This window comes from Nipponia nippon, unplaced genomic scaffold, assembly GCF_047370975.1.
Source record: "Nipponia nippon isolate SJK-2023a ecotype South Korea unplaced genomic scaffold, ASM4737097v1 scaffold_3, whole genome shotgun sequence".
Classification (NCBI taxonomy): Eukaryota; Metazoa; Chordata; class Aves; order Pelecaniformes; family Threskiornithidae; genus Nipponia; species Nipponia nippon.
Genome location: NW_028262347.1, coordinates 49,321,380 through 49,393,468, shown reverse-complemented (window position 1 = coordinate 49,393,468; position 72,089 = coordinate 49,321,380).

The window sequence follows — 72,089 nt, the reverse complement described above, 5'->3', positions numbered from 1 at the left end:
GGAGGATGGGAGTGAAATGTGGATCATTAGTCTGCCTAGGGAACAGTGCAAGGTATGAGAGCCCTTTTGCTCTCTTGAGGAGACTGATAATTTGTTTGGTTATTCAGCCCTCTTTCCTTCATTGTTGCCTTATTTCACATGAAGTCATATTGAAGTGCAATATAATAGCAAAAGATTTTGTTATCTAATTTATTTTATTGTATATTGCAATTAATGTTGGAATTTCTTCTAAATAAAAACATCTTAAGTTCATACTGTGTTGAATCAATCTCTATGTGAATTTACATGCAATTCATCTCATCAAACTTCATTCATCTAAAAGTTAGACATGACATCAAATCTAGGATGGTCATCTAGGCTCCATCTGCATTTAATTGAGAGGTAGGCATCTCAAGAGGGCCATTCATCTCAGCAGCCCAAGACACTTGTTTTAAGATGGTATGGAGGTATTTCAGCTGCAAATGGAGCCTGCTTGATTATCTTAGATTAAATGTTTGCATATTTTATAGATAAAACCTGGTGAGATGAATACCATCCCATGTCAAAGGCTTGAGGTTTTCCTTTATGAGAATTGATGCAGCGTATCACATATTAGGAACTCAAAAAATGCACAGTCTAATGTGAAAAAAAAATAAAAACAAGAAAGAAAAAAATCTCTTAATAATATTTTTAGTGTGGCACCCCTTTGTTCTGGTTCAAGCAAAAGTTTTAGTATATGATATTATTTTTTGCCTTTCCCCACTGGGAAATATTTGTTTCAAAAGACAGCTTTCAGAATGTCTAACAGCATATGCGACAACAGGAACATTTCACCTACAGCTGAAAAGCAACCTGTCAATTTATCATTCAGTTACTGCATCCAAGCCATTTCTGCTGGGATTATTTAAAATAATATTCACGGAAAAATATGTCATTAAACTAAGTAGTCAATAACATGAAAAAAAAGAATTGTGTGGGAATATAAACAAGTTACTTATCTCTAAAGGATGCATGTTTAACATTTAAAAACGAGGCTCAAATGTTAGTAGTTTTCTTTATCAAGTAGGGTTCATAAATAGCAATCTGTTAGTGGTGGGAAACTGTACACTGCATGTTACACTAGCCAAGAAGCAAAAGGAACAATTTATAAGGCATGATTTGCAATGGAAAGTGAGCATGTCCAGAGATAGATTTCATGCAGATAATTGCTGTCTTCAAAACATGGGCATCAGCCCTCTTGTCTCAGTTCTTACAGTCATTTCTGCAGTTTGTCAATCACCCTTCTTATCTTCTCTCACAACTACAGCCTGACTCAGTAAATCAGTGCTACCAAAAAGAGTGGAGGAAGTAAGGCAGTTTGTTCTATGTCATTATCTGGAGATATTGGAAAGATTCATTACCTTACAGTAGAGCTTAATACACTCTTGGTCACAGTCTAACTTTTAGCCATCTGCCCTTGGAATAGCTCTGCTGCCTTGCATGACATTCAATATTTGACATGTCTTCAGTGATACAGTCCACAGGTTTTCATACATACCAACCACAGGCTGTAGGAAAAGATGTTTCAAAGTGAAAGTGTATACAGAATTGTTATTATAAAATGCCTAAGTTATTGTGACATATAATGTATAAAATGTAGGCCAGAAAAAAACTAACCACATTTTTATGTAATCCCCTTCATGCATTGCTTTATGAAGTGATTTCAGTGAGGTAAGAGATTAAACATGCCTCTACAGTTCTGTGTGCGAAGCAACCTGCACAGAGTGGTCACAGTAGTAACTGATACAAAATGAAGAGCAATTCATGAATGAGTTCTATCCTTGCTGTGCAATGACTGGATAAGCCATCAAAGCAAACAGTACATGCTTTGCTTGTGTTCCTATGTGGTTTTGGAAATTACCACTGCATAGATCAACAAAAAAATGTAATGCGCTAATATACTCTGGGGAAAAAAAAGCCACGCAAAATAATTTCCAAGCAGAAGGCAAGAGAAGATCATATTTTCCAGAACTAGAAATAGCATATATTGCCTGATTTAATCTGAATTCAGGGAGCCACAGTACTGATTTTTTCTGCAAATGATGTTTATCCAGAAAAAAAGGAAATACGCAGTACTTATGAGCTATCACAAGAACTTCTGCAAAAAAATGTGAATTCGAATCTTGTCTAGGTAATAGCAGAGAATGATACTGTTGGTTTCATCTTATTCTTTCTAAGAAAACAGTTTCACAAAGTCATTTCAGCACGCTGAGCAGAGGGGTTATGTGTAGAGTCCTTCAGGCTGGAGATACTGCAGCAGGGGTGTGTGGACAAGCAAGCGCTGCAATAGTTTGCATTTTACCAGGTTTAGTCTTCTGAGGTAAATGCAAAAAAAATATCTCTTTTATGACCAGTGTATCCTGGGTATATCTTAAACAACTATCTCACCTGAATAATAAACAGCAGTGAAAAAGGACAATAAGCTGAAACATGACTCATGATAATGAGGTAGGTTTTAGAGAGTGCCCATTTAATGTGTCTGTCTAGAGATGGTGGTGGGTGAAACTGTGGGTAGAGAAAGAGAGAGAGATTTGTATCTCTCTGGCCCCAAACATCTAAAACTAATGACCTGCAGTGTGTTGCATGAGTTTATGCAGATACCCAAAGCATCTGCCACTTCTATAAGGCTCTCTGTAAGTGCAGCAGTCCTTTCATGTGTAACAGATTGCAGCTAAACCAGTCATAAGCAGCAGCAGAAAATGTGCAAATGAATACATAACGCCCACTTAAAGCTTATGTTAATTCAACTGCTGCTTTGAAGAAGAATTAGCAATGGGTAGTATGTGCTCTGTCTTGTTAAACAGCTAGTGCCATGCTACAGTTGTTTAAAAGCCTGCAAAAAGAAGAAACACCTGAGGTGCATATTGTGCAGTAGGCTATAATGTTAGTAATAGAAGGAACATATTATGAAACATAAATATTAATTAATTAACTTCTGGAGAAAAAATATACTTTATGCAGAAAGAAAGGAGCAATTGGTATATTCTACAGGGAAAATGCATCATTTCACAAATTTCATTGGCGCTGTGGTCTGAACAGATGTGTGTTTCAGCTCTGTTTCCTTGGCCTTCTCTGAAGTTCACTTATTCCAGACAGGTAATCAACTGCTGCTAAAATAAATTTGCCCTTGAGTGAGCCAAATGGATGGTTAGGGACTGGAAACAGTCTGTCCCTTTCCCAGCTCACAGTTTAGGTCAAGGATTATAAGCACAGCAGTGTACAACCCATATTGAACACATGTCCTGATGATGTTGATATTCAAAGACTGTTGTCTTCCTTATTCAAGAAGCTGAAATCCACAGGAAGAAATGAGAAATGCCATGATAACTGGCTTAGTGACTTTTGTTGCTGGATCATTGCCTATTTCCACACTGTTCCACAGTACAGACAACTCACAGGTACGATCCACGCATTTTTCTGAATTCAAGAAAATACACAGAGCAAAAAAAGTAATTTCAGCCAGAAGGTAAGCCAGGACTCCTGCTTTCTAGGCAAAGATGCTACAGGGAGCTAAAGCAGCTGTGTTACCTTAGGTGACTTTCTGGTAACATTCATCATCAGCACCCTGTTTCAAGCAGCAGGAAAATCTTGGCTCACTTTACTCAGGGCTGTAGTACTTTTCTGTAGAATGATATAACCCCTTTTTTTCAGACATAAACATCAGAATTAAACCAGAATAGATTTAAGACAATATTCAGCTTTGAAACTCAAGTTGCAAGCTGTCCTATGGATATTTCTGTCCCTGCCTTGTGCTGGCATATGACTGCCTATGGTTATATACTACAGTATTGATAATACAGTATTCCGCTATGGTCTTAGGAATCTGGCAACAGGAGCACACTTTCCACAGATCAGCCATAACGCAGAGCTATAGTCTATCACCTATATATGAGAATACAAACTTCTGTGTTTCGTTTTTCAGATGAAGTCCTGAACTAAGAATGAATGGGAATTAATCAAAATGAAGAATGGAGAGATTTACTGATTCTTTAATTTAAACTTTAAAAAGAAAAACTGATTAAAAGAATTACAGATGTTGCAACTTTCACAGTATTTTCAAAGGTAATCAACATTTTTAATTTGGAGGCACAACTGAAAATGTTATTCATAGAATCATGTTATCTTTCCCAGCCAATCCACCTGCACACCTATATCAAATTGGCAAAGCATACTGTTTTGGATATTTGGGCAAGAAAGAAGCCAAGACATAAAAAAATATATTTATGAACTTTATTGAAGGTTTTAAAGGCAGTATCCTGAATAATATTTACTGTTACATAGCATTTTTATGTGAAACCACTTTACAAAGAAAAAGAAGGATTGTTATTTATTTGTCTTAAAACAGCACCTAAAGAGCTGGCCTCAGGCCTGGGGAAAGTAGGTACCAAACTGGCACACAGAGCTACATCAACAAAAAGATTGCAGTATCTGCTTCCCACTTTCGTTGCTGACATTCAAATTTTTAATTTTCAAAGACCCCACAAACTCTTATCAAACAGTATAGATGTCTGAATTTTGTAAATGTATCCACTTTTACAAGATAGGCTTCCTGAGTATTTAATAGTGGAATTGCTCCAGTTACCCTAAAAGTGAATATAATCAAAGCTGTATGTCTAGGTTCCTACTGTGAAGAGAAACAGAAAACTTCAAAGGACCACTCATCATAAGGTGTGAGCCTAAGGTATGTAGGATGAATGACCCTCTGACAGTGCCTTCATTGACTGAAGAGGAGAATTAACCAAGATCAGCCTCAATTTGACCTCAAATATCTGTTTATCAGCATGTGCAGGACCACACAAACCATGTCTGTATGAACTAAACATCCACTGAGGATTTGGGAATTCTCAGAACATGGCTACTGGACCAGTCATCATACAGAGAAAAATTGCTGGAAGAGGTGCTGGTGCCTTGTTCACTGTTGCCCATTAGAGCACGCAGGAGGGTCTTGAAAGGCTTGAACTCACATTCCTCATCTGCTTCACAGGTCTTGAACTCACACTTTCTGCAAGCATGGTCTAATATCTGGATGTGGCACATTTTGGACCAGAGACTCTGCTCTACCTCTCTGACTGAAACTGCTCTACTTCATATGCACTTATTTAAATATTAATTGAGGTAAACACTGAGAATAAAACTGTCTTTTAGCTTACGCACTTGTCTGAATATAAAGAGATGGGTATTAAACCTCTTCATCTAATTCATATTATTTTATTCAAAGTGAAATAGCTTCATCAAAAGTTGCCAAGAAGACTCTCCTTCCCACTCCCAGACTGTGCTGAAATGCAGTGATTAGAGTAGTCTTTGGGGATATAAACGATTGCTGCTCAAGTCTCCTCAGGCAGAAGAAGATAGTTATGGATTTTGTGGAAAAGGGTTAGACTTAATAACTAACTTAAGGAAAGTTCTATGCAATACCTTAGCCACTTCCTTTCTCTTTTACAGAAAACCTGACAATTAATATATGCAAGATCAGCAGTCCTTTTCAAAACTATTGGCTTGAGTCACATTCTCAGATAGCAATTAGAAGCAAAGGCCCTCCTGGTTTACAATTAGGGTTTAAAATAAAAATGCAGTACTTACAAATCAAGCCCTTCCCACAGGCTTCAAGGATGAAACACAAAAGAAACCTTAGCTCATGTTTGGAACTGAACTTACTCTGAACCCTTCATGAGCAAAAGTACTTTGGCACCTCTGATTTCCACATGGGACTAGAGCTGGAAATGACCGTGCTCTAACAGAAAGGCTTTTCTTCTGGTATTTCCAGCTGAGATGCCAAGTGGAAGTGCTAGAATCTGATAAGAAAGCTTGCTCTCATAGATGTTTACCCAAAGTCGACCCAGACTGTAAAATTTTGGATATTTGGCTATCTTTACAAACTGACACTCAAGTGAGTTAGAAGAACAGTCTTCATTATTTATACTCTAGCACACATTTGTTGTTTTAATAGAAAACTTCCGGCTTTTCACAGAAATCAAAACAATGAAAGTATTAGTAGTACAAGTTAATACAACGGTGAAAGATGTTACCTGACTAGCAGATGCTAAAAATACAGTCACTGGATACAAGACCTTCCAATCAAAAGAAATATATTGGAAATGTCTGTCTTGCCTCCTCACTCTCTTAAATTACAGTGAGAAAAATTTTTACATTGAAGGCCTGGTGTAAAATCCCAGAAATCACTGTGGAATCACTGAGAAGTCTGTTATTGAATGGGTTCACCTTTGGAACAGGCCTCTACTGTAGAACTTGGCTAAATTTATACTGCTATCCACTGTGTTAAGCTCTTAAGAGGTACTTTAACTGAAATTGTTATGGGAAATGAGATCTTGAACAGTTTCTCAAAGGAAGAGCACCTATTCAGTCCTCATCCTGCCCTAGCAGCACCAAATGATGATAGTCTGTAAAAACTGACAAGCTGTGCTGCCTGTTTTCTGAATGCATTGCTAAAACATTTATGATGGATATGCGTTCCATTCAGGAAAACTAATACAGAGATTATAATGTACCCTTAACAGTGAACTAAAAACAAAAGCACTCTCTGACCTGGTAAAACAGCTGTGTATCATTGTGTAACAGTGAAGGACTGAACCCAATAAATTATTACAGCTAACTGCTTGTGTTTGCATCAACTTGTGAAATAGCTTCATTCCCCTGTGCTGGGGAATGAAGTAATATTCTCTTCTCTAATAGCACAAATGACTAAAGTGAGACCTTCAGGTGACTGTGCCTGATAAATCACAATCATGCCTTAGTGTCTGCACCAGACATTATATGGGCATTTTCCAGTAAACCCTTGCTTTTAATATCTACAACAGTTATGCAATTTATGCAATTATTTGATCAATTTATATGATGCACCTGTCCCAAATGTTCTGGATGAGCATATATGTTATACAAAAACTCACTTTATTGATAAAACCAAACTGACACAATTTCAAATAAATACCTCCCAACCAGCAAAAACTAGACAATTTTCCTCTAAATAAAATCCTAAGCTATTACAGCTTATATCAGTAGTATTCGCTGACAATCAGCACACTAGACCAAGAACTAAAGATCACAACAGGGTAGAAGTTCATCTATCCAGAACTCCAAATGTAAGGACCATGAGCATGTATTCTTCTTGTGATCTTACCTGTTGCCTTGTAAGAGACTGACCAAAGGGATGTTCCACACATCCCTTTCAGATACGGTGAACTAAAAAGCCAGTAATTAATGTGCATCCAGAATGGAAGTGGAAGTCAGGATAGCTATTAAACAGCAAAGCAGTAAAAGACATGGAGTAGAAAGCAAATCATATTTTACGCTTGCTGAGGTTTCAAATTATTTTAAAACCTGGACTCTACAACTGCTTACTCTGGATAAGAAAAACAGTGGGAAGTCTGCATTTGGACATATGTTTGTAAATAAGAAAACAAAACAGAATAAAATTCCCTGGCTACTATTGTTGCCAAGGTATCAAGATGCACCTAAAGATCCCAGAAGATACTCTGAGTTCACAAGCTTGGCTAAAAGGGAGAAAATTGCTCCTTCAGTCTCAGTACCTCTCTTGGACATCCTGCTAGCTTATCTCAGATGTGCTTCAGGTAATTACCTCTCACCGAAGCAATGATCTCAACCCAGGATGAAGAAAACTGAGTGTTGTGGCTTAACCCTGGCTGGTAACTAAGCACCACCCAGCTGCTTGCTCACTCCCCCCGGTGGGGAAGACGAAGAGAATTGGAAGAGTAAAAGTGAAAAAAAACCCTCGGGGGTTAAGATAAAGGTAGTTTAATAGGCAAAGCAAAAGCCGTGCATGCAAGCAAAGCAAAACAAGAAATTCATTCACTACTTCCCATCGGCAGGCAGGTGTTCAGCCATCTCCAGGAAAGCAGGGCTCCATCATGCATAACCGTTACTTGGGAAGACAAACGCCATTGCTCTCCCCTTCCTTCTTCTTCCCTCAGCTTTATATGCTGAGCATGATGTCCTATGGTGTGGAACATCCCTTTGGTCAGCTGGAGTCAGCTGTCCTGGCTGTGTCCCCTTCCAGCTTCTTGTGCACCCCCAGCCAGGGGTGGGGTGAGAAGCAGAAAAGGCCTTGACTCTGTGTAAGCACTGCTCAGCCGTAACTAAAACATCCCTGTGTTATCAACACTGTTTTCAGCACAAATCCAAAACATAGCCCCATACCAGCTACTATGAAGGAAATTAACTCTATCCCAGCCAAAACCAGCACACTGAGGAACTGTGTCATCTGAACAATATGAAGCAAAATGGAGATAAGTGACGTCGCTGTATTGATGGTTGCAGTCAGAGAGGTCACAATGTTCCCTTTAGTGACTACATATATGATTTTAAATAAGATGTATGACATAAAAGGCTACCATGCAATAAACTGTCTTCTTTGGTAAGAAGACCTTCTGAGGTTGGTCCTCTCAGAGGGAAAAGAGTGGCACTCTCAGGCATGTCTGTACTTGTTTTTGCCAGGAACTGTAAATGTCACATAAATGATGCTCCATGTGAAAAGTCACTTCTGACAGTTCTGAAAGAATCTGCTTGGACGCAAAATATATTTGCCAGTATCTTACGCAGCCAGAAGGTATTGATTCAAAGATCAAGAAAAGCAAATACAGTGTTGCTGACATTTTTTAAAGGGTCATATGCAAAATGTGTCCCTCGGAATCAGAGAGAGTTTCTAAAATCATTTTCTGATTTCCATCTCCCTTTGTGTGTGAAACTATCAGAAGACTGGGGATAGCCTAGCAGTGGTTTCTATCACCTCGTTTACATACACTGTCTACCTGAATTCTCAAAAAGCCTGCTTTAAACCAAATCTGTTTTCATTGGTGTTGTGGTTTAACCCCAGCCCACAACTAAGCACCACACAGCTGCTCACTCGCGCCCCTCCCCAGTGGGATGAGGAAGAGAATCCGAAGAGTAAAAGTGAGAAAACTCATAGGTTGAGATAAAGACAGTTTAATAGGTAAAGCAAAAGCCACGTGCACAAGCAAAGCAAAGCAAAGCAAGGAATTCATTCACTACTTCCCATGGGCAGGCAGGTGTTCAGCCATCCCCAGGAAAGCAGGGCTCCATCATGCATAACGGTTACTTGGGAAGACAAATGCCATCACTCCGAATGTCCCCCCCTTCCTTCTTCTTCCCCCAGCTTATATGCTGAGCATGATGTCATATGGTATGGAACAACCCTTTGGCCAGTTTGGGTCAGCTGTCTTGTCTGTGCCCCCTGCCAGCTTCTTGTGCACCTGGCAGAGCATGGGAAGCTGAAAAGTCCTTGACTAGTGTAAACTCTAGTCAGCAAGAACCAAAACATCAATGTGCTATCAACATTATTCTCATCCTAAATCCAAAACACAGCACTACACCAGCCACTAAGAAGAAAATCAACTCCATCCCAGCTGAAACCAGGACAATTGGTTCATACTGCAGAGCTCATGGGTTTCCCAAAAGTGCCATTCCAAACAGATAGAGACAGAGACCCTTGGGGATGAGAGGATATGCAGTGCCTGCTTCTCTTTTGCTTTTGCGATGGTGTAAACCCACAGTAGCTTTGGTGGACTTACAGCAGATATAAACTGTGTTTGAAAGAGATTTCTAGACTTCAATAACTAGGTTTGAAGTAGAAGCACCTATTAAGTTATTCCAGAGGGTAACTACTTCTGAATCAGAGAATGCTTTTGGATCACCTCTACTATGAAGTGATAAGCTGTGTAAGTTCAAAGTACGGTGGAAAGCCTTAACATTATCCATGCTTATTAGTACACAGCATTTGTACAAGCGCTATGGGAAATATCGTTGTGATTGTGGACACAAACCAACTCTGACTGCAAGACTGTATATGCCTGTTGTTGTTCGTTTAGAGGTTACTACTGATTCTCTATGATATGCCACATTCTTTCAGCCTGCTCTGAAGTCCTGTAATTTTTATGTCTTATTATCCAGTGAACAAAGACATGGCAGGTTTCTCTAAAAAGTCTCAATAATTATAATAATCTATAACTGTGAGTTAAACTGCACTCCATGTTAGCCTGACAATTTTCCAGAATATGCGTTAGCTATCACATTCTGTCTAGACAGCAAGCCAAGAGTACCAAAACTAAGATAGGTAGCTCTACTGTCCACTCTGGCAAAAGTGTAAACTGACAGAAACTCCTCTCTGCAATTTCTTCTGTTCCAAATCCTTCAAAAGAAGAGGACAAAACTAGGATTACTGGTGCATGCTATATTTCCTGCCTTCAGTTTTATGCTGTGAATATTGTGAAGCACAGCAACAGAGTGGACAGAGCCCAGGAGCAACAACCACTTTTCAATTCTTTTTAAAGAATATTTTACGCCTAAAAGAGGGAAGTGGGTTGCAATCCATACTTCTAAGTCCAAGTAGTAAATATGATTAAGGTCTGTGCTTAAGGTCAATATGACCCCAGTTTACACACAAAAAAAAACCCAGTAGTATATACCAGCACTTGTTTTAGAAAAGTACTAGATTCTTGACTGGCACAGTTTAAAGGCAGCTCCACTCACATTCAGAGCGTTATAATGTTTTATGCTTGCTCAGAGTCTGGACTTAAATATAATGCAACTAATAGTCTGAGGAATAAGAAAAAAGGCAAAATAATAGCAAACCAATAGGAATATGGGCCTACCATACACTTATTGTGTGTTTCACTGGAGAATAAAATTCATCTATGCAGAAAGATATTCTTAAAAGTGCACCCAGCCTGAATTTAAGTAGATGTGGAAGAAAAGGAAATGACAAGGGCTCTTCTAGTTCACTGTTTACTGAAATAAAGTATAATAATATATCTCTATTGTTGTATTCACGCTTGTGAGTATTCTCTAGCTAGCCAGGTTACATATTTAACTTTGTATTACCAACCACCTTCATGAAATTTTCAGTTCTGTGCATTAACTTTGTACTGCATAGTTTGCATAGAGTATTTTCTATATTTCACCAATTGTATTCTTTCTTATTTGTTTCTTGCATGTAAACAGGCTTTTTGAGAGTTCATCAGTTCCAGCTGGCTAATTTCCACTTGATGTCAATAATTCTTTATTCAGCCATCTTTCAGATTTTTTTTCACTGCATCCAATGGGTGATGTCACCAAGAAAGAGTTATAATTGCAGGTGGGAAATGAAAAGGAGATCAAAAAGCTTTCAAGTAACAAAAATTCTCCATTTATGCAAATGTTCTAAGAAATAAAGAAGGCAATAAGAAATGAGCAGACAACAAAGTAGCATTCAAATGGGAGCAAAACTATGGCTAAACATACTAATCTTCAAAGTTTAACATGGGTTGTTAGCAGTTCTTTCAGAAAATCATGTTCCTGAAATTGCAACTGTAGAACCATTAGTCAGCTATATATAAATGATATTTCCCTTTTCCAAATCAGATTTATGGAATATTTTGCCTTCTGTCAGATTATAACATATTTGCATCTAATACTTCTAATTTAGAATGCTTGAATTATAAATACGTGGTAAATGTGGCACAAATTAACATTGATACGGAAGACTAATATGTTTTTCTTATAAGCTGCAAACCACTTCCATGTCAAAGGAAAGCTAAACTGCTCTACACTTGAGGTTTTCTGAGGTAAGAATGAATTGGTGTCTTAGAGCAGTAGCAGTGCTCTTGAATTGTGAGATGTGCTATCCAAATTTCTCTCCATGTTAACTATTACTGACCTTCAGCCATGGAAAGCAGCTAGTAGGGTGACTTAATTTGGCACCTGTTCTGGGGAATTCTGAATAGCTGAAGCCAAAAGCAATCCATATTTAGGTGGTCCAGGCTGTTCTCAGCACATACTGTATTTTACGGTAGATTTCCTTAGGAGATTGTAAGGGTGATGCTGTACCGGAATTCCTAAGTGTTGCCTTTCACTCCTTCAAATGCCAAATGTGAGGCTGTTTTTACCTATGTCTTTTCTGTGGTAAGAGTGGCATCCATAGGAGAGATTCCTCCAGTACAGTAATTGCCATGCATTTTCCAAAAATGCCAGATGGGAATACATATTTCTTGGGAACTGGAAAGGAAGAGAAACTATTAATCAAGTGAAACTAGGCTTGAAGTGTAAATGCAATGCTATCGGGTATGCACACTGTATGGAATTTTCTTCCCATTTCTTGAGGATAATCACAGGAAGAGTGTGGGTGGATTGGCTCACATATGAAAAGACATCTCTCAGCTAAAGGAAAAACAACATTTTAAAGCATAGGGTTTCAACACAACCCTAGACGTAGGGCAAAAGCAAAGAAATAAACTGGAGTCTACTCTCACACTAGTCTATGCTGAAATTATTGTTCCACTTCCAGTAACAAAGGTAAAACACCTTTTCAATTTCTGATTCCGAAATTCTGCTACCCTGTGTATGTTTTTCAGATTCTTTAGAAATAGTGATTATAAGTACTTGTAAAGGCTTTTAATTGTCCAAAATTAAAAAATAATGACAAAGACCTGAACAGCTGGGTTGGATTCCAATACTCATTATGAAATAAAAAAAGAAAAAAAGTGACATCCCAGCGCTTCAGACAGAATTCCTTCATGAACAGTCTTTTACCAAGGTGCATCACATTCTTTCATGAGAACACGGTCTACTATTTTTAATTACTATAACATATAACAGCACATAGAGGATGAAAATACCTTTCTTTTCAGTTTCACAGCTATATATAGGCTATAACAATGTGTATAAAAGAAAAGATGGGCATGATCTTCAGAGGAATGAAAGGGAACAGTTTTGAAGCTTATTTCCCCCTCTCCTGTAGCATTTTTACGCTAGCGCAAAACATTCTTGAGCCAGCTGGTTGTTTTGTTCACACTGGCTTTCATTGCCTAATCTAGTGAATTCATTATAGCTCCCTGCCTGAGGGCTCAATTTTCAGCTGCACTGAGCATGACCCATATCAGCTGTGGGAAAAGGGAGGCAAAGGCTCTGCGGGCTCCTCACGCCTCCCCGTGTCCTCGGGAAGCTGGGGGGGGACCCAGCCGCCGCGCCAGCCCAAGCGACCATGGCGATGTGACATTGCCTTTCATGGGTCTTGGGGATTACTCTGCTAGCAAGAGTTTGCTTGTCCCAATGTGAATCCTGCAACAGGGTGTTGCAGGGTAGGAGAAACTGCTGTAAAACAATGCTGGCTCTATGTCAGGACAGGACTCTCCCATACCAGAGGTTCCTCAATGTATCCTTCCTGGGAAGTGCTGCAGGGCTCATCTTGCAATATAAAGAGGACTTTCTGGAACCAGAATCTGGAACCAGGCGTGTTGTTTCTGAGGTAACCAGACTCTAATGTCATTGCAACAAGTAGTATAATTTTGTTTCTTGGTTACATGCTAGAGATACGGTATTACAGAGAAGCTCTGTGGCAAATGGATTCTATTTGCTCATGTGCTACAAAAGGACAAACAGTTCTCTGTTTTTAAAGCTTTTTGGATGAGATTAGTGGTTGCGGAGACGGAGCTGTGTCCATTCTGTCTTCACTGGCAAGTGGGTGGTTGCCTCCCACACTCATGTCACTGCCATATTTGGCAGCAATAACACTTTGGCAGCAATAATTTATCTAAGAGCTCCCAGCACTGTAAAGTAGTCTCACTACTCCCTAAAAATTTTCTGAGATGAGTAGTTTAGCTCTTTACTTCCAGTTCACTGAGCTATGGTCACTACGTACATGCACACACAAACACACATGTGCGTCCATCTCCTAAGCACTGCAAACAACCTAAAACTTACAGATCAACAAGACAGAATGGTCCTGGCCAAGGAAGAAGAACAAGCAAGATGAAAACATCATAAAGACCCCATGCTGGCACAGCACACTCTGACTCATACTTTCCAGTTATAAATGTCATCCATTAGGTTAAAAAAATAATAATAAAAATCAGTGTCCATTCTGGGTTGTGGGTTTTTTTATTGCTTGTTTTAATAGCTCTGCTCTTCATCAGCTCCAGTGTTCAGCAGCTGATCCCTCTTTCCTTGGCTAAGGACGTGTGATAGTTTTGCTGAATAGCTGCAAACATGCTCTCTGCTGGGTACTAATAGCTGGCACGTTAGGCTGCTTGGCGAACTGTTGCAGCCAAACAGAAATGCTTTCAACAGACTGATTTCAGTAAAGCAGTGGAGGGTTGGGATATTTTTTCTTTTTCTTTTTTTTTTTTTTTCCTTTCCCCACTCCACTTGGTGCCAGAGTTCTTAAAATAGTTCTCTCAGAGTTTTCTTGTTACCCATTTTGGAGCCCAGATGTAGGAAGCAAGCCAGCACAGCTGGTGGATCCTAAGTGTCTCACAGATAGGGAAGGCTTACATGACCTTCATTTTATTCTTAACCATTATTATTCACTTTATTCTTACCTGTTATTGATGTTATTGCTATTGGAGTGTCAAGAAAAAAATGCCCAGGCTTGCAGAGGTTAAAGGTCTACCAGCTGAAGACCTTTGTATCCCTCCTGTCTTCATCACCAGTCCACTGTACTTTGTTATCTTCAGGACTTCCCTCATCTTGTCTCTCATCAGGAATATAGATTTAATTAGTTGTTTCATTCTGAGCTCACACTGATACCTGTGCTGAGCTACTACAAGTGATGCACAGTGATGCTGTGATGTGAACTCATTCTCACAGCAGGCTGGATATAAAATCAGCAGTCTCCTTATACTTAGGAGTATATGCTAGATTTCTAGCATATTTCTGAAGAGAAAAGAATATATGGAGTGGTACCAGCCTTCCTGGTAGCAAGTTAAAATGTAGACAACAAATTGAAAAGAGATAATATACCAAAAAGTAGAGTTTCCTTATAGTCATCTAGTAAGTACTGGGTTGGCCAGTCTTGGAGACAAAGTAACTTTCTTCCCCTAGGGATGCAAATCAGATTGCTGGAAGCCTATTTGCTTCTGTGAAATTTTTTTCTTGTTAGAGATTTGCTATCACCTGAGCACCCTCATGGGATCTTTCCTCATGCAACATGTGATAACTCCTACCAGCCTTGAGTTACTTATAATTGCATGGTTCCTACACAACGGTTTTTGAAAGCAGCCCAGTCTGGAGTATTACCGTTATAGACGGCAGAACTCCATGTTCCTAGTACATCTGTGAAAGCATTTGGGGGAACAGCAATATGGGTGGAAGCAACACTGATTCATTCTATCTTCATATGAAAACAGAGGGAACAGTTGGCCTCTCCAAACTGGAATGATACAGATACAGAGATCTGAATATGCAAAAATAGCACACCAATTTCTAGAAGACTAAATACGTCTCAGAAATGTATTGAAAAACAGCACATTGAGGTCCACAGGGAAACATTTGAAAGGTGCAGAATGCAACAGTTGGTTACGCCAAACACTAGGTTACACTAAAAGCCAGTAGGGGTCAGGTATTTAATCTTTGTTTATGCCTTTAGACCTCTGTTGTCCTCAACAGCTTGCTCTAGCAGGAAGCGTGTTCCCTACCATGAGCAAACCTCTGATTACAGCACTTGTGAATGAATGACAGAGGCTTTTGGAAGAGATAAACAATCAAATTCTGCACCAATTTAGGGCTTTGACAAAGCATCTCTGGTGGATGTTGGGCTATTAACTTACAGCCTTCCACTGCCCACCATTTCCTTCTGCCTCCTCATGACAGAATCAGAATAATTCAGTTCATGCCCACATCTCCCTGATGAGAACATCAGGTCCAGAATCTTAGCTGATGCCAGTAATAAAAGTGGTCTTGCATGAAGATGCAGGTCTGTGAGTGGGAGCTGCTGACGCATCCATGTTCCTTTCTACCAGCACAGTTACAGGAACAGTAACCTCCAGTAAGCAAACAGCTGAGAAGGTATTTCCTTAAACAGCTTCTGCTGTTTGCACAGAGAATATGAATATAAGTCTCTATACTCCACACTAATTCATGCATGTGACCACATTCAAGCTTATGCCTACCTCCATTCCCTCCCCTTGTGTCAGCAGCTCACTGCTTAAGTTGGTTCTGAAGTTCACAGTAATTATATATAAGCAATACATGAGTAGAGAGCTTTAGATGAGGTCAGGCTTTTCCGCACACAGGCTTTTTAGCCCACAGGTTTTTGTTACCATATGCCTCCTTTTCTAGGGAAGAGGAGCAGCCTAATGCCTGAGACTGGAGTTTTACAGGTACCTGCTGAGGTCTCTACCCAACTTCCACTAGCTGTTTGCAGGACCTGAATGTTTCTCTCTCCTTGGAGGGCTTCTCAGAGGCTTTAACCTAAGCAGAGAGATTTTTGTTTTATTCCTCAGGTGAGGTTTATGTTATCAGCCATTTGGAAGTAGCTCATCTAAGCTGCTATTTAGGTTCTCTACATGACTTGGAGAAGCATAAGCACCTTCATATGCCAGTTCTCTACATCATAAGACAGGTGTATAAGATTAACAGATGAATATCCAAGCAGCTTTAATAGAGAGGGCCCTGACAACTGTCTGAAATTGTATGCTAAAGCTTGTGTGACTAAATCTGTATGAGGTAAACCCTATTTTTCTGTCATTCTTCTGTCATGACTGAGCCCACCACAGAGACACCATGTTGAAGCCTCTATGTACCTTCTTTCCTGATGATTTTCTGCAAAGATCCTCATTAGCTCAGTTATCCTTAAAGCTACCCATAAGAAAAAAGATCTTGAAATAGATAACAGATGCACTTGAGAGTTACATCTTGTGATGAATGAACACAAAATCCCAGCTTCATTATAGCCAGCCCACACAGTCACATTTTTTATTGCTCATATGTAATGATCAACAATCATTTGGGACAAAAAAAATAAACTCTAGCCAGAATTTTAATACAATCTCATAAAATAAAATAATTTTAAAAATTGAAATTATTTACAATGTTTGAAGCACCTGGGAGAAGCACCCTGGCTTGACCCTAACTACCTGCTAATTTCTATTCTTCTGATGTTCTCAGTAAGACCTCTGGTATTTTCATCTTCCAGTCTTTATTATCCCCTCCTATACCTGCTCCAAATGCCACACATCATCCTCAACAATCTAATTTTTCCTTTCACAATATCTTTAACTAGAACTCGTCTGTTCTTCACCCATGAAATTAGCTTCCAGTTCATTCCTAATTTTGTGTACAAACTGTATGATAGCCCTCAGGCTTATGTGATATTATTTCTCTTCTGTCTATTTAGATGTGTTCATTTTTTACAGCAAATATTTCTCTTCCTGTTCGCAAATTACCTTTAAATATTCATTATTGTTCTATAAATCCTTATGTGTCCTTTGTATGGTGATCTTTCCTTTTCTCAAATTGGCACTTCCTGTACAAAGACATTTACCTGAGCCTTGAAACTCCCCTGTTACTTGCATTTCACTTGCCCTTGTGTTTGCAAGTAGAAAAATCTGGGACACATCTACACAGATAGGTACAGATAGTTACATATCCATTCTGCCTGAACTTCAATCTGGCTGAATACCATGTAGTTCAAACTGGCTTGTCCTGCTAAGATTAAAATGTTTATTGCATCTTAGACTCTGGGAGTGGAGTGAAGGTGCAACTATTTGAACTCATTCACCTGATCACATTATTTGCATGGCCAAAATCATAAGTGAACTGCAGTTTATGCAGAAGCATTCACAAATATTTAGTGTATGATATTTGCCGACCCAGAGTACTTTTCAAGAAATACAGGAATTTTTTTTCTGGTCCTCTGACTCATTTTGCACGTGCTGAAGTCATCTGAAGTGAATTTTTCCTCTCTGAGGAAGTTCAAGGCTTGTGAGGCTTGAACTGAGCACTCCACCAGTCTAACTGCAGCATTTCGTTTTCTTGCAGAGGTAACCTATAACAATGCAAGTGATTCCCAAGCAGGTGATGGAGAAGACAATTTTACACAGGTTTGCTCAGTCTCACAAAGAACTGTAATAAAAGACTGGTAATAAGTACTTCTTAGTATTTTTTTGATCAGATAGATAAACTGGCCAAACTTCAACAGCTCTGTTGGCTCCCCATAATGCTAGAAGTTATCTAAGTGTAAAAATAATGCATTCTAATAAAGATTTTCTCTTCTTTTTTTTTGTTTCTCCTCTTTTTTGAGTTCAGTATTCCTTGCAACTTCTGTATCTTGACATTAAAAGTTGCTGAGAGCAGTCAAGTCAAACTTACCAGATGTCAAATTTTGATGGTAATTATAAGAGACTTAGGTATTTTAGCTTTCATCTTTTCTAGAGATAGCATTACACAGCAGAGACAGGTTCTTAAGTTAACCAAGTAAAAGAGGCCTATTTCAGTTTCACCAGTTAAAAACAACTATTTAAACGCTACATGGAAATGAAGAAGTGACAGTGCCGATCACGGAGCACCGAGGTAAAGCTCTCTGCTGCTCAATAAGTGGCCAGATATACGCTGCACTAGCACGTTTCCCAGAACATCTTGGCAGACGGTTCCCATGCAGCATATTATGTTAGATTAATTTAAAGGTAGAAAAGGCATGGACAACTATAACAAGATCTTCATCCAACAATGTAATAAGAGACACAAGATTCCAGAGGACAGTAAAGAGAAAAATGGTCAGAAGATGAAGCACTTGGCTGCAATGGCTACTCACTTAATTAGCAATATCCCTGATCTAATAAAATCATCATACTATTAATCATCTTGCCCCAGTTCATTCAACAGAGGTGTCAATTATACAATCAGTGGACACTTGTGCATTTTTTTTCCCTATCTACTAACATTGTTTCTTTTATTTTTTCTCTTTTGGCCTGGGCAACCACACTTACAACAACGAGCTCTCAGTCAAATCCTTGTCTCACATGAATTAGAATACAGAATCTTCTTGGCTCCCAGTCAGTTGCATTGTTTTCATCTAATAAAAAACATCAGTGGAAAAATTCAGCACTACACAAAAAGCAAATAACTTGAAGCACTTTAACGATTGTGTATTAGTGCTGGCATGCTTCAAAAATAACTGCTGAACATTGCTAAGAGGACTGCAGGACTATATAATTATTTATGACAGGCTTTCAGCTTTTTTTCCTTCTCCTAAATGGTTGGTGTTAGTTGAAGGCCAAAGGAATACTGTGAAAATGAAGGAAGAAAAGCAGTGGGATGCTTTTTATAAGGCAACTGCCCTCCATCTTCACTCACCCATTAGCAATCACACTAAGCATCTCTTGGGAGGACCACCATTCAAAGGTGTTTGGACTTCAGATTTCATAATCTGAAATCCACGGCTGTAAATAGAAAGAATGAAGAACCATGAATAGAAATGCGTAGGAAACCGTTTATTCCCATTCCAGGAATATGTCTAAGTTGAGAAACAGTTTTCCATTCCATATTGGGATGAAATTGAGACCTTTCAACTTTTTCAAGAAAAAAAAAAGCAAGTGCAAGAGCAAGCAAGTTTAGTTCTCCCCTCCCACCTCGTTCTGCTGCTCCCCTTCATGTCCTCCAAAAGAGCCAAGCAATTAGGGCGCCAGCCTCCAAGGAAAAGAAACTGGATCTGAAGCCCAGCTCTGCTAGCCTGATGCATTCACATGCCTATTCTCAGTACCTGACAATCCCATCATGCATTGCAGAAGAGTGTCCAACCTGCAGGCTAATTCTGAGGTCAGATGCAATTCATTCTTTGGACTTAAAACAGCCCATCCTAGAGCTCAGATGCATTTCCGACCATCACTTTTCTGATGCTGATGTATTCCCACTAAATCTCTCAGTCAGAGCACATTGACTCAGCTTCGGTACTCACCCCCAGCCTCTCTCTGCCGCAGGCTTGAGCAGAACTTTCTGTTTGTTTGAGAACCCACTGCTACTAACAGGACCCCAATTCACTCCAAACACATCTACAATGCACAAATGAAAAATGGAAGTGAGAGTGTAGAGAAAAGGGAGGCCTACATATCCCACAGAAACACGTATTATACCTCTGTTGTAGGATTTCTTTCAGAAAACTGAATGAAAGATGGCCAGCTTCTGAAGTATGCCTAGGAAACATGTTCTTACATCGACAATGTCATTACTAACCCACATCCCTGAGTAGCAACTCAGAGAGTAGTGTTTGTTTGGCTTTTTTCTCTCTAAATATCAGGATCGCTTTTTGCTTGCATGTGACTATCCTTGTTGGATTTCACCGAACTACCTGCATATCTAAAATTCATCATCTGGATAAGTATTTGCGACACTCTGGCGATTGTTTGTCATGTCTTATTCATGCTGGAATATCAGCAAATATGAAGAAATTAAAGTTTGCAATGATATGCTAGTCCTTGTATTCTGTGACTGAAGGAAAATATTCCCATGTCTAACATAAATTGTAGAATTAATTTTTTCCCCCCAGTGAGGGATTTGCTGCTCTACTTAAAGTAAGCAGTCCAATTTCTTCTCAGATGAAGGGCTGTTTGTGAATGATGGGGTTGAAATCTGGTCAGTGCTATCACACATGACAATGAGTGATACCAATAATAATAAAAAGATACTTTAGAAGCATTTGAAAGATGATCACCCTACATAATCATTAACAACCTGTCACTTGCTGAGTCTTTTTGGGCACAAAGTCTTTAATACCAACACTAACAGCTGCTGCCACTCTGAATGTCAGAGAAGGAAAAGGTTGGAAAAAAATTCCATCCCATGTTTTTAGTTTCCCAGACTGAACCTAGGGATGTAGGTCATACCTCTGACCTTGGCATGCAGGTTTATCTGGATCTTCACTTTGCTACTGGACCCCCCCATAAGAACTTAAACAAAATAACAAAAGCTCACAATGGCACAGTATGAGATGCATCTGAATATATTTGGGTGTTGCTGGGAGAAGTTAAATTATTGCAATGCTCAGTAAAATAAGCTGTGAACACAAGTAGGTGAATCATCACTTTGTCCCTGTTGCATTTCAGATCAAGCTTCTGAAACATTTTAACCCAGGCAGTAGAGACAACTGCATGAATCTGAATTCATAAACTATTTTGCTCTGATGGTAAAAGCATGTATGTAACTGAAGCAAACTGGAGCACTTACAATGCCTGCAAAATCAGACAAAAGAAAAGTGTTGCCTTTCTTCCACACCTTGCAGATGGAAAAGAAACAGAGCAAATCCACTGAGTGAAGTTCAGGACCTGAGAAAGATTTCAGATGCCCAGATCCAAATGCTCACCAAACAGGATTTGTAGATTTGCCTTGGTGCCTAATTCTTACCGACTTTTCACAGAGTGCCTTTACAAATCTGTTCTGTGAACTAAGATTTCATACTTTTCTGCAAGGCAGAGCCTGCTCTGAGGAAAGCATTTTGTAGCTCATGTTGCCTGATGCTAGGTTTGCTCTAAGGTGTGTTTGGAGGAGGCTGGGAGTGGGAGGAATGTATTGCAAATGTGAAGGTCCTGCTTTCAGCTGCAAAGAGTTTTGCCTGTGGGAGAGTAAGGTCAGAAATGGTGAGTAGCCATTTTCTATTTAGTGCTGTTAGTGGTTTATAACTCATGCAGCAGTTGCCAGGAAGCCAGGAAAGGGTCCTGAGCATGAACATGAAGTTCTTGGTGGCCTCTAGCATGTGGATGATAGGAGCTGGCCTTTTTTGACTGCAGGATCCCCTTGTGGCTGCAATAGCCATGCAAGGCACAGTGACCAAGGCTAGGTCTGCCACTAAGACAAAAGCTTGAAACCCTTTCTCCTCATATAAATTAGAATGCAAATATGCGTAGTCATAACAGCAATCTGGAAGGGAGGCTCTGCCAAAAGCCTCAGAAGTCCCTTGAGACTTGCACCAGATGTCCACAGTGAAAAAGACCAGTTGTTATTGAGGTCATCAGCTTTGCTGGGCCATTGCTGTATCTGGTCAGACCAGAAGGTGAAGCGGGAAAGCGCAAGGGAACGTTATCCTACTGTGCCTTCAGAGAGATCTGAACCACAGAGCACTGTGACCAGCAAAGACATCATTGGTGAGAGTTTCTAGGAATGGAGAGCTTCTAGCCTTACTCCTGGACTTTCTCACACTGGGACAACGAGTAAAAGAGATGTCAGAGTACATGACCACTCAAGTAGTCTCCTGAATCATGTAATCCCAAGGTTTTACATCAAGTTCTCAGATCTTTAAAATCCAAGTTGTTATGCTCATAGCACAGTAACACTAGTAAGGGAGTAACTACAGGCTGAAACTGAAAACTGTCAGTCCTCAGTCATGTTGAGGACATCTGTGTTAATTCCTCAGCTAGTTTCTGTTCCAGAAAAAGTGTAGAGGAACAGCCACTGCTCTGTGCTGTCACTAAGCTTACCAGCCCATTTCCATATTGTCCTTTACTTCCTAGAGTTGGGACAAAGGGTGATAATTCAACTCAGGTCAAATCAAACTGACCCTGACTTCTCCAGGTGCCTCTTTGTAATGAGTCTGTGTGCATAAGTACCTGTTCTGTCACCTCTTGTCCCTGCACAGTAACAGAGCAAGGCAAGATGTGGTTATTGTTGACAGGCATTCTGCACAGCAGAGGATAGAAAAGCAGTGAGGGCTGTGCTTGCTTCTCTCTGGCCCTAGCTGGCCAGCTGTGTATGTAGATAACACTCTGAATTTCCTAAAAAGGCATCTCAACCAGCACTGTTTGCATGTGGGGACACTTAGGGAAGAGCTCTTCCCAGATCCTTTCCCGGGACAATAGGTCTCTGCAATATCCCCCCTCTGTGCCTTTGCTTAATTTCCATAATAATCTAGTGTGATTAACCAGTATTGCTCCTGCAGCCAAAGAGAAAGGGAGGGGGGCATTTTACAGTGTTTCCAAACAATACCAAATATTGCGTTGAGACTGTAGACTGTAGATTCCATTGTTGAACAGTATTTTTGTTTTAAGAACAACAGATTAGCTTTCTTTTTTTTAAAAAAATGAGATTGATTAAAGTAGAATATGGAGTTTATTTGTTTTTTTCTCCAAGGTACAGCAGCTGCGTAAAAGAACATTTCACCATAAAGAACAGGCTGATTCACTGCATTTCTCCTGAGTGCAGATTGTTGTCTTCTCCCACACAGTCTTCATAAATTAGGAAGGAAACTTGAAAAACACCACATTATATGTTTTTGATTGTTCCTGGCTTACAGTGGTTGAGTTAGACCTCAAATATCCAGTCTTTATCTAAAAAAATAATGATTAATAACATTTAAAAGATTAAGAAAAAGCTACACACTTAGATACCTCAAAGTAACTGTGGAGCCATGACATAATTTAAACAGGAGGTGCAGTGAGTTCAGTATCAGAGACTCGCCTTCCCTTTGTAAGGCCTGAGGACTCTGAGTACCTTCAGGTCTTGGGAGGTGTTCCTCAGCTCTTACATAAAGGCACATGAAGGTGGGGCTGTGTTACACCCGCATGTTCAAATGGACTAAGCTCTGACCTGCTTTAACTCACTAGACCAACTTCACTCAAACAAGAGTTTAAATGTCCATGAAACTGAAAACAAAGTCACCCACAAAAACACCCAGCCTCCTTTGTGTAATTACCAATCTATGAGAACAAGAAAGAACAGCAGAAGGCTAGGCATCCATGCCACTAGTAGGGCTTGTTTTTCCCTTCCCAACCTTTGCTTTTTCTACACAATGTGTATTTAGTGCAGGAAACCAGCTAGTAAAACTTGCCTGAAACGAGATTTGGTTCCATGTTTCAGATTACAAGTGAAATGTCAGAAGTAATTCATTCAGGAGGTGGCAGGATCCCTCCAGGGTGGTTCAGTCCTCAGTTAGAATAATAAATAAATAATCCCAGAAGCTTTTTGTTTTTTTTAACTACAGGCAACATGAGAAGGTTACCAGAAAGTTGCCACCACAGACACAAAGTGCATCCTTTCCTGGTTTCTCTAGTAAATTGCAATATATCACACTGTGATTCTGTCAACAATCATTTCGAATCATTCCTTGAGACTCCTAGACATTCAAGCCTATCTCTCCCCTACAGAAAAATAAAGATAGCTGAAGCAAAACATAAGTTCACAGCAAAATGCAACTCTATTAGTCACATATGGGAAGGTGGTCTGCGCTTCAGTGATCCACAGGCTCTTAACGTTGAACTCCGGTGGGCTTTTCTTACTAGGGAACAGTTGAAACGTCATTAACTTTTCCAATTGTAATGGCATACATGTCAGAGCAGGGACTGACATACTATAGGCCAGCAAATGTTGAGCCAAGTTCACAAACATAATCTTTGAAATCAAGGCAGCTGAGATGAAATTCCTGAACTGTTTAACAAGGAACATGATTCAAGGTCCCACCCCATGGAACTGCAAAGATCCTAATGATCACATTCTCAGCAGCAACAGGGTGTTTAAATATTTTTAACAGTCATGGCAGCATGAACTGAGAGAGAAACTCATAGCAAGGAAAAAGTATCTCCTGTTCAGCTCTGCTTCTGCCGTGAGCTGGGGACACATGGGCAGTACAGTTTCTTTCTAGACAATAAGAGAAACAGACATTTGGGATTACCAGGTTCAGTCCCAACAGACAGAGAAGAACATGGACCACTATTTGTTAATTTTCCTTTCCTTCCTTCCTTCCAAATTGTCAGTTCTTCCAGTCCACCTCCATGCTCTTTAATTCTTCTCCTCTTCATACTTGTCCCAGGGAAACTTTCCTCCTGTAACCTATGTAGGAGGATTGGCAGCGAGAGGAGCATTGGAAAGAAAGTCTCTTTGTAGTTTTAGTGCCAGGGAAGCAATGGCAGGGAAAGTTGTTTCAAGAAAGAGCGTGTGCTTGTTGCTGTGTGAGAGCTGTTCAGTGACTTTGGGAGCTGGTAGAGAACAGTCAATATAGGCAATAACCAGAGGGCACAGATGTCAAATCTTAACAAGTCTTTGCTGAAATCAGCTGCTGACCACATGCTCCCCAATGAAGCACTACCTTACTACACAGGTGTATTCCACATGATGTTAAATATGCTTTACCTCTTTCTCTTTCATAGAATCATAGAATAGCCCAGGTTGGAAGGGACCTTAAAAGATCATGTGGTCCAGTCTTTCACGGGAAGATGAGGTTATGTAGCACCCTGGCCAATTGTGTCTTGAAAACCTCCAACAATAAGGGTCTACCACATCCTTGGGGAGGTTCCAGTGATCAGCTGTTCTCACTGTAAAAAATTTCTTTCTTGTATTGAGATGAAACTTGTCCCCATGCAACTTGTACCCGTTCCCCCTTGTCTTCTCCATGTGGATACTTGTGAAGAGAGAGCCTCCATCCTCTTTGTAGCTGCCCTTTAAGTACTGGAATACTGTGATGAGGTCCCCCCTGACCCTTCTCTTCTCCAGGCAGAAAAGACCTAACTCCTTCAGTCTTTCCTCACAGGACAGGTTCTTCAGCCCTTTGATGAACTTCGTGGCTCTCCTTTGGACCCTATCCAGTCTGTCCACGTCTTTTTTCGAATTGTGGGGACCACAGCTGCGCACAGTACTCCAGGTGTGGCCTGACAAGCACTAAGTGGAGTGGGATGATCACATCTCTGACTCTGCTAGTAATGCCCCTGAAGGTGCAGCCCAGGATCCTATTTGCCTTCATTACTGCAGCGGTTCACTGTTGACTTCTGTTCAGCTTGCTGTCCATCAGGACCCCCAGGTCCCTTTCAGCAAGGCTGCTCTCCCACCACACAGATCCTGGCCTGTACTGTGCTCTTTGGTTATTTCGTCCCACACGCAGGACTTTGCACTTGTCTTTGTTAAACTTCATACAGTTCTTACTAGCCCATTCTTTCAGCCCGTCCAGGTTGCTCTATAAGATGGCTCTCCCTTCTGATGTGTCCACCTTACCACCCAGTTTAATGTCACCAGCAAACTCGGTAGGGGTGTTTTCAGTCCCATCATCCAGACTATTTATGAAGATGTTGAACAGCATGGGGCCCAGTATTGATCCCTTGGGGACTCCACTTGTGACAGGTGCCAGCCTGAGTAAAAACCATTGACCATCAACCTATGAGTGCAGCCTGTGAGCCAATTTCCTACACATCTCACAGACCACCCATCCAATTTGTATCTTGACAGTTTGTCCAGGAGAAGACGCAGGAAACAGTGTCAAATGCTTTGCTGAAGTCCAGTCTTTATTGTACCTCTGCCTTAGTGAGCACTCAAAAGTTACGACATCCCAGAAATGATGCAGCTCTTCAACATTTTTCATTTTCATCTTTCTGTCCTGCATGGAAAAAAACAGAAGCAACTGTAAAGACTTGCACTTTCTCACCTAACTTTAGCTTAAAAGTTGAGCATCAAATCTACTTAGGTGTCTTTTATTTAATTATTAGTATAATTTTAACTTTAACTTTAACTGAATAGCGAATACATCGGAAACTTAAAGTGGAAAAATGAACTTTGACCTAAAGGCAAGTATTTTTAACTATATTTTGCACAGCTGTTTGGAAAATCTTTTAGAAAATTGGCTTCCTTGTTCCGTGATATATTCTGAGTGTAGGTGTCTCTCTTGATCTGCACTCTGATTTTCACCCTGAAGTTGATGTTTTTGCCTTAGGTGTACAATAAATCCCCAACCATTCTAATCATAGAATAAATGAGGTTGGAAGCGACATCTAGGGGGCATCTAGTCCAACCCAAGCTTGAAGCAGTTGAGTTAAACCAGGCTGGTCAGAGACTTGCTGAGTTTTGAACATTCCCATGGATGGAGATTCTCTGGGCTACTTCTTCCAATATTTTACCATGCTCACAGTGAAAAAGTTTTTCCTTGTGTGTAATTCATGGTCAAATATATATACTGCAGCAGCTGAACAGAAAATCCTGATTTTCACTTATATTGTAGTTTCTTTCTTTGCTACACAGTTTGCCTGGCAAAACTGATAAAGGAAAAGATTGTATAGCTCACTAGCATCTACTCCATTGAAGCAGCTATTTCAATACATGTGTGCTTTTCCCAGTCCAATACAAAGAGATTCTGCAACTGCCTTAAGCAGTTTTTCTGTCTTGTGAAATCAAACTAGCTACTTTTTGTTATGATGGAAAGAATTGACTCTTTTAACATTCAGGCATCCACACATTCACACAGATATTAGCGTCACAATCTAGTCTATTGGAATTAGTCCAGGATAGCCTGTTTCAGTCATACATCTGTAGCAGCAACAGAGTAAGCTGAGTAAATACATAGCTTTGCAGAGCAAAAAGAATGAGTTTTCATTTCTTATTTCCAGGGGTTATGCTAAAGAACAGTATCATCATGCAGTCAGTCCACAAAGAGCTGAGGTATTTAGGTTTCTTGCCCTCTAGCCATCTTAGTACCTCAAACCTTAAGATTTGTTCCAATCTCCTCAGTCTTTTTGTTTCATTTGATGTGGAATTTAACCACAGATCACCATTGTAAACCATCCTTCACAAGGGCAGTGAGGTCTCATCTGTTTCCTCCTGCTATTGGGAAGCCCTTGTTACACTGAAGACATAATCTCATCATCCAGGAAAACTATCATTTTCCAGAGGTTCAGGAGAAGAAGTTATGCTTTGCTTCAATTTATGCCACACTCCATCATGTCATGTCACAGCTGAGACACGTTGGGTCTTGCCTTGGCTCCACTTCTTCCTTGTCCCCTTCCCTCAAAGCAGTCTATGATTTTTCTTAACCCTTTCTTAAGCTTCTTGTAAAACCTTTATCAGATTAAATAGACCTCTCTGAAACATGGAGTCAAAACTCTTTCCATCCCTTTTTTTCATCCTGTGCATACATGTAGAGTACTTTCTACCACACATAGAATTGACATCTACTGCTTTGACAAGAGGAAACAGAAGTCTTACATTTGAAAAGACTATGTCTGGTATATCATTTTAGGTCTTAACAAACTACTCTACTAGAGAAACAGGAACTTTTAAAATGGGTAGATTTGTAAAACCTCCTGGTAAAATACTCTGTATTATATACTGCATTTGTTTTTCAGATAGAATACTTTTCTGAATCAACTTCAGCAACTAAAGAAGGCCAGTATTTAAAGTAAACTTGAATGCAGTCCTGTATTTGTGCACATAATTTAGTCTTCACATTTAAAATTGCAGAAGGTTGTAAGAGTTAGCTCATTATCAATTTTGTTTATTTTCAGACTCTTCTATGGATCATATCACTGTATGGAATCTGACCACCTCTCAGGAGTAATGAATACACTTGAGGTGATGAAATGGTTGCAGAATTTATCAACTATTAAAACTGTTTTGTAGCTGAGTTCAGACCTAAAGATGCATTTTTATCACTACCTTCTGTAACATATTTCTGATAAGAGATGAGAGTGCTTTTCACAGCATAAGCACAGAAGAATCACTACAAGTTTTGTATGTCGGAAAAGGACTCTGTTTTTCAGTAGTGCTGAATGTCTGCAGCTTGCATTAGCTTCAGCTGATGGTGAGGATGATTTTCACCTGAACATTGGGTTTTAAGACTAGAATTCCACCGATCCCATGTAGATACCTGTAAGTTGGATGATCAGTGAACACCAAAGCATGCAAGTCTCGCCCTACTGTAACTCTGTGTTTATGTGACTGTAAAGAGGGTCCAGAGTGACCAGCTCGGATACTGGCATCTCCACTGGAGTGGTCTAAAGTTAGATGAGATTAATTTCATTCTCTGTTCCAATTTAGCACTGAAAAATGAAAATCTACAGCACATTTCCAGAGCTGCAGGTTGCAGGAAGCTGGTGGAATAGTTAGAACACAACTCTCCTGATTTTTTTGTCTGATCACAGGGAACACATTGTCCATTCTTCCACCTCATTTATAATATGAAGACTTCAATTTGACAATTTGAATTCAGCTCTTGTCCATGATTGCTGACTTCTGTTACCCTTTCATAAGTATATCATGTCTACCATAACTGATGGTGTAGATCTGTATTGTCCTATGTGGCAACTAGAAGGTCTTTTCAAGGTCAAAGTGATGAGACCCACAGCCATTAGTTATAAGAGACCAAAAATAAAGATGAGCTGAATATAGAAAATAGGATTTATTTGGGTATCAACTATCACCTCAAAATAGTAGAAGGCATGGTTGCTGAGAGAAAGAGATACAAATATAGTTTAGAAACCTTATATAGTTTTATAAATAACCAGATAAGTTTATATATAGACAGCTATTAGATACGTTTGTCACTATAAGGAGCTCTCTCTGTTTCTATATAGAGAGGAATATTTTTGAGATGGCACACTAGTATGTGGTAGTCATAAAATTTTAATGGCCTATATCTGAAGCACATTTATTGCTCATTAGAGTTCTGGACATTAGTGATTTAAGTGGCCTTCCTAAGTGGGCCACAGTAGCTCTCCAAGTTTTCACTGTCACAATGTGGCTAAGTAGCACTTCCTATATTTGTATTTGTAGTCTGTGGTGACAATGTGCATTGTCTCTATTTAGCAGGGCTGCAAAGTCTGATAGGTATCCCCATTTTGTAAACACATATAGAATTTTTTGATTTCTGAAAATAAAATTAATTTTGTCTTTCTAGGTTAATGTTTTAAATGTAGACTTCAGCTACAGAAGCTACACAAGGGACTAGTTGGATATAACAACAGGCTTGGAATTGTACAGTTGGCATCAATGGCTGTATTTATATAAGTGAGTAGTGTAGACAAAAAGGAACAAATGGGTGATAAAAATTAAAAGATTATTTAGCAAAAGGTTTAAGCAAAATATCTTAACGTGTATTATGTGGCATCCTGCTTTTTTGGAATTGTAATAAAGCTTACATAATTTTATACATTGTAACAATATAATACAATAATCTTCAAGGTTAGGCCTCAAAGAAGTTTGCCTCAAAATAAAAAAAAATCTCAATACTTAAAACTATAAAAACACTTAAAATAAAAAAAATATTTTATTTTGCTGGAATTGTATTTAAATTGCCTAACAACATTGCCAGTGCTTTTGTTTCTTTGCTATGGAGTTCCCTTATGGTAACCATAACTACTGTAGTTGAATGTTTCAAACCATATTTACAAACATAGAAACCAATCATTCACTTTCATTCTTTCCACGTTTTGTTTATTATTTGAAAAAGTTTTTGCTTTGTAATTTTTGTTTACTCACTAGGTTTGAGTAATGGTTGCTATTTGCACTGAAATAAGTATATATACACACCACAGTATTTGTAAGTGAATAAAAATATTTTGGTCATCTAAGCTAAATCCGTAAAAGTGTGTATCCCCACTAAAGTGAATCAAAAAGTACACGCCCTACAAATTCCTTATTCGTGACCCTTTAGAAAGCAACAGAAACAACAGAGTATGAGATGGAAGACCAGCTAAACAATGTAAGTATAGACTATGCAGTGTGATCAATTTTATATTTCAGGGGAAAAAAAACCAAAACAACCAGGAGGCAGAATAAAACATTCACTGAAAAGCAAAGAATAAAGAAAATTAAAAGAAGCATCTCAGAAACAAAGAGTACTAAGCCACCAGATAATCAAATGTGAACATTAACACCTTCCTTTTTATAGAATGTTCATGATGTACTTTCTATTAGGAAGAATATCATCAGACAAACGCTCTTTAAGAAATTTGTCATTTGGCTGAAGGATGAGACCAAGGAGGGATGTACTTCTCATAGAAATTTTTAGAAACTGTTTCAAATAATAAACAAAATACAGAAAGAATGAAAGTGAATGATTGTTTTCTGTGTTTGTAAATATATCTGCTTACAAGCTAAACAAGAAAATTTATAGCTAACTTGACTTGGTGAAAACTGAAGGTCTGGTTTGAGGAATAATTCTCTGGCCCATATTGATGCTTCTGACAAAGGATGTCTTCCTTTTTCCGTCTGACTCAGAGCAGACCTCACCACCTTTTGAACACACTAGTACAGCTAGTATCTCACATGCACTAATGTTCTTAATATTGCCAAAATTGGTGAAAATAAATAGTAGGAAATTTCCCAGGAGTTGCTTTAAGAAAAAATGGACTGTTCTGACAGTTGAGTGTTATTCCCCACAAAGAGAAGATATATTATGCAATTTTTCCCTGTCTGGAGATGGGAAACTAGGAGCAACCAAATGTTAGGAGATTGGAGCTAAACTTTATGCTGTATTACTGTTCATTTGCATGTTACCGAAACACAAAAATCAGTAGTAGGAAATGTATATGATAACCTGTGTCAGGACCTTTGTATGTATTATAAATCAAGAAAAGAAGGGGAGATGAAAGCAATCTTAAATGATTAATGTCACAGTAGAACCCAGCAGTAACAGAATAGGACTTTAAGAAAGACCTCACTCCTGCACATCAACAGAGCTAAGAAAAGACATGGGCAGAATATTTTTTTTCCGTTTTTTTAGTCAAAATATAGTGAATTGCTTTCAAATACAATAATTGTTTCAGATAATCCAGTCCAGATTATCCTAAAGGAAAAACAGATGCATAGACAAGAGCAGATATCTTAAAAGTTCACCAACCTGGAGACATCCTTTAGGCTGACCCTGAGCACTACCCTTTCTGTTTTCTAGAATAGGGTCAAATAATAGCCCTGAATCTTTTTCATGGGTGACACTTCTACTTAATTAGAGTAATCCTGAGCTGTCTGCTTGGCATTTATTAATTTGAAAGACTCCAATTCATTTTTTGTGTAAGCATGGTGAAGATGCTGTCATTGGTGGTGATGAAACCAAAGTTGCTATCTGGGACTGACTGAGTGGGATCTTGTAGAAAAGGTGATTTCTACAGCCTCTGGTGAAGAACGGGGGGGGGGGGGGAGGGGAACTTAAACTGAAATTTAATAATGTTTACCAGTGTTATTTTCGTTTTTTTCACTTTATAAACTCATATGTACTGGCTTTGCAATTCATATCTGTATCTTGTTCATTCTCTTGCTCCAGGAAATGTTGAGAAATTACCATGCAATTTCTTCACCACTTCTATAGAAACCACAGCTGGGTGTGGCCTTCAGGGCAAATGGAAAGAAGAGGACAGAGAAGTTTGGCTTCTAAATGTTAGAGATTTCTTCCTGTTGCCTGCATTTGTAACACCGCATATTTCTGAATCAGGGGTACACAAAAACATAAGACTATATGGGAATACTAAGATTGTCGGACTGGCTCCCCATAATTGCTGGCAACTGCAGCACAGATATCAGATCCAAGGAGCTACTACCCATCCTCCTTGCCAAAGTTAAAGCCTGTAGCAGAAGACCAAATGCTTAACTTGCCCTACCCCTCTAACAGAGTTCAAGAAAGTGAGACCACTACCAGTCACCTAATGCCCTAAAAATAACCCAGATTTTGTTAAATAGGGCTCCAGATGATCCTATAAAGCAGATTTAAGATGAGAGCAAAACAAATAAATGTCTGCCTTCCTGGTCTGGTCTGGCTGTAGGGATAGGGACAGGGGAAGTATTTTGTAACTTTAAATTAGTGGGGTTATCTTTGTGCTTTTGAGCAAGGCATACTAATCAGACATGAGGGAATGTAATACCACTCGGAACAGGTGAATTACACTCTTTCTCTGGATGAGATTTCCCAACCATAAATGGAGTGAGGTGGGAGTGGAGTGTAAGTGGTTTCCTGAACCCCACAGGCAACACCAGAAGTCCTGGAGTCCTGGGTAATGCATTCATTGTAAACGCAGTACTGGTAAACTGAGATTTAAGTTGTTTTCTAGTCCCCTTAGAGAAGTGGGCCAGTATCTAAAGGCTGATATTACAAATTTAATTTCCTGTTCCCAGGAATTATTTAATCATAAAATGCTTTCCATTAAATTCAGCAAAAGGAAGAAAGGGGAACAAAAGGAAAAAACTACACACTCTCAGTCACTGTCCTAGCCCTATGACAGTTGCAGCTGTGAATCTTTCCCTTCACATTAATTTAGGAACCAGAAAAATCAGGAAAGAATATCCTGACATTCTTAAATCTTAAAATATACTTTCATTTCACTTCCAAAGAGTTATGAAGTATTTCCATGTGCAGCATATGCTTTTTAAAAGTGAGGCCACAGTCTAAAATTCAAAGGAATATTATTACGTGGGAAGCCTTACAACTAATTTGTTTAGCAAATCTCCATATCCAAAATGCTACTCAAGTCTCATTTTTGCTTCTAGAAAAATGAACAGATTATGAATATAACACATTAGAACTTGATACCATCCACAGTACATGTTAAAAGGAAGTTCAAGAGATAAGTGGATGATGCCCTCTCCTAGTAATTAATATATTATTCTTTCTACAGTTTACTTATATAGCATAGGATCATATTAAATATTTTATAAAATAGAGTACAATCTTAAAGAAAGATATAACTCCTTTCATTGCACATCATTGAAAAAATATTCAAAGTTCTGTTGTGAATAGCCACTGAAAAAGCTCGAGCTCATGGTTGATTTAAGAGTGCTGCTTTCAATATGAAGACTTATTTATTTTTGGGTCACCTGTTTTCCAAAAAACCTCAAGAAACATTCTACGTTTGATGTTTGGGAAACTATGTTTCTGGGTAAATTGCCTCAAAAAACTCCAAGGTCTCTAATACAGTCTAATGTTTCTTTTTCTGTGCAATGATTGTTCTTACTCTCTTTCCCCCATGAAGAGAAAGAAAGCTTTTCAATTAGGCTTCTGAAAACTGAAGTGATTCTTCTAGGCTACTCTATGGAGGGTATGATCTCAGTTATGTAAGGTTTGTTCTTTGTCTTGTAGGACAGAAGCTCAGATTTGGAAGCATAGATGGCATGTATGAGAGGAACCTGCCACTTCTCTCACACAGTAGTAAGACAAAAAGGAATAAAAGGAAATTCCTTTTGTTAAATGGTGTGATTTGTGAAGATATTATTTTCCATGTTTAACTGTTCTCCAGCGGGATAAGGCACAAACTTTTGGGCCTTTTCACTCCTTTATTTTACTGATTACAATGCTGTTGCATTGCATGGAACAGGAACTATCCTGAGTTAGCGTTACGCTAGCTGATTCAGGTAGAGATGACAGAGGAAAGGTTAGGTTTAATGAGAGATTAAGAGCCAAAAAAGCAAAGTAAATAACTGAGAGGTTAGTTTGTGCCGAGCCCCATACTGCTGCCATCCCAATGATTGCAGGCCATTAACTTTGCTGGATCTATAGTATACACACGTCACAGCATAAGAGAGTATAGGTGACTGCTGTTTAGAATTACATTCTGGGTCAAGGAAAAGTAAATTCATTCTTTTAACAGGGAATACAATATCACCATATTTTCAGAGCTAAGATGATGCAGGCCACTACAAAGTTTTTATCCCTTGTCAGGGCAAGAATGGGAAATTTTAATGGATTTTTGTTCAGAGCTGATTTTATAACCTATCCCATTAAATGGCATTATATTCACATGACCTGACTTTACGTAACAGTTATCATACCACTACACAGAACCTGCATTTTGCAGTACAATGTTTAGACCAACTCACTATTAACTACTTTGTGCAGATTTTAAGTTTCCCTGTTTCAGTGAAATTAAATGTATTCTTCTTTTCTTTCAAATCACATTAAAAGGATCTGATTGCTTAGTTTGTATATGCTATGCACCAAAGTGACCCCTTAATTAAGATCATGCTGAAACTGTCACCTAGAACATTGTTATTATCCTTCTATTTTCAGCTGGGTTTTTTAGTAAATAACATCTTTGAATTCATCTGTCAATACGACCTAATAAATGTCTAATTAGTTAGCCAGTTACAACAAGATATGACGAAAAGTAGAGGTCTCAAAGATATCATGTTCCTTTATATTTTGTAAAGACTGGTGGCTAGAAAGGAGAGAGGGATGAAATTCTGTACCAGCGAGGCTTAGGGATTGACTTGCCCTGATGAAGCACCTGTCAGCTTTCCATCACTAGATAAGTCACCCAGTTCATAGGTAGGTCTAAACCTGCCGTGGCAAGTGGTGTTCTGGCCTAATGTAACAGGTAAAGGACATGGCAAGAAATTGTTATGGTTAGGATATATTTCTCAACTTGTTTTGTTTCAAAGATTGCTTAGCCATTTCAAAAAATATCTTCCTTTTGTTCAGGACTACCAAAGAGCATTTTTTTACTGCTTTTCATTTATCACTAAATTAAAACTAGTGTCAGCTCTGAATTTTAATGAACTGTTTCTGTTTCCCCAATTTTATGTGACAGTTTGCTTGCACATGTAAGAGTCTTTGGGTATTTTTTCAGGTTTTTTTATTGGCAGTCATCTGGATTTCTGTGGATTACTAGTGGCCCAAGGATCACTAGTTGCAAAACACTGGTTCAGGAGCTCTGGGACGTGGAAGGGGAGTTATCAGAAAAGAGGCTTGCAGATGTGGAGAAAGCCCCAAAGAAACTGTAGTACACAGAATATAGAGGACAAAAATACAAAAGTAGGTGAGTAAGAGATGAAGATCAGAGAACACAGGTCCATGGGAAGCCAGACTTCTTCCATCCTGCTGGACTAACTGAATCTTCTAGCATGGTTTTTCATATTAAGGTTTGGTTTAGGGAGGAATAGGTTTTACTGCTTTTGTCAAAAAAGCCTCTAATTTTTTTTTTTTTCAGAAATTTCTCATTCGATTTTGAAATGGGCAGAGCTCCGTGGACTCTGCTCCAACTGATGTCAGTCACAGAATGTCTCTTGATGCCCATGGGAGCTGCACTAGACCAGCCTTGTATCCTTTCCACTTGCTTACTGTTTTTCAAGTTTCCTGGGCCAAAAATACTGCATCACTCTGCACATTTTTATTCTGTTAGTATAGTAAGTAAATACATGTGACTATTTAAAATTAAGGTAAGTACAAAAGGGATTTCCCCTACCTTTTCCTAAGCAATGCCAAGGCTCAGATTTCATTCTGAATATCTAAACAGTTATGTGCATGATCCATACAGTATGTTGGACAGTATATGACATTAAGTCCTTATCACCGAAGCATAACATTATTAATATGTGCTGAACATGATGTCTGACAGGGAACACTGGCCACAGCCAGAGAGCATGAGAGTCCTTCCAGAGAGAAAACATTTTAGCAAATGACCTTACTGAACATGAAAGAATACTGAAGTGAAATAAAGTCTGTGCTGTGGAGTCAGTGGGAAAGGGGCATTTTGGTGCAAAACAAGACTAGATCTACTGTTTTCCTCACATTACATGCCTAAACACATATCAGCTGGAAGTTTTGCTTATTCTGAATGTTAACATCAGTTACCAATAGCCACTTGGACTGAGTAAAATTCTTTTGCTTCTCATAGTTGGTCTTGGATTAACGTCCACTGCCAATAATAACCTCACCTAAAGCCTTGGAAAGAGCAGGTCAGACAAACGGTTGCATTCATGTGCATCAGAAGTACTTCTCCCCATTGCTTAAAAAGCCCTACTAGACAACAAATTGAAAAAAAAAAAAAAAACCAAGGACATTGTAAAAGCTGGTCAGGTCATTTGATAATGCATGCTACAGTTTCTTTCTTTTCTAACCATGCATGAATAATCTTGTGAATTTGGAGTTTAGATAGCACAAGTTGTCTAACAAAAGTACAGTTACTCATGAATAATTTGGATTTCAATGTGTATGGGAAGAAAATGGCTCAACACAAGGCTTTTTGTATTAAAGCCATCTGTGACTCACAGTATCATCATGCATGATATGGGGTCATTGTGTGAAAGCAATAGTGCATGAAGGGCCATGGAAATGGTGTATGAAAAGCCACTTCAGGATGCCATGCACTGTTCCTGGAAATGGTAATGATATGGGGTTTGAGGAACAGTGATGTGCTTACAAATCCTGCTGGTGCTGAAATCAGCTGTCTTTTTGTTACTTAATATAGTTATACATGAGGTTTTGGTGCATTGTAATGACGTTATTAGCACGAGTTTTTTACTTGGGTATGAGAAAGATGTGAGTCATGCAGCTTCTCCAAAAGAGAGCAGATGAAATGTTGATAGCACACTCATGTGTATTCTGTATGTTTGATAAGTATTCCAGAAAATATGTTGCTTTCAGGTATGGTAGAGAGCCCTTAACAATTATGTTGTACAGTTTTTTTCTTATCTGTGTGTGCCCATCAGTTTTTTGTAGATGAATTCTGGAGTCCATTAAAATCACCTGTAAACCTCATTGATTTCAGCAGCTCTAAATTTTATCCTGTAAGTTCCCAAGCATTGCAAAGAGGCGTTATAAACACGTTTGAAACCTGAAATAGATTTGCTGCACAAAAAGAATAATTTACATATAAATAAATATTTTCTTCTCCTCCCATAGCCTTTTACACATGAATTTGAAGAACTCTGCAAGTCTGCATAAATATATTCATGAAAGTTTGACTGCAGATTATATAAAGATTCCTCCATTTTGACATAAATCAAATTAATCCTCTTTGAATCTTCACTGAAACGATGATGCTAGGCTAAATAAATCTCTTTGAATTCTCATTAACTGTTAGTACAGCTGATTCTTTGACTGGTTCATTAGCATGCTTGGTGGCATATGCTCAAAAAGAGGAAAAAAAAAGAACCCTGCAATTTAATGCAAAATAGAACAAAGCTGTAGATTTCAGCCTTTGTCTTGTACACACTGTAAGGTACGTGGAGCAATGATCTAACTTAAGCATTGCATGAGGTTCTTCTGAATTGCCATTCAAATTGTTTCCTAACTTTGACAAAGTATAAATTAATTACTCATCTGCATGTAGATTTTCACCTGTCAAGCTGAGTTAAAACTATAGAGAAAAAAACTGTTAAAATATCCACAGTATAACATTAACAAATAGATATCATCAATGAAATTTGCTACTTTGCAATAGCAAAACACACTAATTCAGCTTTAATGATTCTTAGAAAGAAAAGAAAAAGTCATGTCTTTATCCCATGAACATCTCAGTGAGATAATTTTACATTACAATGTTCAAGAATGGGAAATCCTCATCCAATTCCTTGTCAGTCATACAGATACGCTAAAGCTATTCTCTACTAAAGAAAATACATAATCTGGATAAAACACTACTATATTTAATAATCAATTATCCACTGAGAAGCTGTATAACTTGGAATAAATGCTACTGTATTTGGCAGAACTCAGAAAAAAGAAATGTACAAGATCTCAAAGGAAACAGATCAATCAGCAGGCATTTTCCACGCTATGCATCAGCAACAGCAGAGCTGCACAAAGCTTTTTGCATTCCGTTTCCATGATCTAATACTGCTTCACGGAACGACTGCAGTTCCTTGGCTCATGGCAAAGGTGGGTGGGATTTCCAAGAGGTCTCCATTTACATGAAGGCCCTGCACAGCCGAACTGGGTATCCGTGATTGAATGTGATGGGGTGCACCACATCGGGCACAGCCACAGGCATCAAACTGCCTGACTAGTCTTTTAGTAGAACAGGATACTGTATTATTTAGGCTCCCATTAATATGTTCCACGTTAAGCATAATTCCTGCTGTCATGTTTCTTGACTGTCACAAGTTAACCCAAATTGCTGCTTCTTATTACATAACTGTACTGCAATGCAATCTTAGAGGCTGTTTCATGATGTCTCTTACAGCTTCCCATTACTTATGTAACATCCCAGAAAACCACTCCAAAGACATGTCTAGAGGTAGGGAAGACCTAAGATTTATCAGCTTCTCCCAGCCCAAATAGAGGAAAACTGCTCGTAGTAGGTATATCTTCACCGTAAAGGTGAATCTCTAAAATCCACATGGCAAATAAACTTGTGTTATTCCTGTTAGTATGGAAAACAGTTACTGCTTTATGTTATTTTCCTTTTGTGATAACCAGAAGACTCCTTGTCCTCCCAGTTCACAGAGCGATGCCTGGAGAGATATCTGACAGGGATGGCGTCCAGTTCCCTTTCCTTCTGGGTGCCTGTGTTCTTGCCCAGCTCCCTCTGTCCACTCAGATCAGTGCTCATACCACAAATACACTTTTCATGCTAGCTACATTGCTAACTACATGAAAAGCCTAGAATGACGGGATAAATGATTTATTTCACAGACCTTTCCAATCCCAACACATTCTGAAAGTTATCCGTAGAGGAGTTGACTTTCTTTTTCTCTTTCCTTTTTATCCTTACCTCAGGGAGAAGTGAGGAACAGCAGCCACACCGAAGGGAAGTGAGAGCAGTGTACCGAGCCCTGTGGAAACAGAAAGGAAGCAGTAGATCATTTCGGCAAGAGCAGCATGTCTTGGCGTCGTTCCTTGACACCACCCCCGCTATCCCAGCCTCCTCTGCCCCTCCCACACTCACACATCGAAAAAGCAGATGGAAAATATTCTGCCAGAAGACATTGAAATACAGTGTTAGAAAGTTACTCTCTTAAGGCTGGAGAAAGTGATGGAGAACTCTGGCAGGCGAATTAAATTATTCATAGTCAGTGGCATTTTGGAAGGAAAAGCGGGAAAGGAATAGGAGACTGAAAGAAGTTATAGGGATTGTAAAGGAACCATCTGGGACATTGGAAACAGATGCACTTCAGCTTGCTACACTTTGGAGAGAGACCTGTGTGGCTAATAATGGGTTAAGGAGGCATTACCAGTCTTCCCAGTTTGTTTTCAGAGCTGAGCATACTCTAATGCTGCCATGACATTATGGTTATAACAGAGTCAACGCTGGCAAATCTGTCTCCCCCAAATGGATTTTACTCTCTAACGGCACTGGGCAATGATGCTCAGACCCTGAAGTCACTGTAATTTACTCATCTGCTGTGTCACTTTGTACACATACTAGTCTCATTTGGATTTTAAAGGTGTGACACGGAGAAGAGATGCTGATCGTGTCATTCTCAGTGCTTCAGTGATGAAACTTTTCTTAAAAACTTATTTTTGCCCAATTTCATGTTTCCTTATATGTCTGCGAAAGACTATGGGGCCTGTTCTCACAAGAACTAAGCTACTCTACATTCAAAATAAAAGGTGTCTTTTCTTGATATGACTCGCTAAGAAAACTGCATTGCATATTATAGAGTAATAACATTTAGAAATTAATCCAGTTCCACCCCCTAACTCTTGCATGAGGAGAGAAGGGAGGAGAGGAAAAAAGAACCACGTGTGAGAGAGAACAGACACCGCAATCAGTGTTCTTAAGAACATATTGAGATACCATGGTTATGAGCACAAGAGGTCAACGGATATTTTCCTTTCTGTTATTTCTTCTGAGTCTTAGGCATATGATATTGGCAAATATCTACTGCATTTTCCATTAATAGATCTATCCCACCATGTATGTCTTTGTACCAAAGACAGTAGAAACCAGGTGGAATTTGCCGACATGAATATATAGATGTGCATAGTACATACATGTACACATACAGACAGATATTAAAAAAGAGAAATTTGGTGAAAGCATCTCTTCTTTCCCTCTCATCTTCAGCATTCTGAGTTTAACTTCAATACCAATGATCTTATTAACTTCCAGAATTACATTAAGGTAGCACTGTATTTAGATTTGAATATGTGTAAAATCAACTCTATACCAAACTCTTCAGAAGCATTTGAAAGCACTTTCTCCTCTCTGTTCCCCAAAACAGTACAGTACAGTCTGCTATAGGTTCTTCACTTTCTTGTCCAACCCGTGGAAATGAAGAAGCTGACATATGTTGCAGAAATATTCCAGGCATTGTAATTTTCCCATCCTCACAATCTCATATTGCAGGAAACCAGCTTTTTGGTTGGAGTTTACAGATAAAACAGCACCTGCCACAGTAATCTAATGACCTGAAGGAATTGTTACGGAATTAATCCTTTTGAGTTTTATTGTAGAAATCAGTGAAGTGCTTCAGTATCCTGTGGCATATTAGTCTAATGTTGCTTTCAGCATGCAAATTATTTAGGCCAGAGGTCATGCTTTTTGTTATAAATCACTTAGTAAATTTTGGATACAAATGGAAAAATTATAATAAAACCAATAGAAGCACCAGAAAGGAATCAGAAGGAAAAAGATAAATGGTTGTTAGTAGGAATGTTAGACATGTGTGCCCATGTGTAGATAAAAAACAAGCAGATTGCTTGTTTAAACTTTTTTTGTTTTTTAATTTTTGCCTGAGGGGCACTGAATTTCTCTCAAGACGGATTGTAATGAATATATTTGTCATGACTGTGCTTGCTATTTGGGGTATCTCTTATACAGGAAAGCCATTCAAATTATCATTCCAAAATGATGTTCCATTAAAACAAATATTGAATAGTATTTTCATTGTAAGTTTGCACAAATATTTGCCAAAAGAACTCTGAGCAGAATCTCTAAAAAAGAAAATTTAGTTATTTTAGAAGAATACAGTTTCTTAAAATATGAATTTCCTTTTCTTCATCCTAAAAAATATTTTTGAGGTGAAAAAAAAAAACCAAACAATATTTAACACTCAAAAATAACAAAGGAACATGTGGATTTCAAGTAAGAATAACTTTGTGATGTGAATGCAGTTAGAAAGTAATATGGATCTATGTTTCCTAATAATCTTTTTGGATGAGTACTTGGGAAATCAAAATTGGATTTTTCTTAATTTATTACCAAACTACAAAATGCTTGCCTGTCCATTCTACTAAAACTGTTTTAGCACTTACACATATAAACAGACATATGAGGCACACAAACCCTGTTTACAGATTGAATTAAAGTTAATATTATTTGACTGGCAGAATATATTTATAAACCCTATTCATTCTTTATCTGTGTGCACATCTACTGTCCTTACTGCAATCCACGCTCAGGACCTGCAAAGCAGTCTGCCTGTCATATCTTTATGCCAGGGCACAGCTACCATTCACTAGTGCAGAGAAGATTGCAGAATCAATCTTTCAACATGCTAATTTTATTCTCTTGCCCTCAAAATGTAATTTTCAGCTAAATAACATAAATTGCTTACTATGTTTGCAGTAGCATTATCTTGCACAGGGGTAAACAGAAACTCCTGGGTAGATTGCCTAGCTGGATTTCTTTCACAGAAGTTAAAAATGTCATTAAAAAGGGCAAAGCTGGGCTTCTGCTTTCTGCTTGCCAAATTTAGCTCCTGGCCAAATCTTCTTCAGGTGGAATACGAACAGCAAATTCTGCCAGGGTGTGACAAAGCAATGAGCCTCCAAGGAAAGGACCATGGGAGCTGGTGGTCAACAAAAAACAAGACAAAAAATCTGGTGAAGGTTGAAGGAAAAAGCTTGCTTGGTGAAAAAAGACAGGATAAGCAGATGGTCCTCTTGCTCAGGATGCCCACAGCAGGTGCTTGTAGTAGAGGTTGAGCAAGCGTCTCTGTGTGACCATCTCTTTTCATTTCACTCCATGTGGTCTTATATCCACAAGGCACGGGAGCAACCTCACAGGGCAGAGAGGCTTTATGTCCTGCATGTAGTGTGGCTCCATCAGAGCAGCACTATGGGCAAGCCCAGCATCTCTGCTGGATTATACTGCCAAGACAAGAATTCTGGAACTGCCCTGGCAACCTTCATTTTGATGATAGCAGGTGTGCTAGAGGCACACTAAAATGAAGGGCATGAGAGTGAGTAGGTCAGGCTCATCTGGATGCCACTGTGCCTTGTAGGAGTGGACTGTGGGAGAGAAGCTTTTACAGGTTTTAATCAGGAGGATTGATTCCTCTCTAATCCAAATGTGCCCTCCGCTGAAAGAACTGGCAGGTGAGAACGAGCTGAGACCACAGCAGGCTCCAATACTGGTTGCGGGATAGTGTTGCTACTGTTTCTTTTGGTAAAGGTTTTCTTTTGGCATTTGGATGATATTGTGGCTTAGTGCCTGCAGCGGGATTTGGGCTTTTGCAGATTGGGCACACAGGGTGAAGCTGGTAGGGATTTTTGTCATTAAAGTGAGCGGGGCTTAGCAGCTTCCTGATGAGGGACTATAAATCTTCTGTTGCTAGGGTCAGAGGAAACTAATCATATGGAGACAATGCTGAAGGAGAAGGCAAGGACCCTGAGTCCTGGAACACCATTGCAAGAATGGATCTCAAACTAATATTGTCACATGTAGTTCTGAGATTCATAAAGGCATAAAACTCAAAATATGATCTCTCAGCTTTTCCAGGTTAATGTATATAAATGTATAGAGTTTGAAGTAGTTTATTTGCTAAAAAAAAATATAAATCTTTAAATATTTTCTCCTAAGTATAATGAAAAAAAATACAACTTTTCATCTTGGGTTTGGTTAGGTACTCTGGCCTAAGACCAGCAGTGCTTCATGCCCTCTATGGATCAAATTCAGAATCACAAAATAATTCATGCTAGAGGGGACCACTGGAGATCTCTAGTCCAATGCCCTACTCAGAGCAGGGTCAGCTCTGAGATCACAACAGGTTGCTCAGGCCTTCATTCATCTGGGTCTTGAAACCTCCAGTGCCAGTGCGAAGCCTCTCTGGGCCCTTGTCCCACTGCTTGACTGTCCTCCTGGGGAAACAGCTTCCCCTTATATCCAGCCTGAAACTCTTCTGTTTCAGTTTATGCCTCTTCTCCTCCTGCTTTGCTACACCGTGAAGAGCTTGGCTTTATCTTTTTGATGACCTCCTCATAGACACTGGGGAGATACTCTTCTCCAGGCTAACCAAGCCCCAATCCCTCAGCCTCTCCTCTGGGTTTTGGGGTATTTTTTTAAATAAGCTAATATTTCTGAGACTTCTGTGCCCTGGCAAATGGGGTTGGAATTGACCAATGTGCTCAGAAATCATTAAAGGGAACTGATGAACAAACCTTCAGATGAACAGAGTGGGACAGATCCTTTTAGAAACCTAGCTTTAAGGCTAAAAGAGGGAATAAAAAGGATCTTCTCTGGCTATCATTGCAAAGCTATTCAAAATGGATGAATCAGATCAGATCTGAAGGTTCTAAAAATTCTGGGCAGTGCTTAAGCAGCACTGTGCAGAGAGAAATAAAGCAAAACAGCATGTCAAAATGCAGCTATGGGAATATAATCTGCTCGACCCTGAAGCAGTAATTTTTATAAAAGCCCAACTGAAAGAGTTTTCACGGAAGCTAACTTTAGCCTAGTGAGGCTAATCACCTCTGCAGTCACTGGAGAGAAACAGGATCCCATAATGGTCCTGCATGCGCCACTGCTTTTGTCCTGCCTATAGAGGCAGTCCAGTGACATGAGCCTGAATGGGCTAAGTCAGCCATCGTGAATGTCCTACAAAATCCTGTCTACACAGTTATGATGTTAGGTAAGCTGCATCCACTAACGGCAGGTTTTCCTGGCAGCCCAGTGGGCTGAAAACCATCGGCAGCAGAAGATTTAGCTCTAGCAGAGCTACTTCCTTTCACAAGTGTTGAGTTTGGATGCCTGTGACTGCCCCATTTCTTTTTCCCATCTCAAACATATGTGAGGTGCATTGCGGGTAGGAGAAGCTGTATTGCAGGTATCTCCTCCCACATGCAGCTATTTGGAGGAGACCGTGGAGAGAGCACAGACACCATTTTGAGATGGGGAAGAAAGAGAGCGAAAAGCAGATTGCCCAAACCTGTTATATCACACACCAGGCAAGTGAGGCAATATCCAGGTATCATCTGAGAAATCCCTGGCTCTTTGTCAGATATGCTCTTTTTTCGTGGTACTGCAACTTCATATACAAGCTCTGACAGTGCAGGCAAAGCAACTTGATGTCAAATAAAACCTAAATGGACTTGCAGCAGCACCAGCAGCAGGTCTTTCATCAGTGTCAGTGTACAAACCCTACTTTAATGAGTTCAGACATGTCTTGGCTTTGCTACAGCAATATTGACTGAGCCTTTCCTTTAATTGAATACATGCAATATACAGAGAGAATCAACTTTGTGTAAAACCCTTGAAGAAACACCAAAAAAAAATCCTCCTACCCTAGCTCCCATAATCACTCTGATAAACTAGCTGTTCCTTTCTTATAAAATAGACAAAGTGTGCAAACAGTGAACAGTCATTCTTTATTTAGTGGCAAAAGATTTCACGTGCCACCTTTACCTTAATGCCGATAATACAGTACAGTCAATCTTATTCACTGGCTTTGATATTTAGTTACCTTTTCCTAGCTGTATTTAGAAGACCGGGATGTACTCATAGGTAGGTAGACAGGTGCATATAGGTAAGTAGATAGCTACCAACAGCAGAAGAGATTAGGCAAAAGATAGCAATTTTTTACAGTGGAAAGGAATATTAGCCATTATAAAAGCAAATACACATGTATACACCTGAGCATGAGTTGAGCATAGTAGATTTGATTCAGGTGCTGTCCTATTCTTTAAATGTTTCCTTTCCAATGGGTCACTTGCAACTGTTTATATGCCTAAAACACTCTTGCAATTTGCTTGTTTTCTTATCAAGTGCACTTGGGGCATATTTGGATTTTTGCACAGCAGCATGGGTATAGCATGCATCAGCTGAATCAGTCCATACCCGTGGAGGTCTTTGCTGGTTCACTTATACACACTCCTCTTCCTGAGTTGCTTAGTTGTGTGACGTCAACTCCCTGGAGGCTAACAATGTCATTATCATTACCAGACAAAGACAGTTAGGTAATTTTGTCTGATGGGAGTGCAGATATTGACCTGAACTAATGTATTCTTATTTCCCAGAGAGATGCTGATTGTAGCAATGCAACATAGTAAGGTCTGCTAATATTAATCTAAAGGCTGTGTTCTTTTTTAGCAGAGAAAAGCTTTTACATTCACATTCAATTTCATCACTTGACATGTCTCTAGTCTACTTGCTAGACTTGAGATTCTTTGGCTGTTTAAAGACACGTACAAGGTCTTAGTCTGTGTGTGCCTGTGAACTATTTTTGGCAACCTCTAATTTGCACATCTTCTGACCCTGCAGAGAAAATTACCAAGCCAATTCAAAAGGTTTTCTTTCTTCAGGACAGCCTAAGAAGAAATACCTTTAGGGAAAGGAGACTTGTAGCAGTGATCACATCTGATGCATCTTGTGACAACACACTATATGTATCTTACTCTGTTTTTTCATTGCTGACTGCTGGCAATGCACTTGGAATAAAAAGTCCTTGCCTTAAAGCGATTACAATTTGCACATTTTATTGCAAATTTCCTTGAAAAGCAGATATATGCTGTGCGTATAATAAGCATTACATAAACAGATTGTGGAAACATGCAAGTTTAATAGTCCTTCTGGAACATTCTGTGATTATTATAACAAAAACATATATATGCCAGAAGTACAACTCCTCCTTATGAATGTATGACAAAATTGCTGTCAGTAGAAAAACGGTTAATAAATACTATAGTGTAACTGTTTAATTGTGCAGTCTGGGATTTTGTGCAATATCCTAAAATCTAAACTTTGGTACCTAAATACAAATTACTGCATGCACATTGCAATAAATCTGATTTATGCTGAAGCCGGAATCATATAACACTCCCTCCAGATGTTAAGAAAGCAAAACTAGCCAGCCCTGAAAAGGCAATCAGGCTTCACTGAGACATATAGCTTAGACAGTGCTATCATCCTCTACTAGCTATGGTGGAAAAATAACCACAGAGACTGCTCAGCTGAGAAATCCAGACAAGCAGCCATTGCCATCAGTGGAAAACACTCGTTTCCAAACACCGATAAACTTGTTGTGATTCCATGACAGCCTTCCATAGCAAAACCTTTTAGTTGTAATGTCATGTTCTCCATTTGCAGTGTGAAGCCTTAAAAAAGCCAAGGTTTTAAGAAAAAGCTCAAAACATTTTATTTCTGTTTCAGCCACTACCAATCTGTATAAATGTATGGAGGATGTAGTCTGACAGTAAGCATTACAGGCAGAAGATAATTAAAAATAAACTATCTGTAAATAGCATATTGCCTCAAGTCAACGAGCTCTATTTCTTTTATTGAAATGCTGTGTAATGAAAGGTACATGCAAAGTACATTTTCAAAAGAAGGGATACTGGGTTTACTTTTCTTTGTCCAGAAAACTGCAGAAGTAAAGCTGTAAATCAATGGGTGACCTAATATTTACAAAGAACTTGGTATATCCCCCAGAGGCTAGACCACTAACTTCTTTTCACCCCAAGCATAGCAATAAAAATCACAAAGCCGTGGTCACTTGTGGCTTTGTCTGAACCTCCCTGCTGGCCGAAAAGCAAGCCTTATCTTAGCAAAAATGTAGCTGGACAACTGCCACCTTGCTGAATAACACCAGTTCCCCACTGCTGCGCTACCTCTATTTCAGAGCCCCAATCTCATTTTTGCACACAAGATTTCTTAATAAAAAGGTGTAATTTCTTCTTCATTGCTCTCAAGGGATCTGAGGATTTTTCTTTTCAAGCTGCTTTCTTCAATTTAACAAAAAGGATATTTTGTGTAGCAGAGGGGACTCCCTTGGATTTTTAGCAAATAAAGTAATGCTTGTTGCAGTTGCTTACATATAGGTTATCATAGGTTCACATCTCCAAATTGATTCAGATCAAGTGGTCTGTTATGTTCAATAATCAAACCTTGGATCAGAACATTACTCTAGTTTTGGAAGATTATTTTTTTTAAGGTTTTACAGTCATGATGTTTTCATGTTATCTGCACAGTGTACAATTCTGGTTTCCTGAACAACTATGTCTTTGAACACTGCTGTAAAGTTTAATACAGCATTTCATGCTACTATATTCCACAATCTTTTGCCTTACTTTTTCCCAGTTGTAACAACACTGTACTTATTGTAACCAACAACGATGACTGTATGGGTAATCATGCCAACAGCAATGAATCTTCAGTACATTTATCAGCCTCGTGCAGGCTTAACTTGACATTTGAAACTAGGAAAGGTTTTACCAAATTTTTTTCTTTGTAGTTAATACAGAAACCATAATTAATGATTATGTAGCTCAGCCTCTGTAGCATCTTACAACTGATCCTCTGTTACACTGGCAAAATAAAAGGATAATGTCGCCAGCATTTACAGAGTTGGCAGTAAAATACTTGGCACTTCATCCCACTTGGGCTTCATTTGACAGAATTTGCTGAAATGGCCTTGTTTAGGGCATAAGCTGGTAGAGTGGTTTGGCTTAATTAAAACAAATTCACACTCTTTTCCTTAGCTTTTAATATGGTTAGAGATAATTATATTGCTCCTTTTCTGTTGCTCCCAGATTTCAGGAAACCCCACAAGCTAACATTTTTACATACCTAAAGAACAATGCAGAAAAGTAATATGTGCTGTAGCTAGCCTTCCCATCCTAGTAACTGATAGGACAAAATTGCCATTGAGCAAAAGGAAACTCTTTCACTGCTGTGAAATTGATAGACTATTTTATTCAGATTTTTTAGAGGTAGAATAAGAAAAGGAGATGTCAGTACGTCATAATTTCTTTAGGGATAGTTTTTCAATAATTTTCAACCTAAGATTAGCGAACATACGCATACATGCACATGTATACTCACTCAATAAACCCTGCTAGTCTTTGACCAAAAATACTATTCACATAGAATTGGAGTCTCCAAAGATATAGTGTATGAATCAGATTAAACGTCCATAAACCATGCAATAAAAAGTGAAGCTAGTGTTAGCTTGCATTTTTGAAATCTTTGCATACTAATGCTTCCCTGAAGATGGAATTTGTCACCAAAATTTGTAGATTTGGAGTTGTAAAACCTCTAACAGTGCTCTGCTGGAGTTGCAGACCCTTTCTTGGGGAGTTGGTTCAGGCTACCTCCATCTGTTACCTCTCAACAACCTTTGGGTCTGTGGACCCCAGCTGAAAACTGCAATTTGAGGTGCATACATTTCGATAAACGTAGCTATATGACAGAAGGAGTCACAGAAGCAATTTTGCAGGGCTATAACTATGATAAGAGGAAATGGGAGTATGTCTACAGGACCTTTTGCAGGCTGAAGCTTACTACCCTTGTGCTGGCTGGCTGGCTGGGTACCAGCTGTTTTCCAAAAGCCACACGTCCGTGGTTGCTGCTGTAGCTACTGGAGCCAAGGAGACCAACAGCTTTGTGGGATCTTAGTACAGGTACAGGATGCTATGGATGCTACTACGCACCACGTGGGCTTTACTTTAGGGCTGGCTAAAAATATGAGCCAGGTGAATGACCAGGTTTGTTGTGGTATGTGCTGTGCTCTGCAGGCTATGTTGCAAGTGGAGAGCGAGACTCCCTGGCTGTGGAAGCCAGTCGGTAGGAAGGCAGGGGTGTGCAGCTTGTGGCAAGTTAAATGGTGACCTGTGAACTGGTTGGGAAAAGTGGTCCTTGACTTGTTCTTGTGGAGTAGCTGAGTGACCTGCATGCAGGGAGAGTGGAGGCTTTGTTGTTCAAGATAACTCACATAAATACAGGTTGTGCCTCAGCAAGATGAATGCTGTGACCTTACTTTGCTGTGGACACGCACTTTGCTTCCTACCATAGCAAGTGCTAGTACGTATTTTACGGGTGCCACGGCTCACAGTGCCACAGCTGTGTTAGCATGCAGACTGTAGCGCTCCTAAGTGCCTCAGGGTTTCAGTGTGCACTTTCTGGAAGGGTATGAGCAATCCCTTCTCTGTAACAGCAAGTCAGTGCCAATGCAGCCTTGGGGCACTGAATTTCCTCTTATTTATAAACAAAGCATTTTTGACACATACTGGTTATCCACGTTCACTGCTTCTGGTTCCCTACTAGCACCTGCCACAGTTGTACAATACCCTGGCTGCGTATTAGCCCAGCCCTCCCCACTGACCACCTCTGTGCAGCTCCCAGCTGCTTTTCCTAAGCTCCCTTCCCCAGCTGACTCCTTTCCTGAGGAGCAAGTACCAATGTGGCACCTACAAATGAAAGAGCAGGGGCAGAGGAAGGAAGACCAAAACAGCGGGTAGGTGAAGTTAGTGGAAACCTTTCCTGAGGGTGAAGGGAATAAGAGGAGTAAGCACGGGGAATCATGAAAAAACCTGGTGGTCTGTGATGCGGGATTAGGACACCTCTGTGTTAGCTTTCTGCTCAGCTACAGAGTTTTTGAGTGATCTTGAACAAATTCTTCAGCCTCTTGGGGCATCATAATTATTCTCTATTTTACAAGAGTTTTGAAAAGATAATTGTATTAAAGACCCTGACATGCTCAGATAAATAGTACAGTGATAGGACCCGCCTAAGAGATTACTGTGGGTGTTTAAGAAGGATGAACATCTAACAGAAATGTCCCAGATCCTCCTCTGCAAGGGTCTGATCCCCTTCCCTCTGCCCCGTATCCCCTTATATTGTTGAAAACATGCTTTTTGCTGTTGTCCAAGTCTTCTTTTTTTTTCAGCTGCTTAGATTCCCCTGCCAGTCCTCGAAGACCAGTACATCTGCCTTCTGACCTGGTTTCCCGAGATATACACACACTCCTCCATTGCATGGATCCTTCTCTCCCGGTTACAGAGTCACACATATTGCCCCTCACCTTGTTATTGTTCATGCTCTGCTCTAATGATCTTCCAAACTTGGAAAAGTACCATGCCTAGCAATCAAACCTGTAGAGTTGCTTCTAAACCAGGAAACACCATTTTTCAACAGCAAAAAATACATAAGCTCTTAGCAGAGGTGGACAGGAGCAAGAAGACTCTGGATCCTTCAGATATCTAACATAGGTTGAGTTTCAGAGTGTCTGAGGCAATATAGCATCAATCTCAAGGATGCGCCCCCTGCACCCACCAAATTACTGTAATGAAGGTTTCCATTGCTCTTCCCTCACGTGGCAGACCTTGCACTGTTCAGGCTCTTTGCAAGGGTGTGTTTCCTTCAGTGACTTTTTTACATTGGTTCCTCCACAGAGCTGTCGGTACCAGGGCTTTGGTGCATGAACTAACCCAAACCTTCAAAAGGCCATACAGAGCCTATGCCCTGACCTCAGCTCAGGCACTTTGGACCCAGTGCTGCAGGCTGTGCATTTACTGCAGCTGAAGGACAGGCAGGAGACACTTTCCAACGATTCTCTCCAGCACTAGAGTGAAAAAAAAAAAAAAAAGGAGGGAGAGCATCTGAGGTAGGTGAGGTCTTAAACCACCATAGAATGGTCAGTTGTAATCTAAAGTACTAAAAATCAGTGATCCTGAAATGTTTTCAAACTGGTCAAGAACTTTCTTCCAAAATTCTTGGCCTCCCCCTTGCTTTTCGTTATTCATTTACATTACAGAATTTGTTGGATGTTCCCATCTTCCAAAACCACACATTTCAATCTACATTCACATTTTTATTCTTGGATTATTTCCTTATCTCCCTAGATGTTCTACTTTGTTTATTTCCATGCAGTGTGGTTGCATGGAGATTTCTTTAATTCATTTTTATTTGTTTTCCTTTTCTTTTTTTTGGATTCCTCATTTTGCTGCTTCACTGCATTTTTCATCTTTGAGTCTTCTAATTTCCTTCCACTCCCATTTATTTTTGTTTTCTGTATTTCTCCATTCACTTTCACTGTTATTACTTCTTTTATTATTATTCCGCTTTATTCTGTATCTTTATGTATGTGTTTGTTTTCCATTTTCTTGCCTTTCCTGTCTTTTTTTCATGCTGGCAACAGGAATTGTTTATTCATAGCATACTTCCATTAAAATGCTGTAGAAAGTAAGTCACCTGCAGTATTTTGTCTGATCAAAGTGTCAAAACATTAAAAAGAAGCACTCTGGATTGTATTAGGTGCTTAAGTAAGATCCACTCCTTTTATAGCTGAAGGTTGATTTTTTAAAAACAAAACATTCCTTTCCTAACTTACAGTATCAACTATGTGGGGAAGAATGACTTGGAAAAGCTTGTTTGGTTTTATTTTATATGTTTCAGGACAGCAGTCAATCCTTGGTTCATTTTTAATTTTTGTTTCTTGCAAGAAGCTGATACAGGAGAGAGGTGGAGTTTGCCAGGAGTATGAGAACTGGATGAATGAAGGGGATTTAGCACGTTTGGGGAACCAGGAACACTGATTCTGGAATTTCAGCTCTGTCTTAAAATACTGCTACAGTCGCAGAGAAATCCAAAGACAAGAGGTCAGGTAACCTCACTGTTTGGAATAAACTTTTCCATTTGATGTTGAAATGACATATGATTTGTGCTTGAGCTTAGCATGCAGGTCGGATTGCTATTCCTCTAGGATATAAACTTATTCTTGTGTATACGGGAAGTCAATATTCACTCTGAGTAAATCAACCACAATATTTACAACAGTGTAGCCCTTTGACCAGCTCTAATTTAGACACATGAGGTTTTCAGTTACTGAATCTGATTCTTGTATTATTGTGTTGGCTTTGGTACATCGTGATGCTGCCAGCTGAAGTTATAAATGAGTTATAAAAGAGTTTCTGCTTCCTGGGAAACTCATCTTTTCAGTATTGGATCATAACCTACCAGAAAGAAAGCAGACAATTTCAAACTGTCTTGAAAGCACCATTTATTCTTTTTCCTTAGTTTATGATTAATCACAATATTTTGTCTCACATTTGATTTTTTTCTACAGTTTTTATACTGTAATTTGGTCTGAGTGTAATGGTGACCCTATTATGAGGAGAAGACTGGATTAAGTTCCTTCCAACTTGAATTTTTCTGTGATTCTTTGATTTGATGCATTTTTAAAATTCAAAAGCTATTTCATAATGAAAAATCAAAATGTTACAGACCTGGAAAGAGAATATTTTGAATGTATGAATTTTTTTTTAATACAAAAGCCTTCCTCCTTCCCCCCACCCCTCAGGTTTCAGTGAAATTGGTACATTCATCTAACTATTTTTGCTTTCATTAAAATTGTATTTTCCAATAGGAGGATATCCCTAGGAGCAAACACTTATACTATTAACCATAGCACTTCAGATTTATCCCAGCGGAAGTAATCTGAGAAGCTGGAACCATTACTTCTTCTTACAGTTCAGGAACTGTAATTCTTCCTAAAATTTATGCTGTCTTTTCATATTCATACTTTGTAGCAGTTTTTCCTGTCCCTAGCACTTCTGCCAGGTATGTGTGTGCAGCAACTAATACTCATTAATAAATACTCATTTCAGGACTTATTCTGCATCTACTGACTTCACTAGAAGCAACATCAGACACTTCCGTTAGCATTTCATATAAAATGTCAGATGCGTATTATGTATGCATAGTTTGATCTAAATGCAGGTCCCGTGGGATTTACCTCACTAGAACAAGGGCTAGCTAAGAGGTAGCAATATAATAAACTGTAGTGTGAAAAAAGTAGCAAAACTAATGAACCAAATTTATAGAAATTTATTTTTACATACATTGTTAAAAAGCCAGAACCAATACAATCAGTGATGGGTAAACTTCAAAAATTAGAAGCCTATTCTAATCCACAGATCAGCTGAGTGTGTCATATAAATGATTTTGTAAATATCTCATTCTGGTTTTCTTAAGAAATTGCCACATTTCTGCAAAACAGAGATTTAGTATTTCTAAAGACTATTTTCTTAATATCGAGATTAATTTGGTTCCTGTTTGGGTGAAAGTTCAGCTCAGTGTTTATCTTATTCAAAATGCCTCATTCATATCCTCATAAACAAATTAAAATCATCATGCATGAAACAAATCTCTGCTGCAAGGAAAAAGTTATAAAAAAGAGAGATGTTGCTCAGCATTTGCAGAATCTCTAGGCTTATAATTTATCTGAGTGACATAGAGGGTGAGCTGAAGATTAGCAAATTCATGACAGATTCAAAAGAAAGCTGAATGTATTTCAGAGTGTGGTTGATGTGTACATTGTTGATGAGGAGACCTCGATCAAAATGATCTATGACTAATACTTGTTCCACTGACAAATCTTAAATGGAAAACCAGAAAAGAAATTATATCATCTCTGAAGAGATTCGACTAAATTGTCCCATGCAATAAAAAAAAAAAAAAAGAAAAACTAATATTGAAGATTAAGTGATAAACCCACATTGCCTTTCAATTTCTAGTCCATATAAGCTTTTCAATCGGTTTAATGGAAGGATATTCTGGAGGGCATGGAATTATGCCAGAATAGGGTCTGTGACATTATGTGAAATTTCCCTGCAATATTTTTCCTTAATTTTATTTTTTATAAGAACTAAACCAAACTGAAATTACCCTACACCTAAGTCACCAGTGTTCTGTTGTAGTGTAATGCCGATGTTCAGGTTTACAAACATGTCAGACTGGACTGCCATGACAGTAAGTGAAGCCTTGGGGCTCCACAGGGGACAAACTGAACCATCCAGAGTGCTGCTAGTGAAGACAGAAGTAAAGGAAAAGCTTCTACTTGTTTATTTAGGGTTCAGAGGGCAGAAGACCTCCAAAGTTAAATTTGCCAGGCTTCAAAGAATCACATACGTGCTTCTTCAGTAAGGCTTTAGTAACTACAGGAATTGAAACTTCCAATCCCAAATTAGAAGGCAGCATCCTCCCCCCTCCTCCTGTCACCTAAACTTCGAGGCATCTGAACTTCATTGGATACTTCTTAATTAAGATTTCTTTTAGCTACCTGTGCCTTCTGCATAAGCCCATTGTGTGTATGCAGATGGCTAGCACACACCCCACACTTGCTCAAGATCCTACTCCAGCAGAGGTATTCAACACACTTCCAAAGTAATGAAGGGATCCATTTCTCTACAGTTGAGGCAGCAGAAGTAGATGTTTTTCAGTGGCAGAACAGCTGGGAAACGTAGCCTGAAATTCTGCTGACTCTGCAACTTCAGCAGAGTCCAACTCACATATGCAAAGGAGTAGCATAACTGATGGGACGAACAGCCTTGGGACATGCTGTCTTTCCTGCACTGCATAGCAAAAAACTCAAGTGACATAGAAAAGAATATCCAGCAGGGACTCAGGGGGTGGTGTCTTTTGGGAATCCTGGACAGAAATTCTCATTTTCTCACACTCTTATTAGCCAATGGACTAAAAACCCTAGAAAAGACTTCACTGCAGGAGCTGGCACCAGAAATGTGCTTTTCAAGTTGAATACCTTATTTTCAGCACCCAAAACCATTTCCTTATATACTCTTTCTCTCTGGTTTGTGTCATCTTGTATTTATTGGTACAGAATGGCTTAGCTTCACTGTAGCTTAAAGTCTGGCCTTGCCCGAGCAGTAGGCTGATGCTCAAGGCATTGTCTAGGGAGGGGGAAGCTGAAGCCAAAGAAGGCTCTGAGTTCCTGGGTTTTTTAACCAAGCTAATACAAGGAGGCTGCTACCAGGTACGGTTCTGACAGCAAGCTCTGCTTCTTTTAAAAGAAAGGCTGGATAAATATATTCTCAGGAAAACAAAAACTTGTCTGTGGATTCAGAATTGATCAAAACATCCTGAAGGTCTGAATCTGAGGCCTGAACCACAAGGATGATCAGTATTTTAGACATTTCCCTTAAAACTTTGATGAGTTAATTCTAGGCATTCACAGGTTGCTTGCTGCAAAGCAAACAGAAGCACCTGAGTCTCCCATGAAGTCTGTAGAGACCTTAGTCTCCTCCATCAAGGTTCAGGGTCCTTTTAAGGGGATGGTAGGGCTGACACTTGAAACCTAGGCAATATCCTAACTCATATTTAGACATTTGTATCATCTAGTGGATCTCTCTCTTTTAGGATTTCTGCTAAAGTAATTGAAATTCGGTGCCTACATTCCTCAGGTGCTTTGCAAATCCTGCTAGGCATATCTATCAGCACCAAAGATGCCTTTGCAACTCTGATTGTGGATCTGTATCGGAGGATGAAATCTTTGTTAATGTCCAGACCAAGTGAAATAGCTTGAAAATCAAAATTGCTCATACTAAGTCCCAGTTAGATTCACTAAGGAAGGTTCACCTGTGTTTGTTATTTTTATTGTGCTGAAAACACAAAGTATCTCTTCTTCCAGAAAAATGCATAAGAATCTCCATAGAAATAAACATAGCATCTGGTGACGCTGACTTTCTGCCGTGCTTTTATACCATCCTGCAGCTAGCATTGGCCTGGAAAAGGAAGGATACCTGGGACTTCCGTTCCAGAAATCTCTGCTTGGCTGTTGCATCTTCCCACTAGCAGTTACCTTAATTTAGAGAAGCCTTCAAGGTTTTGAGACTGCCCTATTTTCCCATGAAACACAACAGCTTCCTGAGAGAAGACCTAAGGCACCACAAGAGGGGCAAATGACATAAAATCACTCCAGCAGCTTGCAGTATGTGGGCAATAGGTTATTCTCTCAGGATATCTATGGCCTGAATTGATGGCTGCTTTGTGCCATAAGGTGGCATAAATAGGAAGAGCTATGTGTCCCGTAGGAGCTGTAACCACGTATGCATGAGTCTGAAGTGTCCTGTCTGTGAATGTTTGTGTCAATAAAGGAGATCTCTGAAAAATCTACAGAGACTGAACTTCAAGATGATGTAAGCAGGACCAGATAAACATTTAAATGAAGGTAACCAAGAATATCTGATGCTTCTGTTGTCATCTCTTTACTTCAAAAAATTCTGCAACTGAAAGGGGAGATTTATCCTAACTCAGTGAAAATACAGAGCTACATGTCTCTGACCTTGTTTTATCCATGCTAATATTGAAATCCTGTGTGTTTCACTCATCTGGGCTATAACAGAGTTTTGAGTTTGGCTGCTTGGGGTTTTTGTTTGGGTTTTTTGGAGGGAGCAAGAGGGAAGTTTGTGGGTTGGGTTGTTTTGTTTTAATGACAAGTTCTGCCTCTTAGCCTTCTCTGCTATCCTCTGTGGGTTTGCTGTTTCAGTAATTTCTCTCCTCTGTCATTTTACAGGTTCGCCAGTGCAGGATTGATGTCATAAAATTTAAGGGCACTAGTTCACTTGCTCAGCTGGAGTGTGGATTTTAGAGGAAGAGTAAAGCTAGTACAGATATCTAAGAGCCGAATGATAAAATGTCCCTTCATCTGTGTAGTTAATTAGCTGCTTTCCTCATGATTACAAAGATCAGTACCCAGGAAGAGAGGAGCTTTTAGGTCTCAGCAGGTTAACCCCACACCAGAGGATTAGACAGGACCCAAACTGTGATGCTTAGTGTTCTCATTTCCAGGACAGTGCTAGCATCCAGCACTCATCTATTCTGCTCTGCAGTGAGGTGAAATATTCGTGGGACTGAAAGCTCTGAGTTAATCCAAAAAAAGAGTCATTTTGGATAGATTTTGGCAGGTTGCTGCATTAAAAAAAAAGGCAAATATGAATATGTAATAAATGATAAATTCTTTCCTCCTCCTGTGTTATCAGTGGTGACTATATTGCTTTGTCATACAACTGCTGCAAAGGCTAATCCTCCACACTTGCAAAATCTTCTTATTCTAACTGCCACAGCCCTGCTGAAGCCATGGCTTATGTCCCTAAAAATAGGAGCAGGATTACTTGGGTTGCAGTCCACTGAAGTAGTTTAAAGGTTTTCAGATGCGGAGTGAGGAGAGAAAAAAATTGTTATTCTAAACTATCAGAGCTCAAAATTACCATTTTAATCAACTTTAATTAAAGACTTCATACATTCCCAGTACAAAGGCTTCCAGCATGAATGCCTACCCCCTTATGAAAATGAACCACCAATAAGGCACTTTTTTTAACTCCTTACCTCACACTTTGCATATCTGCCTCAGAACCTCCTGGCTTTAGTTTATTGATTTCAACCTTACAGTAGCTGAGTAGAAGCTTTAAGGAGGACTTAGGCACTTGCAGCCGTAATTGCAATCCTGACAATCCCTACTCATGTATGGTCTAATCCAGGGCGTTTTGGGGAAAATCGGGCCACAGTGAGCTTAAGTGCAGCCAAAGCTGAAGGCTCACCTTCCTTCTGAGCAGGCAGTCAGGAATCTGGGTCTCACTGAATTCAAGGGGCAAATAATAAAGAACAAACCAGAGGCAGAATTGAGACCAAAGGTTCAATAGAAGGTATCTGGGTATGAAAACAGAGCAAAGCAGCCCAGGCAGTGGTTCCTAGCATTTGGAAATTTTTAAGCAGTTAAAAGATGTTACTGGGCATAACACTACTTTGAGAACTGAAGGAGGAAGAGAATAAAACTTGTGCAAGTCTAAAACACTCTCAAGCTTAGCAGGTCTCTGCAGCTCATGCCTAAGCCCTGTTTAGGTTCAAAATCTGGGCCTTCCTCTACTTAGTGTGCTTCCTCTACTTAATATTCACTATTTAACATGAGGTCTATTCTGAGAGGCTCGATTGGAGTGTTCATAAAACAATCTAATGGGAAAAATCTCCTTCCAAGAAATAGTGGGAGCCACTCTTTCTTGCACAAGATACTATGAGAACAAATGTCCCTTTGTTTAATAGCCTCACACCAGGAAATTTTCACCCAGGCAGAAGGACCTGTGGTTCAATTCAGTCTTCAGATCCAGGAAGCTGTATCTGAGAATAATGCATCAACTGTGGGAGCACGGTCTGCTGCAGAAAGAAAATTATAATCTTTGGCTCTGACCCTTCTCTCCATCTTTTCTCTCCCATTTCTCTCCATCCAAGGTGGGCTACTGTATAGAATGGGTTTGCTGAGTCAGAAGAAGAAGAGAAAACAAGAGGAGAAAGAAAATGTTCTAGTCTAATGTTAAGACAGTTGCTTAGGATGAGGAAATCTAGAGGTTTTCTGTCTCTGATGCTGATACAGTTTTTCTTTAATATAAAAACCAGAAATTGTTCTTTGGCACAGAAGATTGTAGCCCAGGACATCACCTTTCTAAACTGAGACCTGAACCTGGGTGCTCAAATCATTCTCTACATGATCCTCTTCATCCCTCTTTTCCCACAGTAAACCTTGAGTTTGGTTTCACTTACCAGTATGTTTCAGCTAAGGATGTGAAGGGTGTCTCTTCCCCTTCACACCTCAGTGTTCAGGAAACTTACCTATGAGATGGGAAATATGATTCTGAATCAAAGAAGATGTAATGAAAACTTCTCTTTCCTTAGTGAGTGCCCTGACTGTGAAGTTCTTACATGAAAGACAGGTTCTGCCAAATCTTCTTGGCTTTGGATGTGGATGGGGACAAGGGTAGCACCCAACTTCCAGCCCCTTGGGGCAGAGTCAGGAAACCCATGTGTGCAACCTCATGCTCCCTCCACAGTTTAGTGCAGTTAGGACCTGAAAACAGGACAGAGACGTGCTTTCTCCTCCCCAGATGTCCCAGCTGCCCTGAGAGGATGTGCTGGCATGGCCAGTGTCTTCCGCTCAGCTGGTGAGCCTACTCACTTCTCTACTTTCCTTCTCTTTTTCTTTTCTGTCCCCTTTCAGATATTTATTACATAATTGCACATCAGTAGCAGTGACATAAAATGCCATTCCCTGTCTCTAGCCTTGTGGCAAAGGCACTCTTCCTGCAGCAAAAATTGTTGATTTGAAGTTCTGTCACATGCCCTCTTTTTAACCCTCAGCACAGGTAACAGTACCTGAAAAATATTCCAATGTATAATAATTTGACTTTTTTTTTTTTTTATGTTTGGCAGTCGGTTCAGGGTTCTGGAGGGCCTCAAGAGGGAGGGTCAGAGGCAGGAATGAGTAGGACTTCTGAGTCTCCTTTTTTTTTGCCTTCGTCAAACACCAATGTAGATTTTATCCAAGAGAAGCCTTTGATGGCAAGCAGTAGTGGGTAGGGATACTTCTGCTAAGTGAAGAGTTGCAAGTAGGTTTGTTCAGGAGATTTTTTCCCACTGGCCAAGAAGAGTGAAGGCACTGTGCTCTAACCATGATATGGAATTTTATTGTTCTTTGCAAATGTACCCCATCAACCAAAGTCATTGCTAAACCTGAGCTCCCTTTGAGGTTGACTCCCCTGGAGTCCCTCCAGCTGGACAGTCCCTTCCACAGCCAATGTTTCCACCTTCCTCTCCACTGCTTTCAATCTTTCTGCCATGTTTGTGTAATTTGATTCCTACCATAACTGACAGAGCAATTGGGAAGGTCTCAGTCACAGTGGAGACTGGTTGGAAAATGCCTGGATTGGCAGCCAGGCAGGAATTCTCAACTGGGAAGCCAGTAGGCATCAAGATATAAATAGCCCCATGCTCCCGTCCAGGTCAGATCTGCTTCTGGAACCCAATACTTGAACAGTGAAGAAGAACATAACTTTGGTTTCCACAACTTTCTGTGCCTGGTAACTGCCTATAGAGCAAACTCAAATATAAATTACCAGAGATAAAGCAACAAACGGCGTTGTTGATACTATTCTGAAAAATGTACTAGATAACCATGCATTGCATAAGGAGTAACTCAGCTTCAGATGCATATAACAGAGTATGCAAACAAACATACAAATGTACAATCACTCTTGATGATTCCTAAATGGTTTATAAGCAGAAGTCATGGGCCTGCCATTGGATCCCTTCAAGAGATCTCTTGCAACTTGTAGATCTGGTTGTAGAATTACTGTCTGCTTACAATTAAAATAATTATACACATACAGAAGGATCTTTGGCAGCAATGGACTCAGTTCTCACATGTACCATAGGTTTCATGCGTGATTTTTAAGCAATGTGTGCGCTCTTTCTCTGCGTTAGTTTCTACAAATATAAAACCAAACCAAAACAAAAAAAACACAAAAACCACTCACAAACTAGGAATGTCTTTCCTGGCTTTTCTGATTGGAATTTGAACTCTGTGGGAAATGCATTGCTTCTGAGTGTTGCAGGTATGCGTTTACATTCAAAAGGCCAAAACTACGTTAGAGTCTCCAGGTGCTGCTGTAGCACAGACAGTAATTTCTAATGCATATAAAGGATTTTGAACTTCTAAAATGTTATAGAATTCTCAGTGTTCAAAGGCTGATAGAGGAGGGGTGAAAAACAAATGTTCTAACAAATTTTCCAGCCTTTTCTGATTATTGTTATTTTTCACTTCTAAGACCTTAGCACCATGGTAAATACCATGTGGCTCTTTTCCTCTTCAAACTATCGACAAGAATGGCAAAAATGATGTTTCTGCACACTTAAAATTTCTTTCATCTCACCCCAAATGAGCAGCTAAAATGTGTTCTTTCACCATTTTTTAATCTCTGTGAGGCATCTCAGGCTACGTGATGGGATAGAGTTCTTTCTTGGATTCTCAGATGATAGAATGTCTTACGTTCTCCACCTATTCATCATATTCCCCATAAGGTTTTATTCAGCATCCACCTATAAATACCCTTACCTTTTTTTTTTTCTTCCATACCCCCTGCCATTCTGCTGAGAAGTGACCATCTGGTCAATAGGGTCAATCTACAGCCTGATTCAGAATCTCCATGTGCCAGAAATCATATTATATGCTCTTTTTCAGGAAACATGATCTAATCATGGAATTGCAAGTGGTGCTAGGGGCTATCTAATTCATCACTCCTTCCAAAAGTAGGATTAATTTGTTTTATGATGCTCAAAATAGATATTTGTCTAGCAAGTTCTAAGAGATCTCCAATGATGGAGGTGCTACAGTCTTGCCAAGAAATCTATCCTGCTGTTTTAATGGATACTAATGAAAAATGTAAAGCAAAGCTCTAACCCAATGATTTCTAAGAGACTGATTAGGTTGTGAGATGGTTGTATATAAATTCCAGTCCTCTCTGAAAGCATGAAAATGTGCTTGTGTTTCACAGCGGGTGTGCAAACCCACAGTGCAATAACACTGAAGATACAGAGGCCATGCTTGTGCATTTGAGAGAAATCTAGAAGCAACACTAAAATACTCATCAAGCTGATGAGATATAGATCATCCTTTGGACCTATAACAGCTGTGCAAAGAAAAAAAGGTAGAAATTTATCCTTTTGTGTTTTTTCACAATACCAAAATATCTGTTTATCTATCTGAGCTAAAGACAACGTGCAGCAATATAATGATGTTTTTACATGAAATAAATATAAGAAAATACATAACTGGATGTAGTACAGCTTTCATGCTATTCATGGAGGACAGATCAGGTTATGACAATGAAACAGCAGTGAAAAACAACGTTTATCACTACATGAATTTTTAATAGAATTGTAGAATCATAGAATCATAGAATCATAGAATCATAGAATCATTAAGGTTGTAAAAGACCCTTAAGATCATAGAGTCCAACCGTTAACCTATCATCACTGCCAAGTCCACCACTAAACCATGTCCCCAAGCGCCACATCTACACGTCTTTTAAATACCTTCAGGGATGGAGACTCAACCACTTCCCTGGGCAGCCTGTTCCAATGCCTGACTACCCTTTTGGTGAAGAAGTTTTTCCTAATATCCAACCTAAACTTCCCCTGGCACAGCTTGAGGCCGTTTCCTCTCGTCCTATCACTTGTTACTTGGGAGAAGAGACAGACCCCCACCTCGCTACAACCTCCTTTCAGGTAGTTGTAGAGAGCGATAAGGTCTCCCCTCAGCCTCCTCTTCTCCAGACTAAACAACCCCAGCTCCCTCAGCCGCTCCTCATAAGACCTGTGCTCCAGACCCTTCACCAGCTTCCTTGCCCTTCTTTGGACGCGCTCCAGCACCTCGATGTCCTTCTTGTAGTGAGGGGCCCAAAACTGAACACAGTACTCGAGGTGCGGCCTCACCAGTGCCGAATACAGGGGCACTATCACCTCCCTGGTCCTGCTGGCCACACTATTCCTGATACAAGCCAGGATGCCATTGGCCTTCTTGGCCACCTGAGCACACTGCTGGCTCATGTTCAGCTGGCTGTCAACCAACACCCCCAGGTCCTTTTCTGCCAGGCAGTTCTCCAGCCACTCCTCCCCAAGCCTGTACCATTGCATGGGGTTGTTGTGACCCAAGTGCAGGACTCGGCACTTAGCCTTGTTGAACCTCATACGGTTGGCCCCAGCCCAGTGATCCAGGCTGTCCAGATCCCTCTGTAGGGCCTTCCTACCCTCCAGAAGATCAACACTCCCACCCAGCTTGGTGTCATCTGCAAACTTACCGAGGGTGCACTCAATCCCCTCATCCAGATCATCAGTGAAGATATTGAACAGGACTGGCCCCAACACTGAGCCCTGGGGAACACCACTCGTGACCAGCCACCAACTGGATTTGACTCCGTTAACCACCACTCTCTGGGCTTGTCAGTCCAGCCAGTTTTCAACCCAGCGCAGAGTCCACTTATCCAAGCCGTGAGCAGCCAGCTTCTCCAGGAGAATGCTGTGGGAGACAGTGTCAAAGGCCTTACTAAAGTCCAAGTAGACAACATCCACAGCCTTTCCCTCATCTACTAAGTGGGTCACCTTGTCATAGAAGGAGATCAGGTTAGTGAAGCAGGACCTCCCTTTCATGAACCATGCTGGCTGAGCCTGATCCCCAGGTTGTCCCACATGTGCTGCGTAATGGCATTTAAGATGATCTGCTCCATGACCTTTCCTGGCACCGAGGTCAGGCTGACAGGCCTGTAGTTCCCTGGATCCTCCTTCTGACCCTTCTTGTAGATGGGTGTCACATTTGCTAACTTCCAGTCATCTGGGACCTCCTCGATTGACTAGGACTGCTGATAAATGATGGAGATAATAATAATAATTATAAATAATAAATAAATAATAAACATAAAATATATAATAAATAAAATAATAAATATAAACAATAAAATAATATTAAAATAATACTATAACAAATATTAAATAATAACAAATATCAAAATAAAATTAAAATAATAAAAAAAAATAATAATAAATAAAAATATAAATAATAAATAAACCTCATTGAATCAACAGTATAATAAAAGCATCTTACATGTATGGAACATGCCAACTCTATTATTTTGCTGTGCCTAAAGCAGCTTTAAACCTGAAAGAAGAAGAAATCAAGCAAAGCAAGAAATCACACAGAGAGGTAGCAGTCACATGGTATCATTACTATTCTGGCAGTGGTTTAACAATAATGAAGCATCTGCTGGTCAGTTCCATGAACATCTATTTTTAGAACAGAAGGACAGATGGGGAAAATTCTCATAATCACACACATTAAAAAAGACCAGGGAGTATAAATTCTTCTCTGAGGGTCAATCAATTTTTCATTTACATCTCCTATCCTCAGGATACCCATATATTACAATATGTGTTGATATGAGCATCTCAACATGTCCTCACAGTCACAATACTGTGCAGTAGAGGCTTAACATGCTTTGAAGAGCAATGTAATTTGGCATTTCAAGTTTTACGGTTTGCATACTGATGTCAAGCCTAACAAGCATATGTCAGTAAGGCTGCAAAAATAAAAGTGAATGACTTACGAATATAAACAATTCAAGAATAAATGTTTATGCAGAAAAGCTTTTTCTAGTCATTTGAAAATTTAACGTACAGTAAGTAAGTTTCTTCTCTTATTTCTTATTCTTTTACTTTGTTCAGAAGGTTTTTAATTGTTTTTCTTCTCTAATTATCTGCATTTCATTTGAAATATAATAAGATGTCTTCAAATCTGAAGTCATAAAACTGCAGATAGTATTTGCCCAATTAGGCACTTTTTTATAGTAAGAGCTATCTGCCTTCTCACATCTTTAGGTGAGATTGACTTAACGCAGTACTCCGAAAAGTGTACATATGTTCTGAAATAGCCATTCTGTGTAAAACTCATCTAGAAGATTGTTTTTGAATTTGAAAAACATTTTTAGAATACTTTTGTGGGCAGAAGGAATTTAGTAGAAAGCAATAAAAATACTACATTGATTTAAGAAATACGCTTAGAAAGCTGCAGAGTGAGATTGATAAAGAAAGAGTGGAGTAGATGCACTTTTAGAAAGAAAAGTACAGTGTTCTTTTATGATAAAAATGTAAATTAGTTAAGACTTTTGAGAGCAGTAAGTGCTAATAATAGGGCAGTTAGAGATAGCAGCTGCTTGTAATAACCACTACTTTGTATGTGGTATCCCAAATACAAGGAACAATAAACTCACTGAAGAAAAACTTGTCATTTATTTCTGGTGCATTTAATAGTTTAGTTCCTTTCCTCTTGCTTTAAGTTATGGTTCAGTGGCAGTAATTTAGTTTTCATCAGCTCTTTAAACTTTCCCTGAGTAAAAATCTTGTTGCTATTGCAAACTTTAAAACTCAGTTTATAAATCCTGAACATCATTGTCAAATTATTCTGGTGGTCTGGTAAAAACTTGAATATTTTGGACACTGCAGAAAGGAAAAATGTTGAAATTTGGTACTTTTGGTAAATTTTTAATAAATTTTGTCTGTCTTCTTTTTTCTTCTCCAGAACATGCTAAAAGTATCTGCTTACTGTTCTTGAACCACATTGTTTTTCCTCTTGTGCTTATACAGTGGTAAAGCTTGGCTGTTTCAATCTGTATACATTTTTAGAAAACATTGCCCAGGCCAAAACTTGTGCCTATTCCTCTCATTTCTCCTGAAAACTTTTAGAATTAATTTTCCATAGCACTGACTGAACTCATGCACCTCAACAAAGAAAGGCTGGAGAAAATCAGAACTTTTTAAATTAACATAGAGAAGATCCTGTCCATGGCCTCCCTGTTACTGCATACCATCTCCAGATCACATTTAACTCTTTGTAATCTTACCTAGTACCTGACAGTGTCTTATGGGGTGACTAAACTATTCTAGATACCCTTATATTTTTAAACTATTCTCTTCCTCATATCCAGCCCCTAACCTTGAGCCAGGAATAGACTCCAGGGCTCACCACTGCTCAAACGGTTGATAAGTATGCAGTTGTGTAACACACTGCAGCAGTGAGACTCAAATCCTTCTCCAGCAGTTGAACTGTGCAGGGATAGGCTGCAGATAGTTTGGTAGGTTAGTAGACCTTGCAGTTAGAAGCACCTCGAGTGCATAACCACACCATTCACGCTCAGTTTGGTGTGTGGGTCATTCTTCCTCCCATCATTCCTCTCATCCTTTGCTTTCAAGTTCAAATCAAGAGATCTTCCTCTGTCCCCATGCTCTAAACCTCAAACTTAAACTGAACATTCAGGGACAACACGCTGCTAGAGCTGTGAATGGGCTGAAAATCATATCTGTAAGCAAAAGCTTCTACCATTGCATTTAAGGCTCTAAGCCTCCAGGATCCAAAAATCAAGAAATTAAAGAAGACTAGTTGAAACATTTCCCTTGGAAAAAGCTATGTGTTCAGTTTTCTGCAGGAGTATGCAGTTCTGTCAAATCTTTTGACCAAAACAAGGCAGCCTAGGAGAAGATCTGTCCTACTCACCCATCTTCTGCCTCTCTCTGCCTGCTTCCCTGAGTGGCCCAGCTGGATGCCAGAGACTTCTAGGCCCTGGATGCCCTGCCATTTTTTCTCCCGCACTGCCCATCTGACTTCTTCCTGCAACAGTGGCACTTCAAGGCTTCTGGCTCCCCACTCTCCCCAAGAATGGCTCTGAAAGGAGGCTGGGCCCCTGGGTCCTCTAGTTAGCTGCTCCTCACGCAACCAGTCCCCCACCACCCCAGCACAGGCTGGGGCAACACCAAGAACTGCCTGGCCAAATGAGCTATCCATGCTGGACAGCAAGCCTGAATGTTTGCATTTAGGGGTGCCTGAATTCAAGTTCTGGAGCCTTGGTTCCCTTGAAAGTATTATCTTAAACAGAATATATTCCGTAATTCAAAATGAGCAGAGAAGTTAAGATATATTCTTTTTCCTGACCAGTTGTAGTTTAGTCTCTGTTGCTAATCTAGAGGGAGGACTGGTTTAGTGATTCATACTAGGAGACTAACTCTTTAAAGTACATTTTGTACTGAAAAGAATTAGGATAACCTTTAATTTATAGTATGAATCACCAAAAGACATATTTAACAGTTAATGCATCATACTTCCACTGTGTGATCCACTGCACTGGAGGTGTGCCTCGTGCCTTCCTCCATCAGTAGCTCTGCATCTACGATGGCACTCTGTGATTCCTATGCTCACACTGGAACTGACCCGCTCCTCTCATCTGAGAGCCACCGAGTTGCTGCCTCATGGTGGAGGAGGCTGTCCACCTTGCTCCAGGCCACCTAAGCGAAGAAGCTGCACTGGACACCTCCCATCTTGAGGCTGTTCCAGTCTGCACAGTGCAGTGAAATGTCCGATCAGGCAAGGACTGAAGCAGGAGCCATCCCCCAGCTGTTTGGAGCCTTCACCAGGGAGAAGGAAATCCTGGTTCAGGCCTTGTGTTGGTGGGACAAGCCAGCCTCCTCTACGTACCCAAGTCTGAGGCTCAAATGGGTTTTAAACACCTCCAAAGACAGGTGACAGCTGAAAAAAAAAAAAGGATGTGAGGATCATAGATTCACAAGCTGGCCCCTAAAAGTCAGAGTTAGTGGAGGTTTCACTCCTTTCTGGATCTAACCCTGAGGGATCGCTGAACAGCACACCTGTTACAACAGCTGCTCTTGGCTATATCCAGTTTCCAGAAGTCCTTGAAAGTCTCTGAAGTGTTTTGAGAAGTGAGTGATGACATGGGCTCCTTCGGGGAAGTCCCCTCCAGCTGGTAGGTTATGTCATCACCAGGCCTGACTTTGCACGGTGTGACTTGTGCAGTCATACCAGCCCTGGACTTAAAGGACCCCTACAAGGGGCATCTCATTTTACCAGACAGTCTGGGAACGAAAGATTTTTTTCCTGTATTTGGTTAGCAAGCTTTTCAATCTACAAATGTGTATGAATGATTTTATTTTTTTTTTCAATCGTATCTTTCCCTGGGATCCTTCTCCAATAAGCAGAACATACCCTTGCTGTGCCTTGCTCTTCTTTCCATGTAGGGTTACAGTGCAGCTAGTGTACCAGGACCTCTCTTTATTCTTGTCTAGTTTTATCTGTGGCAAATCTGTTGAATTTTTATACAAATGACATCACCAAACAGCTCATTTTTGTTAATTTTAAATTCTTGTAAATGGAAATAAAATATGGTTGATAGATAAATAGGGAAAGAACTTACTTAATTAAAAAATATTGTAGCATCATTAGGTAATCTGTTCATTGCTATGCATCATATCCTCCCCTATAGCACAAAGCAAAGGCTGAGCAGGCATTCTGATTTATAAGGGCATGAAATACTGCAGCTTGCCTGGTTTTGCTTGCTTGATGCACTCACTCTTCTACTCACTAGTCCTGTAGCTTTAGCCTACTTGCCTAGCAGCTGCACCATGTTCTTCAAAGTGTCACTTGTGGAAAAAAACAAGCTTGAATCATGAGTTTTCCATGCTTTGAGGCTGCAAGAATTTCATTCATTACAGGATGCAGAGAGAAGAGGGGACGATTTTGCAGTGTCACTGATATATTGATTCAGCTTCTATTACTTAAATGTTGCCACAGTTCTGAGGCAGTTTTAAATACATTTTTATTTTATTTATTTGCTCTCAAAGAGACTAAGCAACCAACCTTCAACATTTCCAAAGTTCTGCCTTCTCCACACAACACAGTGGCAGCATGGCCACAGCATCTCCTGCCATAAAGCAAGACAAACTCTATGCTTATCAAAATCACAGCAAGCCAATTGGCAGTTTATGTATTCCCGTTCCCTCTTCACAGTATCCAGAATAGCATACTACAGAGATAACTGCTCATTACACACCTTTGGGAAGTCATTCTTCAGGTATAGTAAGTTAAAAATGGCCAAAAATGTAAATGAAATTGTCCTTTTATTGCCAGCACTCCAAACTAAATGAAGTTTAACAGCACTGAGGACTACCCGCTGTTATCCGCAATTTCAGCCCTAAGACTAGCACTACTGGAACAGGGAAATAATTGACCTAAATCTTCCATGAGTCCCATATTCTCCCCCAGCACAAGCCTTTTAGCTGGCCCCTTAGTGTTCCAGATAAAACCTTGTGGGTTTTGTTCCTGTGGACAGTGTATAATATTCCTAGCAGAACAGCTGCATGCTCACTTCAAAATTGTTTTGGTGATGTTTGTTTGCAACAGTCCAGCTGCAGTAGAAGCGAACCTACTCAAGGTGATGCAGGAGTCCAAGAGAGTTGAAAAGGAAAGAAAATATTGCATGAATAAACAGCTAGAATATGATCAACATCTAAGTTTGACACAACTTTGGGACTGGTAAATTCAGATGGTATTTATAAGGGGTTTACCTGCAAGAATCTACATAGAAAAATTTTTGATTGCCAAATTTTGCCCTTCATACATATTCATAAAGCATCTTACACTATGGCACAATCTCGGTCTGTTCCCTTTCTCAGTAAGATATCAAAGGCTTATTTCTGAACAAGTCTAGGGAAGAGAGGAAACTAAATAGCCAGAATTCCCACCATAAACTCAGATAACCTTAAGGTAGTATTCAGTTGTGTCAACTTGACAACAGTTCCCTTGAATTCGTTGCAGCAGCAAGAACTAACCATAGAGGGTGTTTGCAGCCCTCCTTCAGCCATGCCAGCATGGCTTAGAAATGCTGAGTTGGAGCAGCAGAGCCAGACGTGGAGGTCAGTGCAAGGGGGTACCTTGCTTGTTGATTCTGAGTAACACAAATGGCACTTAGCACCCTGAGAATGTGTATTACCTCCCCAAAAAATGCACCAAGGGACCAATTCATGCACCCTTACAAAGGTATTTAGTACCATATGAAACACTCCAGGGTATTCTGCCTGGCTCTAGCAGTCCACAAATCTGCAGGGCCTGTGTTATATCTGTCAGCTCCCTACTGATAGTCCAGGGCACTGCAAATAGTAATAAGTGCTGAAGCATGGGCAGCAGAACTAAGCCTAAAAGGTCATCAAGCTTGTATAGAAAGGGACACCAGAATTGAGAAATTACACTATTAAGGCTGCCTGATCAACTTTAATTCAGTTCTTCGTGTATATATACGGACATGTAGTCTTAAATTATATTGCCTATTTCTGGTCCCATTCCTCCTCCATGCTCCCAATTAATTTCTAACTGCCAAGTCCCGCAGTTTCCTCTCCCCCCCTCTCTTTCTTCTTCCTTATGCCCAGCATCCCACTGAGCCATGGTAGGCAGCTGCAGTACCTGCATTTACACAGGGAGCGTAATTTTCTGGCAGTTCAGTGGATTTCTAGCATGTTGCTGCAGATGGCATGGGGGAGGAACGGGGCTTGTTCATTAAAGTCTCAGTAGTCTCTACTGAACAAACAGAAATTTTTCTAAAACCTTCCAACTTGGCAAAGACCACAGACAGCTGAAAGTAGATTCTTGATACAAAGGTTGCCTGCTACACCATAGCTAGTCCTTGCCTCAAATATAAGAAGCATAATGCTGCTGAGAAAGAATCTTTCCAGCATGGGCTGAAGAACTTGATTTCCTGCAGACATACCTCCTTTTGCAAACATCTGAATAGAAAACAAAATAAAACAGCCCATGGCAGTGTTGAACACCAAAAATGTCAATCCCAGTGACTGCTCTTAGGTGAGTACCAAAAATTGGACCTTTCTGGAAGTATCACACAAACTTCAATTGTACTTGTCCTACCAGACAAGTCTCTAAGAGCTCAAGTGAATATTTTACAGTGAGAATCACACAACTAAATTATCTAATATTCTAATTTGAATAAATTCCACATCATGCAATCTGAATATTAAAATTCCTTTCTATTAAGGTGTGACACAGGTAGACAGTAGTTTATGGGGAACTAAACATCCAAGTGCTGCACTATCTGTATTATAGCAATGAAGATGTATAGCTATGGGGGCTCGTCTTGAAGGAAATGATAATGTAGCTGACTGACATCTTGCATTTGATTCTCTGAGAGCAGGAGAGAGACTGAAGCAAGGTAAAGAATGATAGAAGATAAAAAGGAAGGTTCTAGATCTAGCTACAGCAAGGGCCTGGTTTGGATCTGGGCTAATACAATAGGAGCACACCAATGTATACTCGAAAGTAAAGTTTGGTCCTTCATATGTAACACATAATGATACTTTTTTTCTTGCCAGCTAGTGAAATACTTTAAGTAATGAAGAGGATCATATGTAACATTTGCTGTCAAAGGTCAGTCAGTATTGCTGTTCTCTCCCCAGTCCCTCACTCCTATCTCCCTGCACCAGCAGCAAATGCTTGTGTCTCAGATCAATAATCCAGGCACGCTTTTCAGCTCAGATTTATCTTTATCTGAGCAAAAAGGTTGCATCTTTGCCACTGAATCACCTGTCAGATATGACCTTTTTTGTCCAGTTAAACATCTACAACTCTCATCTATACCCTTATCCTCTCGGGTCTTAGTTCCTACCACCAACATCTTTCTTGCTAGTCTCTTTCCACAAGTATAGTTTTGAGTATGTAGTTTTAACCATGCCAGCTCTCTTTTCTGCATCACTCCCTTTTGCTCAACCATAGCAAACATCACTTACCAGTATTCACTGCTAGTGTTCCAGGCTGCTTATCCTACCTTACCTATAGTCGTTCACTCATTATAGGGACATCACCTTTTGCCTTCAGCCAGCCCAGCTTCCAGCGTCTTAGGTTACAGCAACAGTGAAAACAGTGAGATCCCGTATAACACCTGAGTGTGCCAGGGAACAGGGCAAAGGAAAATAAAAGACATAAACAAGACAAAGAAAAGGAGAAGAGAAGCTCTTATGGTTCCTTCTGCTCTTACAACAGAATCCCTATTTTCCACTATAGATTTTTAATTAATATAGTTGCTTTTTAACTACCTGTTTTCTAGCACTGAAAATACAAAAGTGTCAGTCAGAGCTTTGATGAGTACATCTCTCCAAGATCCTCCTGATGGCTTTCCAGCAATTATCCTATAGACTGGAGTAATATATGGGATTCCTTGTTACTGTCTGAGTAAAAGGTGCACCTTAAAAATACAGTGGTATTTGCTGTCTTGCAGTAATTAGTAAACTTAACCAACAAGCATGAAAGAGAATTCTAAAGCAACTGATGCTTTAAACACATTTAAAATTGTATTTATTTAAAGATATCTGTCAATCTTTAAAACATACTGTCTTGCTTTACATAGCCCTGACACTTGATTTTAAGGACTCACTCCAAGCTCCTTCTGAACTTGGCTAATCTTTCTCTTTCGAGACTTGTATGAATCATGCCCCTTGTTTTCATTTTTGCAGTCTTCCTTCTCTGGGATGTGCTTACTGAAATGCTGAGCTAGGTTCTCAACAGATGTAAATGTACATTGCTTTACTAACTTTCAAGGTAGTAGGCTAATTTATGCAAGATGAGGACATGGGGCACAGGTTTTAATTTTATCCCATCATAGGAAAAACATACATCAACATTTCTCTCCTTGATACTTCATAGGCCACAATAATGAGAACTTCTGCTTTTCAACCTCATTTGCTTACCACAAGATATTCTTAGTACATAAATGTTAATTATCTGTGCAAACAGGAAGATACCTGTTTACACTGAGTACATCCAGCTATCACTGAAATACTTCCTAGGCCGGGATTTTTCCCTCTGAACCAGATGCAATTCTTTTTCAGTGATTTAATTGCTTCCTTTCCATTTAATTACTTTGAGGATTAACTGCAGGCAAGTGTATTCCAATAATAGGCTCATCTACAAAGAACAGGAAGCTTTCCCTG